Raw genomic sequence first — 70,231 nt, forward strand, 5'->3', positions numbered from 1 at the left:
TACCACGCCTAGCTAATTTTTGATTTATTGTAGAGATGAGGTCTCGTCAAGTTGCCCAGGTGGGTCTCGAACCCGCGGGCGCAAGCAATCCACTCACCTCAGCCTCCCAAAGGTGCGGGATTACAGGCTGAGCCACCGAGCCCGGTTATTCTAGTGTATTTTGATATTTATTACCATGAAACATACAAATCTATCATACAAATGTAAGCTAAAAATGTATCCATTTACAGATTATACATAGCACCTTTAGCAGTTGGAGAAAGTATAAATAAATGTGACAATGATGTATTAACTCATAAGGGCATACAATTAGATAACATAGTGTATCAATCAATAATTTTGTGGACATGTCATACTGCTCTGTGGTGAATACAAGCATTATGAGATTCTGTTCTACACACCATGTGATGCTGATGTTTCCATTAAGTACTTGGTCTCTCCAGAGCAAATCAAAGAAATTATAAAGAATGATTGCATGTATGGCAAAAAGGCAAGGAGGTAAGATTATCAAGATATAAATCTTGAAGACATTACAGAGCCCAGAGGTCACACCAGAGGAATTAGCAGCACGTGACTTGGAGGGACAAGTGCTTCCAACTCAGTGCCAGGTGACTGGAAAAGAAACAAGAGGCTGAGCATGGTGGCTCATGCCTATAATTCCAGCAGTTTGGGGGTCAGAGAAGAGAGGACTGCCTGGGTCTAGGGCTTCCAGGTCAGGTGGGCAACTTGGTGAGACATGGTCTTAACAATGAATCCAATAATTTGTTGGGCGAGGTGGCATAGGTTTGTGGCATCAGCTACTCAGGAGGCTAGAGGGGCAAGATGGCCTGATCCCATGACCTCCAGGCTGAGTAGCCACGAGCACATCATTGCATTCCAACCTAGGGAAGAGAGTGAGACTCCAAACTCAAAAAAATAAAAAAAGCATCAATGCCAGGAAACACATTGGCATTACACAAGCTGGCAGAAGGGTTCAGAGATTAGAGATTGCTTTTGGCTTCATTTGTAACAGGGCCCCATTACAATAGGGTACTCAAACTAAAGCCAATGGTGGATGCAGAATTGGTATCATGTACCAATTTTTATCACGTTTTTAGAAAAATGAAAATGTAAAACCACCAGACAGAAATTAAGATATGTTTCTGTCTAGCTACACAAGGTGTCCCAACTCTCTTGTCTTTTCTCTATCTCCTCCACCTTTTCCACATATCCCACCTAAGACAGTGAGACCAGACCCTCCTGTTCATGCTCACCTCCACCTCATCCTCAAATTCTTTTGGTGAAGATGGCAAGGGAGAAGTACTTTATGAAAACCTGCTTTCATTTAATGAACAGTAAAGAAACTTTTTCTCCTTTAGGATTTTCTCTCTTTTTCTTCTCAATACAGGGTGTACCTCTGCAGGCTTATTACATGGATATATTGTGTGATTGTCAAGTTTAAGCATCTGTTGAAACCATCACCAAAACACTGCAGACAGTGCACAACAGGCAGTCTTTCAACACTTGGCTACTTCCCATATCACCAGTTTCAGGGGTCTACCAGTCTCTTCTTTATGTCTGTGCGTACCCAGCGTTTAGTTCTCATTACATGTGAGAACATGCAGTATTCACTTTTCTTTTTCTATTTCAGTTACATTATTATAAGAATACTGCATATAATATGCATAATATACAAAATATGTTAGTGAATTGTTTATGTCGAATCCACAACAACGCAGTTTCTTCATTCTGAAAATGTTGTCTCTTACATAAAGACAAAAACTCACTCTAAGAGGAACATTTATTTCATTTTTTAGAGCACTTATTACATATCAAGCACTATTTTGTGTTTGTTTACTTTGTGGAATGTCAAAAAATACAAAAATAAAACACAAATTAAAACAATCCCTACATTTATTTATTCATTTTGAGTTGGAGTCTCACTCTGTCACCCAGACTGGAGTGCAGTGCCATGCTCCCAGCCACTGCAGCCTTGACCTCCTGGGCTCCAGAGATTCTTCTGCCTCAGCCTTCCAAGTAGCTGGAACTACAGGTGTGTGCTATCACACCCAACTAATTTTTGATTTAATGTAGAGACAGGCTGGTCTTAAACCCACAGGCTCAGGCAATTCACTCACCTCAGCCTCCCAAAGCTCTGGGATTACAGGCTAAACCACGGAGCCTGGCCAATCCCTACATTTATAAACACTCCTAAGTTTTCACTGAACAAATTATCCCTGTAAAGTCAATCAAAATCAATTGTTGAGAGGATTGCCTGAGCCCAGCAGTTTGGGGCCCAGCCTGGGCAACTTGATGAGACCTCATCTCTACAATAAATAAAAACAGCCGGCCATGGTGGTGCATGCCTGTGGTTCTAGCTACTTGGAAGGGTAAGGCAGAAGAATCACTTGAGCCTAGCCATTCGAGGCTGTGGGGACTGTGAGCGTGCCACCATACTCCAGTCTGGGGCACAGCTTGAAACTCCAGCTCAAAAAGAAAAAAAAAAAGATTTTTCTCACAGAGGTTATCGCCTACAGTGTTTTTCAGTGCCAAGTTGCTAATGATTTTAAAATCTCCTTCCAGGCACTAGGATTACTAATACAACATAGGATAAATAACAAAATCACTTTCCGTTTAAAGTAATGCTAATTATTTTTGTTAAACTTTAACATAATATTTCCCTGTCTGAAGGCCAAAACCGCCCCACACGCCTCATCAAAAGCAGATAAAAAAAATTGTTAATAATACAAAGTAAACCTTTGGGAGGCTGAGGTGAATGGATTGCCTGAGCCCGCAGTTTTGAGACCCACCTGGGCAGGCGAGACCTCATCTCTACAATAAATCAAAAAAACAAAATTAGCCGGACGTGGAAGTGCATGCCTGTAGTCCCAGCTATGTGGAAGGCTGAGGCGGAAGGATCGCCGAGGCCCAGCAGGTGGAGGCTGAGGTGGCCGGGAGCAGCCACTGCACTCCAGTCTGGGTGACTGAGTGCGACTCCAACTCAAAAAAAAAAAAAAAAAAAATATATATATATAAAATACAAAGTAAGAAGAACAACACCAACATTATTCAATGGTATTCTTTAGTTGTGGAGAAATATAAAATATAGTTTTAAAAGTAACTAAATACTCTATGAATTATATTTTCACAGTGCTTTCAAACACCATTCAATTACATTTTAAAAAATTCTTGACCAGCCTCAGTGGCTCATTCCCAGCACTTTGGGAGGTTGAGGTTAGTGGATTGCCTGAGCCCATGGGTTCGAGACCAGCCTGGGCAATCTGGTGAGCCCTTGTCTCTACAATAAAATTAAACAAAAATAGCTGGGTGTGGTAGTGTGCATTTGTAGTTCCAGCTATTTGGGAGGCTGAGGTGGAAGGATTGCTGGAGCCCAGCAGGTTGATGCTAGGGAGACTGAGCTTGTGTGCCACTGCAGTTCAGCCTGGGCAAATGAGTGAGACACCAACTCAAAAAAAAAATTATTGAAGTTTCTATGTAAGCTAAAAAATGGTCACCTTATGAACACAGCCTTGCAAGTCAAGTCAAAAAGAGGATGTCCATGGGAAGATTGTGAACTAGTAGCCATTAGATATTAGTGGAATAAATTGAATGTGAAGCAGATAAAACTGATTTATCTCAGATCTTAAATTATTTATTTTGTTCCAACAGTGTCTTTTCCAAACTAGCCATATATTCAAACACAAGAACTCAACTTCCTCTTATTTAGCACTTGTATTCCTAGCCTTAGAGTGATAATTTTTTTATATTTCATTCAGTGTAAATAATACACACAAGTCTTCTTGTGCATGGTAACCTCAGTGATGTACAATTTGTACATAATGATATATAAGTTCTTACAATAATCAGGATTCAGAAAGATATGTCATATAATTATATTTCTGTATAATCTGTAATACAATAATGAAAATGATACATAACTAAAAATATATATATTATATATATAAAACCTACAAAAAAGGGACCATGAGAGACATCATTCCATAAGTTAGTCAATAGTGTATGCTCATCACTTACCTGTAATCGTGAGTAAGAGAGAATAGATTAAAACCAATGGCAGCATAAAAAACTTACTGTGTGGACAACAGTTGTTAATGGTTTATAAAGAATCGAGACCCACCTGGGCAGCGAGACCTCATCTGTACAATAAATAAAAAAATCAGCTGGGCGTGGTAGCGTGTGCCTGTAATTCCGGCTACTCGGAAGGCTGAGGCGGAAGGATCACTGGAGGCCAGCAGGTCGAGGCTGCAGTGGCCGGGAGTGGCCACTGCACTCCAGTCTGGGCAACAGAGTGAGACTCCAACTCAAAACAAAAAAAAAAGAATCCTGTTCATTAAATGAAATTATGTTTACATGGCCTAATAAACATTCCAAAGTCACCGTATACTGGCTAGCAAAAAGGGATTACAAACATTCAAGTGTTTCTGTTCTTCTGATAGTGTGATCCATGTGTGAACAGCTTTGATCAGTTTTCAAAACTGAATCTGCGTTTTTACTAAACATAAATTTATAACATATACATTTTAAGAGAACAATTATCTTTGCTCTGATGTCTATGAAAATGTCTCTTATTCATACCATATCAAATTACACTTAAGGCTTGTAAGTATTGATACTATAAAGATGCTTCAAGATATTGATGGTCAGGCCTCATTTTCTCCTTAACAAGTAACTAATAAAGCAACTGATTTTTAAAACTCTCAATGTTTCTTTGTCATTTATTCCAGTTTCAAAATCTGTTATCCTGAGGACTCACATCATGCAGAACTTACAGTAACACTCAAAGTGAGCCACAAAAAAACCTCTCCACTTAGGTCTTTTCATAGAGATTACATATCAGTGTTCCTCACCCTCCATGAAAAACATGAGATGACTGCTGGTCATTTATTATATAAGGGTCTGTCAGTTCTAACATAGCAACAACTGACACTATGCTTTTACATAAACACTAGAAATGAAGGCATAGCATCAAGTGAGTTGAGTTACAGCAATACCGTTTGCTTTTCCAAATATCCTCAATTCTGTCAATGCAAAAACAAAACTATACAAGGAATATACTTATGCTTTCTTTAAAAAAAAAAAATCTTCTAATGGCATTCAATATCTGATGTTTATTTCAAGAAGACTTTTCATTTTTAAAGTTTTCATATAAATTGTATCTGTAAAGTTTTCAGTCTGAATACCCTAGTATTTCCTATGGCAAATATGTTGAACAAAATTCAGTCCACATTCTTTTAGTTTGTAGATTATCTTCAAAGCTCAGTCTAATGCCAAATAAAGTTTTCACTGATTAAATGCTTTAGACATTTTTTACATTTGTGCATTCAAAACATTAGTGTATTAAGTAAAGATATGATATTCTTTACATCTGTAAATTTCTCAACATATCTGTATACTTCATATCTTGATACATGATTTTACAGTCATTACAGATACTGAAAATTTAGAGTATAAGTTATCTGATCTGAGAAAACATGGAATAACAGTGAAAAGTTTTACCCCATCCTTCCCATCTACACAGTTTACATAAATATAGATACTCATAAGTCAATTATTGAATGAGAACTAAAGGCTATATCACATTCTTCTCATCTATATAGTTTCTCCTCAATGTGGATTTTTCACATGTCCAGTAAATTGTATATGAGAGTAACAGGCTTTATCATATTTTTCACATTTGTAGAGTTTCTCTCCAGTATGGATGATTATGTGTCCAGCAAATCCATTGTAAGAGCGAAAGGCTTTGCCACATTCTTGACATTTGTAGGGTTTCTCTCCATTATGGCTATTTTCATGTCGAATAAGACCTGAGTGTCAATGAAAGAATTTGCCACATTCTTTACATTTGTATGGTCTTATGTTCAGCAAATACTTTATGAGATCCAAAGGCTTTGCCATGTTCTTGACGTTTGTAGGGTTTCTTTCCATTATGGGTATTCTCATGTCGAATAAGACCTGAGTGCCAACGAAAGAGTTTGCCACATTCTTTACATTTGTATGGTTTCTCTCCACTATGGATTCTCTGATGGTCAACAAGACTTGAGTACCGAGTAAAAGCTTTGCCACATTCTTGACATTTGTAGGGTTTCTCTCCAGTATGGATGGTCTTATGTTCAGCAAATACTTTATGAGAGTAAAAGGCTTTGCCACATTCTTCACATTTGTAGGATTTCTCTCCAGTATGGATCCACATATGCATAACAAATCCATTGTGAGAGTGAAAGGCTTTGCCACATTGTTGACATTTGTAGGGTTTCTCTCCAGTATGGGTATTTTCATGTCGAATAAGACCTGAGTGCCAGCGAAAGGCTTTGCCACATTCTTTACATTTGTATGGTTTCTCTCCACTATGAATTCTCTGATGTTCAATAAGACTTGAGTACCGAGTAAAAGCTTTGCTACATTCTTCACATTTGTAGGGTTTCTCTCCAGTATGGATTCTCTGATGGTCAATTAACTTTGAGTACCAATAAAAGGCTTTGCCACATTCTTCGCATTTGTAGGGTTTCTCTCCAGTATGGATACTCTGATGTTGAAGAAGACTTGAGTACCAGCGAAAGGCATTGCCACATTCTTCACATTTGTAGGGTTTTTCTCCAGTATGGATATTCTGATGTCGAATAAGACCTGAGTGCCAAGGAAAGACTTTGCCACATTCTTTACATCGGTATGGTTTCTCTCCAGTATGGATGGTCTTATGTTTAACAAATCTTTTGTAAGAGCAAAAGACTTTGCCACATTCTTTGCATTTGTAGGGTTTCTCTCCAGTATGGATTCTCTGATGCCGAATAAGACATGAGTACCAACGAAAGGCATTGCCACATTTTTCACATTTGTAGGGTTTCTGTCCAGTATGGATCATTTTATGCCGAGCAAGGTCTGCATGAGATCGAAAGGTTTTGTCACATTCTTCACATTTGTAAATGACTTTCTTTCCAGTATGGATTATAGTATGTTGAGCAAGGTCTGAATGTGTGTGAAAGGCTTTGCCACATTTTTCAAATTTGTAGGTTTTCTCTCCAATATGGTATCTTTGATGTTGAATAAGATTTGAGTACTGATGAAATGATTTGTCACATATTTGACATTTGTAGGGTTTATGTGCAGTATGTATTCTCTGATGGTGAATAAGATATGAATACAAAGTAAAGGCTTTATCACATTCTTCACATTTATAGAGATTCTCTCCAGTATGAATTTTCTGATGTTTGGAATGGCATGAGTAATAGCTAAGGGTTTTACCACATTCTTCACTTTTGAAGTCTCTCTCTCCCCTATGGATTCTTTCATGTCTATTTAGATAAGATGTTTTTCTAAACACTTTCCCACATATATTATGTACATTTCCTCCAGTATTTTTTGGATGTTGTCTACATTTTGAGGAATGGTTAAACATTTTGCCATATTCATGTTTGGAAGCCATTTCAGAAATATGGATACTCTGGTGGATAGCAAATATGGAGTGTTGATGAAAGACTTTCCCGCACTTGTTACATTTGTAGTGGTTATCTACAATAGAACATCCTTTCTGTCCTTCACACTCATGCAGGCTTTCCCAAGATTTTTTTAAGTGTAAATCCTTAAGGTCAAACCTTCCATATCTTCCCATTGGCACCTTTGAAAGTGACTCTTCTATGCTCTCCTCTGGCAAAAGGCCCTCAGTGTAATGAGAAGTCACAGCTGAAAATCATGAAAATAAAAATTTATTTCACATACTAGATAATCAAACATAATATTATACCATGATAAGGACATAAGCATGATGGCAAGAAATAAAGTCACAAGTTTCTACTCCTTCATACATATATGTACTTAAGAATTAATACTCTCCACAATGCCTTTGTGAGAACTCAAAAAACAGGTAAGACATTTCAGAATTCCCAGTGAGCACAAAGTTAAAAAGATTTACATGGAGGAGGAAGTTTAGTAATTTTGCCAGCATAATATCTATTCCTTCACAATACAGCATGATGCAAACAGATGAAAACTTCTAACTCTTGGTTTCTTCTTCAGGGAATAATCAGGAGAATTGAGCATGAGTCCACACTTCTACCCTTTGGGCATTTTCCCAAAGGCTGGTTTTCTCTCAATTTATACGGTGCTGAAAAAGATGGTGGTATACTTTGGATAACAGGTTGCACCTGTTGAGACTAAAGGAAAATTATTCTTATAACACTAGAGAGACCAAAGAGCCCTTCAGAAGAAATTTAGTCAAACTATTTAACTGGAAGAGTACATGCATAATGCCAGAGAAGACACATTCTGAGACAGGTATGAGAGACTTCCAGAATCTATAACTTAGTGTCAGTGCCACACTTATCTAGACAAAGCAACTTCATAAACATTATGACAAGTATCTCTTATTCAAAACCCAGACTCCAACAAAGTATCCCAGAGCATACAAAGAATCAGCATAAAGGAATCAATTAGGGGTACAATAACAAGAAAAATCCAGAATTCAACCCCAATGAATTGGAGAAATACATAGGTCCTGACAAAGAATTCAAAAAAACCAACTTAATTAGACTTAATAAGCTAAAAAGAAAACAGATAACCACAAAAAAGGAAAAAAGTCGATATAAATTTTAAAATATTAAAAATTAGAATTTGTGGAGTTGAAAATTTTAAAAGACTGAGAAATTTTCAAAAGCAGTGAAGAAAAATAGGAAAATTAACAAGTTTATTGAACTCAAAGTAGGATATACACATAGTCAGACAAACTATTATCAATATTTTAGGCTAACTGTGGTGGCTCACACCTGTAATTCCAGCACTTTGAAAGGCCAAGATGAAAGAACTTCCTGAGTAAGGAGTTGGAGACCATCCTGGCAAACATGCTGAGACCTTGCATTTAAAGTAAATCAAAAAAATAGCTGGCAATGGTGCCAGACACCTCTATTTCCAGCTACTTGGAAAGTTGAGGTATAGGGATCCCATGAGCTCAGCAGGCAAAGTTTACAGTAGCTCTGAGTGTGCCACTGCACTCTAGCCTGGATGACAGATTGAGACACTTGACTAAAAAATAGTAAGATTTAAAAGGCACAGACAAAAACAGATGCTTATAACAAAGAGAAAAAAATTCATGCATTATATACAATGATGCTCCAATGACATTATCACTGGACTTTTCAGTAGAAATGTTTCAGGCCAGAAGGAATTTGGGTTACACAGCAAACATGCTAAAGAAGCAAAGCTACAAACTGAGAATACCATGTTGAGCAAAACTGTCTTTCAAAATTAAAAAAAAAAAAGCTTTTCAAAATGAGCAAAAACTGAAAAATTTAATCACTAGACATCCCCCACAAAAAAATGTTAATGGAAGTTCTTATTGAAAATTAAACATTCTAGAAAGCATCACAGAATTAATTATAACTTTTTACAAATAGTAGATACAGGTAACACAAAAATATCCCATAATTATCTTTCTGGAGAGCCAGCCCCTTCTTGTACAAACTTTGAACACCATGTATATGTTCTAAAAGCCCATCAGCATCTGTGTTTCAGCTGGTGTTGTGAGAGGCTGCACTGCAGAAGAAATATCCTGAGTTGTGGCAAACACATGACTGGGAAGGTATGCATACTAACCAAAGTGATCAACATATTCAACATAATTTTTGACAAATTCCCCAAGTTAATTTTTCCAGAGATACAAAACAAGTAACCCTAAAACTGACATCAAACCTATAAGGTCCATGAAAATGCTGCAGTTGTTGAAACAGTTTAGTGCTGTCATAAGGCAGATAGTTACACTGAAAAATAGAGAAATAAATCCTTGCATTTAGATTCAAATGGAAGAGCTATTTTCACACCGATATCCACTGCAAAATTATTCACAACTGAAAACAAGTGAAACACCTTTCATCACAGAAGACAATTTTGAATACACAGACAATGGAATATTATCCACCCTTTAAACAGCAGGATATCTTACAGTATCTACATGTAGGATAAATCTGGAGGGGATTATTCTAATTGAAATAAGCAAGTAGCAAGCGGCACATACCACTAAAACATAAGCAATAAACAAAAATAAATAAATATTTAACAAAATGGAAGGCTTACTCATTATCTAACTCACCTCTTCCACGATACATAAATTCAAGTATATATTTTAGACCTTTTTAAACCTAATATTATATGTAAATTAATCTACTGCAAATTAAAAACTAAAAAATAGATAACTTAGATCTAGTAGTCATATAATAAAAGAGCAAAAATAATTATAAAATGATAGTTTAAAGGACAAAAGGTAACAAGAAATTTTTTTTTTGAGTTGGAGTCTCACTGTTGCCCAGACTGGAGTGCAGTGGCACGCTTTCAGCCACTGCAGCCTTGACCTGCTAGGCTCCAGCAATCCTTCTGTCTCAGCCTTCCAAGTAGCTGAAACTACAGGTGTGCTCTACCATGCCCAGCTAGTTTTTAATTTATTGTAGAGGTGAAGTCTCGCCAAGTTGTGCAGGTGTGTCTGGAACCTGTGGGCTCAGGCAATCCACTCACCTCAGCCTCCCAAAGTGCTGGGATTACAGGCTGAGCCACCAAGCCCGGCCTTCAACACAATTTTTATTACATGCTTGGCAATGTTTTAGTTTTACCTACAGCAAAAATTTCTTTTCTCTCTTTTCTTTTTTGAGTTGGAGTCTCACTTCTTTGCCCAGGCTGGAATGCAGTAGCATGCATGCTCATGGCCATCCCAGCGTTAACCTTCCGGGCTCCAGTGATCCTTCTGCTTTAGCCTTCTGAGTAGCCAGAACTACAGGCGCGCATGGCCACACCTGGCTACTTTTTATTTTATTGTAGAGATGAGGTCTCGCCAAGCTGCTTGGGCTGGTCTTGAACCCGTGGGCCTAGACTATCCACTCACCTTGGCCTCCCAAAGTGCTGGGATTACAGGCTGAGTTACTGAGCTCTTCATGGGCATTTGGACCTCTCATCTGTGTACTGGCAGAAGTACCCATTTATATGTGATTATGCTCTTCTCTCCCTTTATATTCCGGGACTTGTCTCTAAAATTAATAATTAGCCAGGTGTGGTAGCACATGCTTGGAGTTCTGGCTACTTGGAAGGCTGAGGCTGAAAGATCACCAGTGCCTAGCAAGTTGACAGTTTGCTGGCCATTAGTGTGCCACTGTATCCCAGCCTAGGTGATGGAGTGAGACTAAAACTAAAAAAAGAAAAAGACTGAAATTACACAATATATTTATTTATCACCATAAGAAAATAAAACAAAATTGAAATTTTAAGAAAAATAACAAAATCAAAAAATATGCGCACGGTAAGCACACACTCTCAAGAGGCAGAAGATTTAGGTTGGGTGTGGTAGCTCATGCATGTAACCTCAGTACCTTGGGAGGCTGAGATAGGCAGGTTGCTTGAGCCCTGGAATTTGAGATTAACTTAGGCAACAAAGCAAGACTTCGATCCATAAAGTATAAAAAGTAAAGTAGCCAGACTTGGTGGCACATGACTGTCATCCGAGCCACTGAGTAGACTGAAGAGGAAGGGTTGTCTGAGCCCAGGAGGTTGAGGGTGTTTTGAGTCAGGACCACTTCACTGTACTCTAACATGAAAGACATGGTGAGACCCCAACTCAACAGAAGTCAGAAGATTATTTTTATTTATTATCATTAATATGTCAACTTTACCCACATTGAAATACAAATTTAATGTAGTTTCCATGAATAATTTAGTGATACTTTTCTTTGAAAAAAATATTTCTTTACAGGGCTTGGTGTAATCCCAGCACTTTGGGAGGCCAAGCCACATGGATTGCCTGAGCCTGTAGATTCGAAATCAGTCCAGGCAACTTGGCAAAACCTCATTTCTACAATATATCAAAATTAGCTGGGTGTGGTAGCCCATGCCGGTTGTTCTGGCTACTTGGAAGGCTGAGGTGGAAGGATCACAAGAGCCCAGCAGGTCAACGCCGTGGTGGGTGATGGAGTGAGACGCTAACTCAAAAAAAAAAAAAAAAAAGAAAAGAAAAAATATTTTTTAATCTTAAATTTACATAGAATCTCAAGGAACTATAAATACCTAAGAAAACATTAGCAATAAAGGAGAAGGTACAGGTATCACATTTTCTGATTTTAAAACATGTGCCTAAGTTCCAAGAATAAAAACATGTGATACTGGCATGCAGAAAGATAGATAATGGAACAAAATGGAAAACCTCAATAGGAATCCTTATGAATACAATCAAATAATTTTTAAAAAGTTGGCATGGCCACACAATGGGGAAGCAAAGCTTCTTCAAAAAACGGTGTTGAAAAACTGACTATCCAATAAAGAAAAAGGCCAGGTTCAGTGGCTCAGCCTGTAATCCCAAAACTTCGGGAGACTGAGGTGAGTGGATTGCCTGAGCCTGTAGGTTGGAGACCTACCTGGGCAACTTGTCGAGACCTCATCTCCACAATAAATTAAAAATTAGCCAGGCGTGGTAGCGCACGCCTGTAGTACCAGCTACTTGGAAGACTAGGTGGAAAGATTGCTGGAGCTCAGCAGGTCAAGGCTGCAGTGGTTGGGAGCATGCCACTGCACTCCAGTCTGGGCAACAGTGAGACTCCAACTTAAAATAAATAAATAAAGATGGGTTCTTGAATCATGTACAAAAAGCTATCCAAAATAATTAAATGTTTGAAAGCAAAAACTATAAATTTATTAGAACCACATATAAGATGGATGTTAAGACATTGGTCATGGCAAAGCTTCATTAGAAGACACTAAAATAATAAGCAACAATGAAAAGCACAAAAATAATGACTCAAAGTTTTAAAAAATCTTCATGATAGGAAACAATCAGTGAAGTAAAAACTTCTCCTAAAAAGTGACCAAATATATTATTATCCTGTGACCAGAAATCCTCGTGTGGGTATCTATCCAAAAATACAAAATGGAACATGAAAAAATGTGTACATCCATGTTTATGGCAGTATTACTGATGAAAGACAAAAGGTGAAAGCAACCTAAATGTCCTCTAAGAAAATGAATGGACCAAGCAAATGTGGCACCTTTAAAGAAAGAAATCTTGTCATGTGTTATGGTAAGGACAAATCTTGTGGATTTATGTTAATGTAAATAAGACAGTATCAGCTGGATGCAGTTGCTCATGTCTGTAATCCCAGCACCTGAGCCCAGCAGTTCAAGACCTGCCTAGGATATACAGTGTGCCAAGACTTTGTGCCTGAAAAATAAAAACAAAAAATAGCCAGGCATGGAGGCACCAATGTGTAATCTCAGTACTCAGGAGGTTGAGGTGGAGTGATCACCTGAGCCAAGGAGCTCAAGGCTGTAGTGAGCCTTACTTAAGCCACCACACTCCTATCTGGGTAACAGAGACCATGACTCACAAAATAAATAAAACCTTAACAAGGATTTTGAAAACATACCTGATAATAATATTGGTCTTGGTAATCATTTTTTTTTATGACTAGAGGAACAAAAGCAATATGAACAAGTTAGAAACATCAAAATAAAAAGCTTCTGCATGGCAAAGGGAACAGAAAGAAGGCTTACAGGACAAGAGAAAATATCTGCAACCATATACCTGATGAGATGTTAAAATACAAAATACAGGCCAGGCTCGGTGACTCAGCCTGTAATCCCAGCACTTTGGGAGGCCAAGGTGAGTGGATTGCCTGAGCCCGCAGGTCTGAGACCCATCTGAGCAACTTGAGAAGACCTCATCTCTACAATAAATCAAAAATTAGCTGGGCATGGTAGCACATGCCTGTAGTTCCAGCTACTTGGAAGGCTGAGGTGGAAGGATTGCCAGAGCCCAGCAGGTAGAGATTGTGGTGCCCGGGAGCGTGCCACTAAACTCTAATCTGGGTGACAGAGTGAGACACCAACTCAAAAAAAATTACACAAATCAAAGAAAAAAATAAGAAAATGATTATCACCTGACTAAAAAATTGTGCCAAAATGAATAGTTATTTATTCAATGAGAATATACAAATTGCCAACAGGTATAAGAAACAGCACTGAACATCACCAACAGAGGCAATTTCAAATAAACACAATGATGATATATTATCTCACACTTGTTAGGATGACTAATATCAACTAGAAGAGAGAGAACTTTTGTAAAGGATGTGAAGAAAATAAAATCCTGTATACTTTTGGTGAGTTTAAAATTGGTAGAATCATATAAAAATCATTATCAGCATTCTCTTAAACATAAAAGTAAACTACCATGGAACACAGAAATCCCTTTTTTGGGTATATAACCAAAGGAAATAAAAACAGTATCAAAAAGAAGTATCCAAACCCTATGTACATTGCAGCATTTGTCAAAATGACCAAGAATGAAAACAACCTAAATATTTGTGATTTCTGAGTTGATTAAGAAAATAACCTGGCCAGGATCAGTGGGTCAGCCTGTAATCCCAGCACTTTGGGAGGCTGAGGTGAGTGGAGGCTGAGTCTGTGGGTTTGAGACTTGCCCAGGCAACTTAGCAAGACCTCGTCTCTGCAATAAATCAAAAATTAGCTGGGCGTGGTAGCATACACCTGTAGTTCTGGCTACTTGGAAGGCTGAGGCAGAAGAATTGATGGAGCCCAGTAGATCAAGGCTGCAGTAGCCAAGAGCATGGCACTACACTGCAGTCTGGGCTACAGAGTGAGACTCCAACTCAAAAAAAAAAAAAAGAAAGAAAAGAACCTGCATATACACAGCATATGATTCAGCCAAAAAATTTTAAAGAATCCGGCAATTTCAACCTTAAGGATAAAATTGTAAGACATATGATAACTGAAGCAAGCCAGATACACACATACAAATACTGCGTGAGGATTGGTACAATGGCTCAAGTCTGTAATCCCAACATATTGGGAGGCTGAGGTGAGAGGATTGCCTGAGCTCAGGGGTTCGAGACCAGTCTGAGTGCCTGGGTGAGACCTCATATCTATGATAAATGAAAAAAATAAGCTCGGCATGACAGTACACACCTGTAGTTCCAGCTACTTTGAAGGCTAATATGGAAGGATCGCCTAAGTCCAGCAATGAGGCCGTGGTGGTCATTACCACGCCACTGCACTCCAGCCCAGGTGACAGAGTGAGACTCCAAATCGGGGAAAAATAAATCCTGCATGATCTCACTCATGTAGAACCAAAATACATTGCACTCATAGAGGAAGAAAGTGCAATGTGATCACCAGAGCTTGCAGGTGGGAAAAATGGAGATTTTTTCAATGGTTACAAAATTTTAATTATAACTGAATTTTAGGAATCTAATGTATAACATAGTGACTTATAGTTAATAATGATGTCTCGTATGCTTAGAAAATTTGCTAAAACAGAAGACATTATGTATTCGCCTTACAAAACATAAAAATGACAACTACATAAGATGATTGATATGTTCATTAACATAATGGTAATCATTTCACAGTGTATACACATATCAAATTATTATATTATTCACAACATATGGTTATATTTTTTTGGGGGGGGTTGGAGTCTCACTCTGTCACCCAGACTGGAGTGCAGTGGCCGCTCCCGGCCACTGCAGCCTCGACCTGCTGGACTCCAGAGATCCTTCCACCTCAGCCTTCCAAGTAGCTGGAAATACAGGTGCACGCTACCATGCCCAGCTAATTTTTTGATTCATTGTAGAGATTAGGTCTTGCCAAGTTGCCCAGGTGGGTCTCGAACCCACGGGCTCAGGCAATTCACTCACCTCAGCCTCCCAAAGGCACGGGATTACAGGCTGAGCCACTGAGCCCGGCTACATTTTTTATTTATGTCTAAAAAATCAGATGTTTATCACACATACACAAACATGCATACATGTGTATTCGTATATATGCATATATATAAGCTAGTCCTAAGCTTCATACTACAGAAAGCAAAATTGTAAAAAAAAGAGTTATTAAGACAAAAGGTAACATGTGGGAGTTTAATATATGTTTACCAATCCTCTACGTGATATACTATCCTTAAACATCTGGATATACAGAAAAATTACCAGTCTCAGATCATACTATAAAAGTAAAGTTAAAGTAAAATAACAGAATTTCTTTTTTTAAGAGAGATAGTTTGTGTTTTGGTAGAACTATGGAGTATGAATTTAAACAAAATCATTGGAAATCTCCCTCAGATAGAAAATCATAAAGTAGAATACAAATTACATGTGTCTGGAGAGTTCTTAAAATTCCTCTCACATACTTCCCACCATGACACAAAAAGAAAACATAAAAAAAAAATAGTTGACACAGATTTCCAAATAAATACGCAGATATTTGCTTATTTATTTCTAAAACCATCAGAAATATAGCCAGATCTTGCAGTCCCTAACAAACCACTAAGTGAACTTTGAAGCTGGGCTCAGTGGCTCAGCCTGTAATCCCATGGTTTGGGAGGCTGAGGTGAGTGCATTGCCTGAGTCCACGGGTTTGAGATTCACCTGGGCAAATTGGCGAGACCTCATCTCTACAATAAATCAAAAAATTAGCCAGGTGTGGTAGCACATGCCTGTAGTTCCAGTTACTAGGAAGGCTGAGGCAGAAGGATCACCAGAGCCCAGCAGGTCGAGGCTGTGGTGGCCGGGAATGGCCACTGCACTCCAGTCTGGGCGACAGAGTGAGACTCCAATTCAAAAAAAAAAAAAGTGGACTTTGATTTCCTCTGCAAACTTGAAAGATCATTGAAGAAGCAGAGTTTTGGAGAATTTCAGAACATGAAAAAATAGATGTTCCTTTGTGACAGCAAGAGAAAGAATCCCAGGCTTCTGTGAAACCATTTCCATTGGAGCAGACCACCTTCCCAAACCACATTTCAAGCTTTGATTCCTCGAGTTTTGTCATCTGCTTTAGTCCCACCTACCTGGAGATTTGGCTAATTTACTGTGACTCTTCACATTCCAGGGCTCTCTCCTTTGCTCCAGACACATGATCAGATCTGGCTTAGAGACAGCAAGTCCTGTTTAATTAGAAAAAAGTAACATGACTCTTGCTGGGGTTCTTCAATTACAAACCTGGTATTGTGATCAGTAGAGAACACATTATACAAGATTCTAGAAAATTAATCCCCAAATACTGTTTCCCTATAAAATCTTTAGAATGTTTAGATAGAATTTTAAATTTGTGGGTTTATTTTGTTGTTGTTGTTGAGTTTGTGTCTTATTCCATTTCCCAGACTGGAGTGCAGTGGCAAGCTCACGGCCACCCCAGCATTCACCTGTTGGGCTCAGGCAATTCTTCTCCCTCAGCCTTCCAAGTAGCCGGAACTACAGGTGTGTGCTACCACACTCAGCTAGTTTTTTAATTTATTGTACAGATGGCGTCTTGCCAAGTTGCCCAGGCTGTTCTTGAACCCATAGGCTCAGGCAATCCTCTCACCTCAGCCTCCCAAAGTTCAGGCATTACAGGGTTGAGCCACCATCCCTGGTCTTAAATTTGTGAGTTCTTAGTTCAGTAATATTGAGTCAATAACTTTCACAGCAATTGGAATGAGATGTGGGCAATGATATCTATGCCACTAAATTTCTGAACTTACCAATAATTAGCTAGAAGGATACTGGTCAATTCAAAATAGAGAATGCTTCATGTCAAAATAAAACATCTTTAATTTTTTCTTTTCTATGTCAACAAATCACCAACTTTTCTTTGATAGCAGGAATCTGAAACTCATTCACACAAAGCAGAAATTCCCAGAAAACATTCTATAAAGGAAGGACATTAAATCCTTAGTATGAGCCGGGCTCGGTGGCTCAGCCTGTAATCCCACACCTTTGGGAGGCTGAGGTGAGTGGATTGCTTGAGCCTGCGGGTTCGAGACCCACCTGGGCAACTTGGCGAGACCTCATCTCTACAATAAATCAAAAAAATTTAGCTGGGTGTGGTAGCATGCTCCTGTAGTTCCAGCTACTCGGAAGGCTGAGGCGGAAGTATTGCCAGAGCCCAGCAGGTCGAGGCTGCAGTGACCAGGAGCGGCCACTGCACTCAATCTGCATGACAGAGTGAGACTCCAACTCAAAAAAAAAAAATCCTTAGTATGAAATATAGATTGTGTGTTAAGAGTTTCCTCACCTAGAAAAACCAGGTTTCTGTGGTTCTCTAACATCACAGTTCTGTACAACATTCGCTGTGGGGGATCCAGATATTCCCACTCTTCTGGAGAAAATTCTATAGCCACATCCTTGAATGTCAACAGCCCCTGAAAACAACAACAATACATATTTACCAAGTCACCATGACCTCTAGGTAAAGCAAGAGTGAAGAGAACAGGGTCCAGATGATATGACAACTGGAATTATGCAATAAGATAATTTGTAACACAGAAATAACCTCTAATGCATTAAGTGTGAGAAAAAGGATGAAATAAAATACCCACAGTCAGTGTTGACATTCTATTTTTTTGAACGATACAGCATAAAGAGGGACAGCATCACAGGCATGTTCATTTTTCATTGCTATGTTTACATCACACAGAATACATTGCATATGCTGCTCAGATGGAAAGCTCCTAGTGAGTTGGAAAGTCCTTGTCAAGTTTTAATGTGTACAGCAATGAATTGAATACTTTGTTAAAACTCAAATTCTGATTCAGAAGACATGGATTTAGCCTGAGGTTCTGCACTTTTTTTTTAGTTGGTGGGTCTCATTCTTACCCATGCTAGGGTGTGGTGGCATAATCACAGCTTATTGCAGCCTCAATCTCCTGGGCTGAAAGAATGCATCCTCCAGAACATCCCAAGTATCTGGGACAAATTGGTATCAGATGCCAAGGTGCATGGATGCAACACAACATCCATGGTGAGATATTCTGCCCAAAAGTTATAGTAATTTATTATTATTTTTTGAGTCGGTATCTGACTCTTGTCACCCAGGCTGGAGGGCAGTTGGACCTCATAGCCACTGCAGTCTTGATCTGCTGGGCTTAGGCAATCCTTCCACCTCAGGTTTCCAAGTAGCTAGAACTAAAGGCACATGAAACCATGCCTGGCTAGTTTTTGTAATTTACTATAGAGACAAGGTCTCACCAAGTTGCCCAAGCTGTTCTCAAAACCCAGGCTCAGGCAAGTCTGTCGCCTCAGCCTCCCAAAGTACTGGGATTACAGGTTGAACCAGCACACCACCCAATGTAGTAATTTATAATCTCAATTTAGTAACAAAGAAACATGTGTTAGGCAGAAATCAGCTTACATGTATCTCCCATGGCATGTAATCTCTAACAGTGTATTTATATTATTTGCTTTTAGCAACCTAGAGAGCAAATCTCTTCTAATTATTCTTTATTAGACTTTCCTGTGTTATTCTGTGTGGTACCTGCCATCCTGTTTAAGTGTACATTTTATTAACTATTTTCTGCATGGTGTGGATGGAGCATCTAGACAGAACCTTAACAGTACATGTTCTGGCTAGGCACAGAGGCTTATGTCTATAATCATATCACTTTGGGAGGCCGAGGTGAGAGGATTTCTTGAACCCATGGGTGTGAGACCAGCCTGTGCAACTTGGCAAGACCTCGTCTCTACAATAAATCAAAAAATTTACTGGGCTGTGGTAGCCATGAGTGTGCCACTGCACTTGATCCTGAGTGAGAGGGAGACTCCAACTAAAAAAAAAAAAAAAAAATACATATTTCCATCCTTCCCTAGGATCTGAGTATCTAACCAATCTCCAATGGGATTCTTGGATAACTTGCCTTCCAATGATTCCCAGCCACAAGGGAACACTTTTAACACTGTAGGTCATACATTCATGGTGAGAATTTTTCATGGTCACTAAACAGTGTGATTGAAGAGAACAGAAGAGTCTATGTAGGGAGTAGTGTCTGGCAGACCCACTGAATATCACAAGAAGAACAAAAATAGTTGAAGCCAACTCGTTAGGCAGGACTATCACAAGGACAGCAGGATGGTCTGCAATTTTTTTTTTTTTTTTTAGTTGGACTCTCACTCTGTCACCCAGACTGGAGTGCAGTGGCCGCTCCCAGCCACTGCAACCTCGACCTGCTGGGCTCCGGCGATCCTTCCGCCTCCGCCTTCTAAGTAGCTGGAACTACAGGCGTGCGCTACCACACCCGGCTAATTTTTGATTTATTGTAGAGATGAGGTCTCGCCAAGTTGCCCAGGCGGGTCTCAAACCCGCAGGCTCACGCAATCCACTCACCTCAGCCTCCCAAGGCATGGGATTACAGGCTGAGCCACTGAGCCTGGCTGGTTTGCAAATTTTACACACGACATTCCTTCTGACCTGGGACATATTTACCTGAGAAGCAGTCATTTCTTCCTTTTCTTCTACTTCTCTGGGATTTCTTCTCAGGTGAGATTATCTAATCAAGTCACACCTACATGTTGCAAATATGCATTTATTTACTTCAAAATTAAATTGAATGTATTTATTTTTGTCAGAGCCTTACCACCCTCTCAGGAGCCCCTTGCTTGCCCTCCTGTTTGCCTGAGGTTCTCTTTGATTTGTGGACTCTTCCACCGTCTCCCTGAAGTGGGTTTACCTTTTCCTTTGGGATAGTTTTCTTTCTTTACAAACACAAGATAATCCAGAGGACAGACATCATTTCTGCCTTTTCCTCTCAAGAACAGTGATGCGTCTAAAAGTACACAGAAATACAGAAACCAGCCGCTGAACTAAAATAGATTTCTTGAAAGTTACTACTTGAGCCAGGCTCGGTGACTCAGTCTGTTATCCCAGCCCTTTGGGAGGCTGAGGTGAGTGGATTGCCTGAGCCCGCAGGTTTGAGACCCGCCTGGGCAACTTGGCAAGACCTCATCTCTTCCATAAATAAAAAAATGAGCCAGGCGGAAGGATCACCGGAGCCCAGCAGGTCGAGGCTGCGGTGGCCGGGAGCGGCCACTGCACTCCAGTCTCGGCAACAGAGTGAGACTCCAACTCAGGAAAAAAACAAACAAACAAACAAACAAAAGAAAGTTACTAATTTAAAAATATAAAACTTAATTAACCCCAAATGGGATAGTCAACTATCAAAAGTTTGACATAACCCCATTTTAGACAGGGGTGGAGAGGGAGTCTGGCCTCTTTGTGTGTTTGCATGTAGCTAAAATAATTTTGAAATGCTGACAAGGTTGGCACCAGTATGCAGCAGTCCAGACTAACTCTGGGAAAGTGGGAGTATGTGCACTAACTCTGTTTTGTTAAATAAAAGGAACAAGGAGACTGTAAACTAAGGACCGAGAATTCACTACTTTCCAGGACTCCTCTAATGGCCCAGATTTCTGCAAGTCTAAGCCACCTCTTGATCTTGGCCCTCCTCTGTCCCCCAGCATGAATAAAAGTTTTAAAAACGCTCACAGGACACTGGAGGGGTCTTTAGAATGCCGATCCCTCATCTCCTCCGTTTTAATGTCCCGACTAAATAAAGTCACAGCCCCTCCTCCCAATCTTTATCTGGACAGAACTGGGTTTGGACCTGGTGACACAAACAGCCAACGACCCTGATGACAGACCCTGGAGATTTCCACCCAGATAATTCAGATAAGGCGAATGCGGGGCCGTCACCCACCAGCACCTGCACCTGGCCGGCTTCCCCTCGCCCCTTCTCCAAGTCTTTCCCCCCAGGCCCTCCGGGATCCCCACACCACGAGTCCCGGCTGGGGTTTCTGGACTCACGACCCGCTTTGGGCCCAAGGGGACTCCTTAACGCTCTGCCGGAGCCGCCGTTTAACCTTGGGGAGGAGAGCGAGACCGGACCAGGACCACTGCTTCCCCTCCCCCCACTGACCCCCCCCACAGATCGGACCCTCCCCACGACCCTCCCGGTTGCCGCCCACTTGGAGGTGGGGAACTGCAAGGCGGGCGCTCAGCAGGCCACGTCGCTGCGGGGTCAAGACCCCGGGGTCGCGCCCAGGCCCACCTACACCGAATGGTCCAGACCGAGCCGCCGGCGGGGATGGGTTCAGGCATGGAGCTGACGGGGAGACCGGTCCCGCCATAGCCGGGTCATTCAGGCCCATCCCCCCACCCCCCCTCAGGACTGCCGCCCGCACACTCACCATCTCCCGCCTCCGAGTGTCTGAGCGTCCTACGAATCACAGGGCGACACAGCCTGAAGCAAAGATATGCAGGCCTGGGGAGGGAGACAGAGCAGCGATGACGTTTTTTGCCTATGGATTCCCTCTCGTTTTGCAGCTCCTGTCAATTAAGACCGGAAGGGCGGGGCTTGGAAATCTTGTCCAATCAACGGAAGCTGAGGGCTAAACTGGCCTATCAGGCGACAGCCGGAAGTAAGTGGGCGGCTTGTGAGCTCAGACAGGGCCTTTGTCTCCCACGCCTGCGTCCTTTCTGCTTCGTCCTGACGGCGGGACTCACGCGTGTCGCGTGACTTCGCTTTAGCCTCTGTTGCCTTGTAACCTGAAGCTCGTGGGAGTTCTTGGAGAGGACGCCGGGACATCTGGAAGCTAGGAGAAGGTGCGTATGCCGGGAGTGCCCCGAGAGGGGAAGAAGATGGACTCGGATGACATGGGCTGTGGCGGGACCGGCCCCTCTCAGGTCCGAGGGAGAAGCCATCCCCGCCAGCATCTGGGCACAGTCCCCTCGGTGTAGGTGAGGCTAGTCTGGGACCCTGGGGCCTTCACTCTCCGTGACCTCGCCCGCTAAGCCCTCTCCACACGACCCCTCTGTCCACGTGTTCGGGACCTGCAAATTCATGGGGAGATTTCGACCCACGTGCAGGGCCCGCGGAGGGAGGGCCTGGGGTACTGGTGCCGGTCCCTCCTCTCTCCTCCCCAGGTTAACACGGAGGCTCCATCACAACGTTGAGGGATAATTTCTCATTATGGCTGTGGAAATCAATACATTGCCACCAGAAAGTGTGATAGATTAATTGTTGAATTTCAGAGGTGTATGAAAACATACATCACTTTGGTTTTGTTTTGTTGAGTCAGAGTCTCACTACATCGCCCAGGCTGGAGAGCAGTGGCACACTCACGGCCGTCCCAGCATCAACCTGCTGACCTCCGGTGATACTTCCACTTCAGTCTTTCAAGTTGCTGGAACTACAGGCACCCACTACCACACCCAGCTATTTTTTTTTATTTATTGTATACAGGAGGGCGCGCCAAGGTGCCGGGGCTTGTCTTGACCCCACAGATTCATGTGATCCTCTCGCCGTGGCCTCCCAAATCCAGCCGATAATTCTTTCTTTCTTTTTTTTTTTTGAGTTGGAGTCTCACTCTCTTGCCCAGGCTACAGTGCAGTGGCACACTCCCGGCCACCGCAGCCGCAACCTGCTGGACACAGGCGATCCTTCCACCTCAGCCTTCCAAGTAGCAGGAACTACAGGTGCACATTAGCACACCAGGCTAATTTTTTTTTAATTTTATTTATTGTAGAGACAGGTCTCACAATGTTGCCCAGGCTGGTCTCAAACCCCTGGGCTCAGGCAATCCTCTTGACTCGGCTGCACAAAGTGCTGGGATTATAGGCTTGAGCCACCGCACCCAGCTTCATACTTTGAATAAATTATTTTTTAATGCTGAGTTAAGTAATAAGAATATAACTCTCCATAGACCAAGAATGAATATACCCAGATGGGATTGTCTCCAGTTTCCTGTTACTTGGGTAAACAATAAAGAGCAGATCTGGAGAAACACACTGGTAGATAACAGAGTTACCTCCATATTATGAAGTTACTAGAAAAAACAGATCAAGTGGTCAATGTCCCTACACTCCAGAAACTGCCATATGTTGTAAATGGTTAACAGTTGAATGAGCACCATGTGGTCAGTACAAAAAAAGGAGGTGTCCAGGGCTTGGCTTTTTGTTGTTGTTTTGAGTTCTGATGTTACTGCTTAAGAGAGCATTTACAGACAGAATTGTTGTTGTTTCATTGTTGGTATTTTTGTTGGTTTTTCTTTGTTAAAAATAATGATTTTGGTTTTCTTTGTTTTGTCTATCATGCCCAGGCTGGAGTGCAGTGGGACACTCACAGCCACTGCATCCTCGACCAACTGGCCATCCACAATACTTCCACCTCAGCCTCCAGGCATGTGCCACCATACCCAGTTTTTGATTTATTGCTGAAATGTGGTCTTGCCAAGTTGCCCAGGATGGTCTCGAACCCCTGGGCTCAGGCAGTCCTCTCATATCAGCCTCCCAAAGTACTGGAATTGCAGGCATAAGCCACTGTGCCCAGCTATCACCCACGTGATTCTAACATGGAGACATTGTCAAACTGAGGGTTGCCAGATATGTTCGTGAAAGTTGAGTTCAGAAGGGAGGTCACCTGTCCTGCTCTGCTTGGGTTTGGTCAGTCAGGTAAGATAGTGGGGCAATAAATTTATTGCTGGAGCAGAAATTGCCAGTGTTTGTGACAAGGGAGGGCACTTGGGGGAAGGAAAGAATAAAGTCACACTTTGCACTTCTTGCATGAGCTCATTGTTTTTTAATCTGTCTCCTGTGACAAAAGACAAAGAAAGGTAGACTCTTTCTTCCTTTCTCGACTCCCGCCCCATGGGTGTGGTGGTAGCAAGGAAAGAATTGTGCTTATGTTAAATGCATATTCTGGCTCCAGGTCATACCTTATACCAGTAATCCTATCACTTAGGGAGTCTGAGGTAAGAGGAATGCTTGAGCCCAGGAATTTGAGACCAACTGTTATAACATAGCCTACTCGTGTCACTGTTAAAAATTTTTAGAAAATTAGCCAGGAGTATTAGCAAAGGCCTGTGGTTCTAGCTAATTTGGAGGCTGAGATGAAAGAAGTGCCTGAGTTCAGGAGTTCAAGACTGGTGAGTAATGATGGTGCCACTTCGCTTCTGCCTGGGTGGCAGAGTGAGACTCTAACAACAAATAAATACGTTCAATTTAATTTTAAAATAAATAAAGGCATATTTTCAACATGTAGATGTGACTTGTTCAGATCTTCTCACCTGAAAAGAAAGCCCAGAGGGCCGGGTTCGGTAGCTCAAACTGTAGTCTGAGTACTTTGGTAGGCCAAATTGTGTGAACTGCCTGAGCTCCTGGGTTTGAGACTAGACTAGGCTACTTGGCAAACCCTCATCTCTACAGTATTTCAAAAATTGGCTGAGTATGGTTCTGCCTGTAGTTACTGCTCGTTGGAAGACTGAGGCAGAAGGATTGCATGAGCCCAGCACGTCAATGCTGGGGTGGCTGTGAGCATGCGATGGAGTAAGATTCTGACTCAAAAAAGAAAGAAATCCCAGAGAAGTGAAGAAAAAGAAAAAAAATGACTGTTTATCAGGTAAATGTGTCCCAGGTGAGAAGGACTGTCACTTTTAAAACTTGTAAACCTCTACTGCTACTTGTAATGGTCCTGCCTAATGAATTTGTTTCAACTATTTTTGTTCTTCCTGATATTCAAGATCTCTGAAGGACACATCTCCCTACATACCAGAACCTCCTCTGTTCTCAGTCCTACATATATTTTCTTAATCAACACAGAATCCACAAATATTTAGGTTGTTTTCATTGCTTAGCTATTTTGAGAAATGCTGAGATGAATATAAGGGTACAGATAGTTTTTTGAGATGTTGATTTTACTTCCTTTACTTATATACACAGAAAAGGGATCTGTATGTTGTATGATAGTTTATTTTTAAAAGAATGTTCATAATGGTTTTCACTGTGACTACCAATTTTAAACTCACCAACAGTATACAGGATTTCTTTTTCTTCACATCTCTGTCAACACTTCTCTCTCTTCTGGTTGGTATTAGTCATCCAAACAGGTGTGAGATAATATCTCCTCAGTGTGTGATTTGAAATTGCCTCTCTTGGTAGCATTAAGGGCCGTTTCTTATAACTGTTGTTGATTTGTATGTTCTCACTAGAAAAGTAACTATTCATCCTTGGACTATTTTTCAGTCAAGTGATTATCATTTTCTTGTTTTTGCATTTGATTTGTATAATTTTCTTATAAAGTTTGAAGCTCTCATCAGATAATATGGTTTGGAAATATTTTTTTCTTTTCTTGTAAGCCTTCCTGTTTTCTTTACTGTGCAGAACCTTTTTTTTTTTTGAGTTGGAGTCTCACTCTGTCGCCCAGACTAGAGTGCAGTGGCTGCTCCCCACCACTGCAGCCTTGACCTGCTGGGCTCCGGCAATCCTTCTGCCTCAGCCTTCTGAGTATCTGGAATTACAGGCACACGCTACCATGCCTGGCTGATTTTTTTTATTTTTATTGTGGAGATGAGGTCTCGCCAAGTTACCCAGGTGGGTCTCGAACCTGCGGGCTAAGGCAATCCACTCACCTCAGCCTCCCAAAGCATGGGATTACAGGCTGAGCCACCAAGCCTGGCTTGTGCAGAACTTTTTTATTTTGATGCAGACCAACTTGTTTATATTTGCTTTTATTCCTCTAGTCATATAAAATGAAAAAGAACAATTACTAAGACCAATATCAATATCAAGGAGGTTTTCCAAATCCTTTTGTGTGTGTGTGTGTTTTTGTTTTGTTTTGTTTTGTTTGAGTCGTTGTCTCTTTCTGTCACCCAGGCTGGAGTGTGGTGGCAAAATTAAGGCTCATTACAACCTTGAGTTCCTTGACTCAGGTGATCATTCCAGCTGAGTACTGGGATTACAGGCTCATGCCACCATGTCTGGCTTATATATATAGATATATAGATATATATTTAGGCACAGAGTTTTGGCATAGTGTATTGCCTAAGCAGGTCTTGAAATGCTGAACTCAGGTGCTGAGATTACAGACATGAGCAACCGCTTTCACCTGATACTGATTAATGCAGTGTTAGGCAGAGGATATCTCTGGTGCAGAGTTGTAGTCCTTGAATTAAGCTTGAGGAATTTAGACAGGCAGCCATTGTGGCTGTAGAAAGCCTGGAGATGATAGGGAGATTCAGGGAAGGGCCAGAGGGTGGCACATGGAACACTGTGTCATCGTTATTGTTATTATCATTATTATTATTGTTTTACTTGGAGTCTCAATCCCAGAAGCTGGACTGCAGTCATGCTCCCAGCCACTGCAGCCTCCACCTTCTGGGCTCAGGTGATCCTTATGCCTGAGTCTTCCAAGTAGTAGGAACTACAGGCATGCACCACCATCCCCCATTACTTTTTTTTGATTTATTGCAGAGACAAGGTCTCACCAAGTTGCCCAGCTTGGGCTCAGGCAATCCTCTGGCCTCATCCTCCCAAAGTGCTAGGATGAAGGCATGAGCCACTGCAACTGACTGGGACTGTGTATTTTTATTTCAAGCAGTGAAGTTACAGCCTCAGTGACTTCTGGGAACTTTCCATGGGCACCAGAGAACTCTGAGGACCACCAGGCCCACAGGCCCTACCCCAACTCCTAGGAAGGGACTGCATGGCACTGCTCATGTCCTAAATTTCATAGTGAGTGCTGGTAAGAGAGTGGAGGAAAGGGCAGAGCACAAGGAGGGAGCAGAGAGTAGAAGGGGGTAGAACTGAGGGCTTTTGGAGAGGGAAGAGAGAGCGGCAGGTGTTGGTGGAAGAGAATGAGACAGTGACAGGTCTCAATGGAACCTCCAAAAATTATTAGGGTCACACTCTGCAGTGGGCCTCCAGAATGTTAGGTCAAGTCCACTGGGGTTGTGAGTGTCTGGGGTGCAATCTGGAGTCACAAGAAAGGTACAAAAATGGCCAGGCTTGGTGGCTCAGCCTGTAATCCCAGCACTTTGGGAGGCCGAGGTGAGTGGATTGCCTGAGCCTGTGGGTTTGAGATCTGCCTGGGCAACTTGATGAGACCTCATCTCTACAACAAATCAAAAATTAGCTGGGCATGGTAGTTCCAGCTACATGGAAGGATTGCTAGAGCCCAGCAGGTCGAGGCTGTAGTGGCTGGAACCACTGCACTCCAGTCTGGGTGACAGAGTGAGACTCCAACTCAAAAAGAAAAAAAGAAAGGTACAAAAATTGCACAGAAGTTAGATCAGAAAATCTAGTTTATCTAAAAGTAAATTAGAGACAAAGAGAAGATTCACCTACCCAAGACCGAAGCCAAGAAACATGATGACAGCCATAACTCAAAGAGCACATGGACACACCAGACTCTAGAAAGGCAAAGACCCATATATTGAACTCTTTGCACTCAATGTGAATGTACATGGAGATGGGTCCATTTAAGAGGTAACTCGGTCAAGAGTGATGTCTCATGCATGTAGTTCTAGCTACTCAGGAGTGTGAGGCCAAGAGGGTTGCTTGTGTCCAGGAGTTTGAAACCAGGCATGGCAACATAGTGTGACCTTACACTACAAAAAAAAAGAAAAGGAAAAATAGCCGAGTGTTTTAGTATTCCCAGCAGCAAGGAAAGCTACAGCAGAAGGATCACCTAAGCCCAGGAGGTCAAGGCAGCAATGGTCCAAGATTGTATCACTGCACTGCTGCCTGGTCAACAGGATGGAACCCTGACTCACAACAAAAATGGTTAAATGGGTTAGAAGGGTGAATGTCATAAGAAGAAACAGAAAGACACCAAGGTGGGCCACTCAGAAAAAAGACTACATGAAGACGAAGGAAGGCAAACATATGCAAGCCAAGGACAGAGTCTTCAGGAGAAACCAACTGTCCTGGGACTTTGATGTTGGAATTTCAGCCTCTAGAACTGTGAGAAACATTTTTTATTGTCACCCACTCTGGTATTACCTTATAACCTTCATACCGGTCGCATATATCTTATTATATTTTATGTCTTCAGGGTCTGAAGTGATATTGCTTGTTTTATTGTTTTATTCCCAGAGGGTAGTTGTGTCTTGTCTTTCTCTATTCATTTTTTACTTAGTCAGTCTTGATTGAGGTGTGTACGTTTTATTCATTTTTTAAAGGAATTTCTGTTGCGATTAGTATTATTGTTTTTAATTTTTCATTTTATTTCTATTTCTTCTTAGGTTTCCCTTGGGTTTAGTTTGCTGTTCTCTTAGCTTTTATGTGGGAAATTAGATTACTTGGAGATATATTTTAGTCTAAAATATTGGTTTAGGGCTATAAATTGCTCATGTGCATGGCTTTTCCTGTGTCTCCCAAATTTTGATATATTATCTTTTCATTGTCTTATAATTCCATGTATTTTTCGAGTCCCTAGAGATTTCCTCACTTAGTTTCTAAGTGATGGAGATGTTCACATTGTTTTTGTGTTATTGGATTGTAATCTGATTGCATTATAGTCAGAGAACACACTCTGCATAATCAGATTTTTTAAATGTAAGAACAATATGAAGACGCATCAGTCTAAACCTCTGAATGTTTCTTTTTGATTTATTCCAGAGCCCAAAAATGTTACCCTGAGCACCCACCTCCTGCAGGACTTACAATTCTGTGAAATGTGACCAAAAGGAGGCTCTCCAGTTAGACTTTTTTTTTTCTTTGAGTTGGAGTCTCACTCTGCCGCCCAGACTGGAGTGCAGTGGACACTCCTGGCCGCCTCAGCCTTCCGAGTAGCTGGAACTACAGGCATGCTCTACCACACCTGGCTAGGTTTTTGATTTATTATAGAGATGAGGTCTCACCAAGTTATCCAGGCGGGTCTCGAACCCGCGGGCTCAGGCAATCCACTCACCTCAGCCTCCCAAAGGGGCGGGATTACAGGCTGAGCCACTGAGCCCGGCTTCCAGTTAGACCTTTTCATGCAACTTATATTTCAGTGTCTCTCATCATCTCTGAAATAGTTGTGATGAATGATCCTCACCTAATATAAAGAGCCTGTCATAGCTAACATGTAGCAAGGACTGACCACAAACTTCCCCTTAAACACTAAAAATGAAGGCACAGTCTCAAGTTTTCATTTTATTTTTGTATTGGTTTTATTCAAACCAAGTGAACAAATGGAAACCATTGCTTTATAAAATACAGTAAATATTACTCTTAGAGTGAGTTTTGTAAGAGACATAAAAGTGAATATCGCATGTTTCACATATACGTGAGAGCTAAACACTGGGGACACAGACATAAAGACGAAAATGGTAGACCTTAGAAATGGGTGAAGTAGGAGGGAGCCAAGGGTGGTAAAACTGCCTGTTGGGCAGTGTCTGCAGTGTTTGGGTGATGGTTTCAGCAGATGCTAAAACTTGACCATCACACAATAGATCCGTGTAATAAGCCTGCACAGGTACCCACTGAATTCAAAAGAAAAAATCATAAAGAAGAAAAAGTATCTTTACTATTTATTAAATAAAGCCAGGCTCGGTGGCTCAGCCTGTAATCCTGCACCTTTGGGAGACTGAGGTGAGTGGATTGTCTTGAGCGCGCGGGTTTCAGACCCGCCTGGGCAACTTGGTGAGACCTCATCTCTACAATAAATCAAAAATTAGGCAGGGTAGCATGTGCCTGTAGTTCCAGCTACTTGGAAGGCTGAGGCGGAATGATCACTGGAGCCCAGCAGGTCGAGGCTGCGGTGGCTGGGAGCGGCCACTGCACTCCAGTCTGGGCAACAGAGAGAGACTCCAACTAAAAAAAAAAAACAAAACTATTTATTAAATAAAAGCCGGTCATCATAAAATTCTTCATCCTTGCCATCTTCCACATAAGAATTTGAGGATGAGGTGTAAGAAGAAGGTCTGGTCTTGCTGTCTTAGGTGGCAGAGGTGGAAGAGGTGGAGGAGATGGAGAAAAGGCAAGGGAGTTGGGACACTTGGTGAAGCTTGACAGAAATATATCTTAATTTCTGTCTGATGGTTTTATATTTTCATTTCTCTAAAAATACAGCTATATGACACCAATTCTGCATCCAACATTGGCTTTAGTTTGAGTACCCTATTGTAATTGGGCCCTGTTACAAAGGAAGTCAAAACCAATATCTAATCTCAGAGCCTTTCTGTCAGTTTTCATGTAATGCCAATGTGTTCGCTGGCATTGCCGCAGCTTTTTTTTTTTTGAGTTTGGAGTCTCACTCTGTTCCCTAGGTTGCAATGCAGTGGTGTGCTCATGGCCAGTCAATCTCAAGGTCATGGGATCATGCCATCTTGCCCCTTTAGCCTCCTGAAGGCTGATGCCACAAATGTATGTCACCATGCCCAGTCAATCACTAGATTCATTGTTAAGACAAGGTCTCCCCAAGTTGCTCAGGCTGACCTGGAAGCCCTAGACTCAGGCAACCTCTCTACTCTGCCTCCCAAACTGCTGGAATTGCAGGCATGAGCAACCATGCCCAGCCCCTTCTGTTTCCTTTCAAATCACCTGGCACTGAGTTGGAGGCACTTGCTCCATCAAGTCATTGACTTCTATTTCCTTTGGTGTGGCCTCTGGGCTCTGCAATGTCTTCAAGATTTACATCTTGATACCCTTACCTCCCCACCTTTTTGCCATATATGCAATCATTCTTTATGATTTCCTGATTTGCTCTGGAGAAACCAAGTGCTCATATGGAAATATTAGCATCACTTGGTGTGTGGAACAGAATCTCACAATGCTTGTATTCAACACAGAGCAGCAAGACATGTCCACACAATTATTGATTGATATACTGCTATCTGATTTTATGCCCTTATGAGTTAATTCTTCATCTTTACATTCATTTACACTTTTCTTTCTTTCTTTTTTTTTTTGAGTTGTAGTCTCACTCTGTCGCCCAGACTGGAGTGCAGTGGCCACTCCCGACCACTGCAGCTTCGACCTGCTGGGCTCCAGCAATACTTTCACCTCAGCCTTCCAAGTAGCTAGAACTACAGGTGCGTGCTACCATGCCAAGCTAGCTTTTGGCTTATTGTAGAGCCGAGGTCTCGCCAAGTTGTCCAGGTGGGTCTCGAACCCGTGGGTTCAGGCAATCCACTCACCTCAGCCTCCCAAAGCATGGGATTACAGGCTGAGCCGCCGAGCCTGGCTCATTTACACTTTTTTTTAACTGCTAATGGTGTTAATGGTGCTATGTATAACCTATAAATGCATATATTTTAAGTTTGCAATTGTATTTTAGATTTGTATTTTTCTTGGTAGTAAATTTCAAAATACACAAGAATATACTTTTATCAAATGTGTCAATGGCACATGAATTTAATAAAATACATTTCTAAACTATGTGGTTTGTCTGTGAATTGGTTTTAAATGGTCACAAATTGTCAACCAAAACAAAAACAATAAAAATCATCCAGTGTATTTGTTAAAAAAATACAGACTTCTGCAGGTCATACCCATGTTCTTCATGGACTAACTGTACAATAAGAAAAATAAGTGTGGAAATATCAAGACACTATAAAGTTGACTAGCCATATTTGGAAGATAATAAAATTAAACATAATTAGAAATACAATAAATCAGCAACATCAAATTACATTTGATTTAGCTGATAATAGGACTAGTGAGAAACAATTGGTTTTTTTTAACTGGAGTCTCACTTCATCACCCAGTCTGGAATGCAGTGGCATGCTTTCAGCCACCACAGCCTCTACCTACTAAACTCAGGTGATCCTTCACCTCAACCTTCCAAGTAGCTGGAACTAAACAACACTCCACCATGCCTGGTTAATTTTATGACTTATTGTAGAGGTGAGGCAAGGTCTCACTGAGTTGTCCACACTGGTCTCTGACTTGTGGGCTCAGGCAATCTTCTCACCTTGGCCTCCCAATGTCCTGGGATTATAGGCATGAGCCACCACACCTAGCCCAAGCTGAAAAATTGAGCACAGTGTATATACTCACAAAGTTTAGAAAAGTCTGAGTGATAAGATATACAATTACAGTTCAACATAAATGGAGGCTTGAATGCAAATATGTGAAACACTTCTCAAATGCTTATGTAGTGGTTTGACTGAAATATATGAAAACAATATATTTGATGATTTATGAGTTTCTAAAATAATTTTAAAAAGACATAAATTTCTAAATTTAGAAGTGTCAAAAATAGAAAAATAAAACAGTATTACATACAGTATGCATACATACAAACTGCATAATAACACAAAGGAGGAAAACACCTAAAAGCAGGGAGGGGTGAGGCATGGTGACTCAGGACTGTAATCCCAATACTTTGGGTGGCCAAGGTGGCAGGATGTCTTGAAGTCAGGAGTTTGAGAACAGTCTGGACAATGTACCAAGACCTCATATCTACAAAAGACGAGTAAAAATTTGTTGTAGTTGTGCATGTTGTCAGTGTTCTCAAACTACACTAAAAGCACTTAAGAGTATTTCCTAATGAAGTTTTATTTTCCCAGAAAACAGAAATGAGTGTTAACAATGCTGATAAAAAATATTAAAGCTAAAATTGAGTATCTTTAAAGAATAGGAAAAAAATATATATTTTCCAAACAAAAAAATACTTGAGAGATTTGATTACCAATAGCAGCTTCTATGGTGCATACTTTAAGAAGAAAAAATCATTATGTATAAAGATATAATGGAAGGGAAAGAGTTTGGGACATGATGAGGGAGTATCGAATTATGGTGGATACTGAACTCCAGAAACCATGTCAACGGCAACATAAAATTTTAAAATATTTAGAAATAATAAAAGTGTAGTTCTACCCATTTTATTTAAAAATAACAATTCTGTGTTTCCTAAAAGATTAATAGCAGAATCATCTAGTTTTTAGAACATTATCCATCACTCACTTAATATGTGATGGGCCTTCTGTTGCATATAATGTTGGTTACTCTTTTATCAGAGCTCATTTGTGATGAGGACTAACCGTGCATGGACATTGACTGCTAGACTCTGGACACTAAGAATGCCTGGGTCATCTCTCCCTGAAATGGGTGAGAAGGAAGACCTGTAGGAAACAAACACACTGGAAGACAAATTCTCTGCACATGTGTGAACTTCAGTTTCCAGTAAGACACAAACAGATCACAGCTTTTCTTCCACTACTATGGCTTTTACTTACTTACTTACTTACTTATTTATTTGAGTTGGAGTCTCACTCTCTCACCCAGGCTGGCATTCATTGGCATGCTGACACCCACCCCCAGCTGCTGGGTTCAGACAATCCTTTCATCCCAGTCTTCCAAGTACCTGGAACAAGAGGCCTGTGCCACCACACCTGCTAATTGCTTAACTTATTGTAGAGATGAGGTCTCGCCAAGTTTCTCAGCGAGAACTTGTTCAACTGGTGTTGAACACGTGTACTCAGGCAATCCTCTCGCCTCGGCCTCCCAAAATGCTGGGATTATATGTAGGAGCCACTGCACCCAGCCATGCATCTTACATGTCAGTGTCCCATCATCCCTGAAAAAGTTGAGATGAATAATGCTCACCTAGTATTAAAGGACCTCTCTTAGGTATAACATAGCAACGACTGACCACATGCTTCTACCTAAACACTAGGGGCAAAGGTCTATCATCATGGGAGTTGAGTCACAACAACATGCTAGAGTACAGTGAAGTCATGACTCAAAACACCCTCAAACTCCTGGGCTCAGCAACCCATGCTCTTCAGTCTACTGGGTAGCTGGAAGTATAAAAACTAGTAGATTGCTAGATCTTTATTTTTGTTAATCCACCATTCATTTTTAGTGAATAGGGCATTTAATAAATTTACATTTAAAGTAATTCTTGAAAGGGAAAGGCTTGCTATTGCCATTTTCAATTGTTTTCTCTGTTTTCCTGTAACTTTGTTGCCCTTCCTCTTTCTCACTGCTTTCCTTTGTTGTTGTTGTTGTTGTTTTGAGTTGTTTTTTGGAGTCTCATTCTGTTGCACAGACTGGAGCGCAGTGACCACTCCTGGCCACTGCAGCCTCGACCTGCTGGGCTCCGGTGATCCTTCCACCTCAGCTTTCCAAGTAACGGGAACTACAGGCGTGTGCTGCCATGCCTGGCTTATTTTTTGATTTATTGTAGAGATGAGGTCTTGCCAAGTTGCCCAGGTGGGTCTTGAACCTGTGGGCTCAGGCAATTTGTTCACCTCAGCCTCCCAAAGCACTGGGATTACAGACTGAGCCACCGAGCCTGGCCTTTTTTTTTTTTTTTTTTAACTGTTATTTTGGTGGTGACATGCCTGATTAGTTTTTTATTACCTTTTGAGTACCTTCTATAGGTATTTTCTCCGATTCCCATGACAAGTGGTGAGTGCATAACACGTAGTAAAGTTACACCGATACATCTTAATATCATAATAAGTTAGCCGGGTGCACAGGCTCATGCCTGTAATCCCGTCAACTTTAGGAGGCACTGGTGAGAATATTGCCTGATCTCAGGGGTTCAAGACCAATCTAGGCAACATGGAAGACAGAGTCTGTACAATAAATCAAAAAGTTAGCCGAGCACATTAGTATATGCCTGTACTTCCAGCTACTTGGAAGGCTGAGATGGAAGGATCACCTGAGACCAGGAGGTCAAGGCTGCGGTGGCCATTAGTAAACCACTGCACTCCGGCCTGAGTGAAAGCAGGAGATTCCAAGTCAAAAAAACCCATAAAAAGTTAACTTTAATTGCATACAAACTATTTTCTTTTTCTTTTTCTTTTTTTTGATATGGATTCTCACTCTAAGGTTCAAGTGTGACAAACTCACAGCCACCACAGACTCAACCTGCTGGGCTCAGGCAATCCTTTTGCCTCAGTCCTCTAAATAGCTGGAACTACAGGCATGCACAATGATGCTCAGCTAATATTATGATTTATTGTAGCAATAAAGTCTTGCCAAATTGTCTAGGCTGGTCTCAAATTTGTGGTCTAACACAATCCTCTCAATTTAGTTTCCCAAAGTGCTAGAATTATAAGCATGAGCCAACATGCCCAGACAACATTCTATGTCTTTACACCTCCTGTCACATTATTAATGTCACAAAACTATACATTTTATATTGTGTGTCTTTTAAGAAAGATGTGTTCAAATGTTATGTTTTAAACATTTCTATAGTAAATTATGAGCATTTTCGACACCATCATTGTGATAGCAAAGAATATTCTATTTGAATATACAGTATCTTTAACAGAGGGATACATTTTTATAGGATTAATTATGATGTTCATCATTGTTTTATTTTTCAAGAAAAAAATACTCAAGCATTTCTTGAAGGACTGTTTTAGTGGAGACAAATACACTAAGTTTTCCTTACTTTGGTAAGTCTATATTTTATTTTTGCTTTTTTTTTTTTTGAGTCAGAGTCTCACTCTGTCACCCATGCTGGAGTGCAGTGGCACACTCGTGGCCACCCTAGTAACCTGCTGGGCTCTGTCAATCCCGCCTCAGCCTTCTAATTAGCTACAACTACAGGTGTGTGCTACATCTGGCTAATTTTTTTATTTTATTGTAGAGACAAGATCACCCCAAGTTGCCAGGGCTAGTCTTGAACCCGTGGGCTCAGGCAATCCACTCACCTCAGCCTCCCAAGGTGCTGGGATTACAGACTGAGCCCCTGAGTCCAGCCAGACTATATTTGTCCTTATGTTTCACCTACAGTTTTTTCAAATCTTGTACTATTGGGTCCATATCTGTAGATTCTGCCTCTCTGAATTCAACCAATGAGGGATCAAAAATATTTTGAAAAAATAGATTGTTGCATTCTTTCCTCAGGATATTGGTCTGCTCAATGCTGTCCAATAAGCCCCATAGTCTATGTATATTTTATATTTATTCATTTTTTACTCCTCTATCAATATTTATAAATGACACGTTATTAATTTTCTGATTTTCTTTTATGCTTGATTATAACTACTATGCCCCTCTAATTTTTAAAATTTAATTATTGTATTTTGAGGTTTCACTGTTTTGTTAATTTTTTTTTTTTTTTTTTTGAGTGAGAGTCTCACTCTGTCGCCCAGACTGGAGTGCAGTGGCCACTCCCGGCCACCGCAGCCTCAACCTGCTGAGCTCCGGCGATCCTTCCATCTCAGCCTTCTGAGTAGCTGGAATTACAGGCACGTGCTACCACGCTCAGCTGATTTTTTGATTTATTGTAGAGATGAGGTCTTGCTGCCCAGGAGGGTCTCGAACCTGTGGGCTCAGGCAATCCACTCACCTCAGCCTCCCAAAGGCACAGGATTACAGGCTGAACCACCAAGCCCGGCTATTAATTTGTTTCAATACATTTACTCTATATTGATATTCTAAATTACATCATATTTAATTTTTTTTTTTTGGCCTCCTTGTGTTCTGTTTTACTTATTTTGCATGCTTAAGGATTATTTTGATTTTTTTTTTCAAAATAATAGATTTCTTTTGGGTAGACATGTAAATTTATTTTGTTTCTTCAACTGGAATATGTATCATATATATATTTGAAAATTAAAAACTCAGCTGTTCATTCCAGTAATTAGCAATCAAGTTCTTTATAAGGAAAGCTGATATTGATCAGCTGGGCTATAGACTGTGGGTGTTTCTCAAATATCGTGTCAGGATGTGTTGACTTTATTTTCTGAGTCCCAAAGATTGTCCTCTTTTATTTTTAGATCCCATAATCTTTGCTTCCCTAGTATACTGTTTGTGGTATTAAAGCATTTCTGGTGCTGTAAAAAACATTAACTTCTTACTCAATAGACACAAACCTGACATCCATAATACGCCCTCATTTTTTCAGTACTGCATGTCAGGGTGACAAAAATTAGTCAGTAGACATCTCCACAAAAACCAAAACTTTGAAAACATGATTCATTCTTCTAGGTCTCTCCAGAAAGAAATAAGGAACATTGAGAGTTTTCTTCTGAACCCACTGTGGTATTCTGGGGAGGAGGAGACATGTAGTAGACTGTCTCCCAGTCATATCTGTTCACCTGTCTGGAAAAAAGCAAAGAGCCCTGGAATATAAAGGGGGACAAGATGATAGCCATACACTCATGTAGATGGAAATACTTGTGACAGTGACAGATGAGAGGTCCAAATGTCCAAGGAGTCAGACTTTAAAATGTGGATTGGGATGCTTTGCTCCAATGAGAATAATTTTGAGAAACCTAGGTTTCTATTGCTGACACAGAGGACATCTGTTTACCTGTATGCTGTTTTTTTTCTTTTGAATTGAAGTCTCACTCTGTTGCCCAGACTGGAGTGCAGTGGCCGCTCCCAGCCACCGCAGCCTCGACCTACTGGCTCTGGTGATCCTTCTGCCTCAGCCTTCCAAGAAGCTGAAACTACAGGCATGCTACCATGCCTGGCTAGTTTTTGATTTATTGTAGAGATGAGGTCTTGCTAAGTTGCCCAGGCGGGTCTCGAGCCCGTGGAGTCGGGCAATCCACTCAGCCTCAGCCTCCCAAAGTGCTGGGATTACAGGCTCAGCCACTGAGCCCGGCTACCTGTATGCTCTTTAATCTGACATATTTGCTTTCCTTTTCAGTGCACTTGCAGCACATTCAGTGTGAGAGCCAAAGTGTTCATGTCTTGTGAGTGACTGCATGATCTGACTGCTCGTCCATTGTTTTGGGGGTTTGGGGAAGATCTGGGCATATTTCTAGGGATTCCTCTTTAAGTCATTTAAAAAGTTCTATCTATGTCTCATGCCAGAAGTGTATACAGGGAGTAGTGGCGTTGTTGGGATTTGGTTCAGAAACCTCAAGAACATGAGACACAGATATGTCATGTTTTCTGCATTACAATACCCAGTTTTATGGAGGCTTCCAAACATTACACTAAAGAAGTTTGGACTGAGTCATTTTATCAGGGCAAAAGCTTGATATTAAATTTTTAACAACAATGTATTTTTATGTTAAAACTTTTATTTTCCTAGTATAAACTAAACTTAGAAGTTTAACCTTTATTTGCCTAAATGTGTCTTCTATAAAATAGAATGATGTATCTATTCACCTCATAGCATTCCTAAAGAAACTAATGCTGTAAGTCAGTCAAAAGAATTGCCAAGCATATAGTAAAAATTTCTTGTAACCTTTTGTCCTTTCAACTATCATTTTATAATTTTTGCTCTATTATTATATAGAAAATGAGAATTAAGTTAAGTACTTTTAATTTCTATTTGAAGTATATTAGTTTACATAAAATTTTAGTTTTAAAAGTTCTAACATAACATACTTGAATTTATATATCACTTAAAAGATGAATTAGATAATTATTGGGCCTTCCACTTTTGTTTAAATATTTATTTTTTAAGTTTATTGCACATGAAAAATTATAATTAATCTTTCCTTTCACTTCGCTCAACTTGCATGTGAAAATATGTATTCCCAATGGTTCATGTTATACTCATTGTGTCATACCATATGTTATAATATTCATATTGCCTCCAGTATGAATAAATGTAAGGCTTTTCTTCATTCCTAAAGGCTACATTACCACTTTTCCTTTTGTGTAAAAATAACAGTCTATTTATAACATAGTAAAGAAGATTCAGTAGTATCATTTAAAAGCTTAGTCCTAGCCAGACACAGTGGCTCACACCTATAATCCCAACATTTTGGGAGGCTGAGGTTAGAGGATCGCCTGAACCCATGTGTTTGAGGCTGGCCTGGGAAAGTTAGCGAGACCTCATCTCCACAATAAGTCAAACAATAGGCCAGGCATCATGGTGTGTGCCTGTAGTTCCAGCTACTTGGAAGGTTGAGGTGGAAGAATCACCTGAGCCCAGCTGGTCAAGGCGATGGTGGTCATGAACATGACACTGCACTCCAGCCTGGGAGACAGAGTGAGACTCCAACTCAAAAAATAAAAATAAGCCAGGCTCGGTGTCTCAGCCTGTAATCCCGTGCCTTTGGGAGGCTGAGGTGAGTGGATTGCCTGAGCCCGCAGGTTCGAGACCCACCTGGGCAGCGAGACCTCATCTCTACAATAAATCAAAAAATCAGCCGGGCGTGGTAGTGCATGCCTGTAATTCTGGCTACTTGGAAGGCTGAGGCGGAAGGATCGCCGGAGCCCAGCAGGTCGAGGCTGCGGTGGCCGGGAGCGGCCACTGCACTCCAGTCTGGGCGACTGAGTAAGACTCCGACTCAAAAAGAAAAAAACCAAAACTATACTTATAAGTGAGTTAGGGCCAGATTCAGTTGCTCAGCCTGTAATTCCAACACTTTGGGAGACCAAGGTGAGTGGATTGCCTGAGCCCACGTGTCTGAGACTAGCCCTTGCAAATTGGCGAGATCTCATCTCTATAATAAATAAAAAATTAGCCGGGTTTGGTAGCTCAGCCTGTAATCCCAGTGATTTGGGAGGCTGAGGTGAGTGACTTGCCTGAGCTCGCAGGTTCAAGACCCGCCTGGGCAACTTGGCAAGCCCTCATCTACAAAAATCAGCCAGGTGTGGTAGCGCACACCTGTAGTTCCAGCTACTTGGAAGGTTGAGGCAGAAGGATCGCCTGAGTCCAGCAGGTCGAGGCTGCAGTGGCCAGGAGCGGCACTCTGTCTGGGTGACAGAGTGAGACTCCAACTCAAAATAAATAAATAAATAAATAAATAAATACAATAAATAAATAAAATAAAAAATTAGCCAGGTGTGGTAGCACATGCCTGTGGTTCTGGCTACTTGGAAGGCTGAGGCCAAAAGATGACCCTCCAGCCTGGGAAAAAGAGTGAGACTCCAACTAAAAAGAAAATAAATAAATAAAAATAAGTGAGTTATAGTGATCTCATATATATCATAGTGACTATAACTAATAATAATGTCTTATATGATTAAAAAATGTGCTAAAAGCCGGGCTCGGTGGCTCAGCCTGTAATCCCGCACCTTTGGGAGGCTGAGGTGAGTGGATTGCCTGAGTCCACGGGTTTAAGACCCACCTGGGCAGCGAGACCTCATCTCTACAATAAATCAAAAATCAGCCGGGTATGGTAGCGTGTTCCTATAATTCTGGCCACTCGGAAGGCTGAGGCAGAAGGATCGCCGGAGCCCAGCAGGTCACGGCTGTGCTGGCCAGGAGCGGCCACTGAACTCCAGTCTGGGCAACAGAGTGAGACTCCAACTCAAAAAAAAAAAAAAGTGCTAAAATTGAAGACATTAACTGTTATTATTATAAAAAAATAAAAATGGCAACTACTTAAGGTGATTGATATGCTCATTAACTTGGTTGTCATTGTCTCACCATGTATTGACATTAAATCATTATATTTTATACAAGAAATATGTGATTATATAATTTTTATTTCTGTAAAATAGCTCACATGTTAAATATACATAAAAAATACATGTATTTGTATCTGCTTTTTTTCTATCTAGAGTGATAATTTGTGTTCTGGTAAAATAATGGAGTATGAATTTATTTATTTATTTAGAGTTGGAGTTTCTCTGTCACCCAGGCTAGAGTGCAGAGGCACACTCACCACCACCACAACCTCAGTCTGCTGAGCTCAGATGACCCTTCCACTTCAGCCTTCTAAAGCACTAGAACTGCAGGCATGCGCCAGAACACTTGGGTAATTTTTATTAATTTATTGTAAAGTCAAAGTCTGGCCAACTTGCCCAGGCTGTTTTCGAACTCCTGGGCTCAGGCAGGGCTCTTCCATCTCCTTCCCAAAGTGCTGGGATTGCTGCATGAATCAGCAGCCTGGCTTAAAGTATGGATTTCTCTAGAATCACATTTGAAAATTCCCTAATTCAGGAAATCACAAAGCAGAAAATATAAAATATCTGTTCACAGTGTTCTCGGAATTTCAGACTCAAATAACAGTCACCACTACTCACATATTTCCAACATGATGCAAAAGGAAAAACCTCAAAAATAGTTTAACCTGAAGTTTGTAAATAAATAAGGAGATATTTTCATGTGCCCCAAAGCAACAGAAGAGCAGTCTAACCCTAACCCTAACCCTAACCCTTATAAACTGTGATTTTCACTGTAACCTTGAAGAAAATTCACCAAAAGAAAACAAGAGTTTCTGGAGGATTTTTGCACATGGAAGAATAGATGTCCCTTTGTGAGATCAAGAGAAAAAATCCCAGGCCCATCGGAACAATTCCTATAGGAGCAGACCACCTTCTCAAACCTCATTTGAAGCTCTGCTTCCACTTTGATCTGTGTCATCTGCTTCATGCATGCCCAACTACCTGGGAGTCTGGCTAATTTGCTGTATCTCTTCAAATTCCAGGGCTCCTTAATTTGCCCCGGACAGGTGATCAGGTTCAGTGCGGGGATAGGAAGAGCTGTTTTATTAGAAAAAGGCATTGTGACTCATGCTGGGATTCTCCTATTTCAATCCTAATACTGTTCTCGTGAAAGAGTACTATATAAGAGTACACTATACAAGGTTCTAGAAAATTAATTCCCAAATATTGCTTTTCAACAGAAACATTAGAAAATATCAGAAAAATTTTAAATTTGTCCTTAAGCTCAGTTGTAGTGAATCAAAAATAGATGGCAGCTATTGGATTTTAAGTTGTGGGCAACAATATTTAATGCCCCCAAATTTCTGAACTTACCACTAAAATAATGTGAAGGACACAGATCCTTTCCAAATGGGAAAGGTGCATGTCAAAATGAAACATCGTCAGTTCTTTCTTTTCTAAGCCAACAAATCACAAAGCTTTCATTGAAAGCAGGAATCTGAAACTCATTTGTGCAAAGCAGAAAATTAAAGAAATCCTTCTACAAGAGAACATGAAATCCTTGGTATGGAAGATAAATTGTTTCTTGTGATTACTGTCACCCAGAAACACCAGATTCCTATGTTTCTCTAACATCACCTTCTTGTACAAAATCTGTTGAGCAAGGTCTAGGTTTTCCCAATCTTCTGGAGAGAATTCTATGGCCACATCCCTGAATGTCAACAGGCCCTAAAGATGACAAGAACACATATTTATCAAGAGGCCATGGGATCTAGGTGAAATGAGAGAATGAAGAGAACAGATTTTGGCTGACTTGACAACTGAAATTTTCCAATAAGACAATTTTAATACATACATAATCTCTAATGTATTAAGTCTGAGTCATAAGTATGGAATAAAATCCATGCAGCCAGTGTGGATACTTTATTTTTGTGAGTAAAACAGTACAAAATTTGGGTACCAACACAGGCATGTGCATTTTTGAGTGCCATATTTACATCACACAGAATAATTGTAATATTGGTGGGAAAGAAAATTCATAGTGAGTTAGAAGACCCTCATCAAGTTTAAATGTGTACAACAATGAATTAAATATCTTGTTGAAATGCAGCTTCTGATTCAGGAGATCTGGGGTAAAACTAAGTTTCTGCATTTTTCTTTCACTTGGGGGGTCTTACTTTGCACCTATTCTGGAGTGCAGTGTCATAATCACAGCTCATTGTAGCCTCCACCTGCTGGACAGAAAGGATCCACTCTTCTCAGCCTCACAAATGGTTGGGATAAATTGGCATCAGGTGTCAAGACACACAACACATCAGGGCTAAAATATTATTAACCAAAAAAATTGTAAACTCTAATTTGAATCTAATAAGAAACAAATGTTTTATGCAGAATTCCAGCTACAGGTATCTTCCATTTTTTGTGACTCCCAAAAGTGCATTGATATCTTTTTTTTAGCATCCCAGAGTGCAAGTCTTTTCTAATTATTTATTCCTACCTTCCTAAGTTATTTGGGACAGTAACTGCCACCCTGCTTAAATGCACATTTTATTATTCTTGTTCTACATGGAGCAGATGGAGGATCCAGATGGAACCTTAATAGTTTATGTTTCCATCCTTCACTAGGATCTGAGGATCTACCCATCTCCAATAGGAATCTTGGGTATCTGCACCTTTCTATGTTTCATAGCCAAAAGAGAACATGTTTAATAATGCAGCTCATAAATTCATGGTGAGAACTGCAGAGTTCCAGCCTCTGGTTTTGTTTTTGTTTTTTTTTTTTGAGTTGGAGTCTCACTCTGTCGTCCAGACTGGAGTGCAGTGGCCACTCCCGGCCACTGCAGCCTCGGCCTGCTGGGCTCCAGCGATCCTTCCGCCTCAGCCTTCCGAGTAGCCGGAATTACAGGCATGCGCCACCACACCCAGCTGATTTTTTGATTTATTGTAGAGATGAGGTCTCACTGCCCAGGCGGGTCTCGAACCCGCTGGCTCAGGCAATTCACTCACCTCAGCCTCCCAAAGGCGCGGGATTACAGGCTGAGCCACCGAGCCCGGCTAGTTCCAGCCTCTGGTAAGCAGGGCCTGAGTTGGGGGGAGGGAATGAGAAAGATAACAAGAGACAAAGGGATTGGGAGGTCTCCCTCCTAGGTAGGTGAGAGCAATTTTATTTTCACAACATATACCTTATATATGGCCAAACCATACTCAAAACAGGAAATGTCTTAATGCTCTAAATATTTCTAGAATAACATCCGTGTTTTACTGATTCTGAATAATGCTATTATTAAAAAGAGGCAACGTCTGGACTGGGCAGGTATGAGATCACACTGTTCTGTTTTTATCAAGCCAACACCCTAAGGGTAAGCAGAGAAGAATGGAGTACTGGCCAGGCTTCCTTGAACAAGGACCTTGTCAGCTTATGCCCTCGTCTCCGTCATCTCCTTTTTTATTTCTTTTAAGCGCAGTTTATGAATCTCTACTTGAAGCTCTCTGATGACTCATCCTCCTGCCTGGATGCAGACTGGAAAACAACAGCAAAATTAAAATCAACACTCCTAAAGCTCTTAATGAATGCTATGGGATGGTATCAATTGCTTAAGCTTATCTAAGATATTTGTAGCTAAAATGCTAGCAGGTAATAAGGATGATCCGGAAGTGGAAATTCCTATTATTCCTAAATTCCTGCTATAGTTGTGCAATATCCAGGGAAATGTTATTAGCAGACCAAATTCGGAGCCAATGATTCCTAACCAGATCCCAATTTCATTCAGGGTCATAAGGTTTGGAAGTCATACATATCCACTGAAACTGCATGACACCTTAACATGACTCGAGTCTTTAATACAGTGATCTCATCCCCGATAACTAAGACAGCTTCTTCCAACGCGTTGAGTCATGCTTCTATTTTGACATCAATGGCTTTTTGGTGGGATAGAGCAGTGGAGATATTTTTTGCCAAATGGTCCACATGAATTTCTTGGGTCAGTGCCACTGCAAAAGCAGTAGCTGTCGCAGTTAACATGACCAATGCAGTAATACCAGTGACTAAAAGTTCAATGAATCTTCGGGGGAGATCAAGCAGGGTCCTGATGCCAGTGAGAACATGCCAGTGAGAGTCCTGATACCATGGTCCAGAAATATTTACTGGCATCATAGCAAAAGAGGGTTAATGCAAAACCACAACTTGCTGCCCTCCATTTTGGGGAGAGACACAATTATTTAGGATGCAATTAGGATATTTTAGGAAAAAATAAGATTCCATGATGAGTTCCCAAGGTCCTGCCAACAAAACATATGGGGGAGGCACACAGGCAAGCACTTCATGGGAACCATTATAGGTGGGGATATTTAGCTTGGATTGATAGGAAATAAGGATAGGTCCTAGGGCGGCCATAAGTTTCCAAATTCCAAGCTGAGGTCTTCCTGCAGAAAACAGTTTCTACCCGCCCTCTAGAGATTTCCATGCACTGCAATTCTGTCTTAGCCAATGGGTCTGGAGGAGCCCAATCCATGATCCCTTCTCTAGTATGGGGAGTTCAATCCAGGTGGCTACAGAATAATGGCATCAATGAACTAAGGCCTTTGCCTTTCTCTACACCAATAATAAACAAACAGAAACCCAAATAAAGACCACAATTCCATTCACAATAGCCACCAAAAAAAAAATGAAATACCTTGGCATCTTCCTAACCAGAGATGTGAAAGACCTTTACAATGAAAATTACAAAACACTGCTTAAAGAAATCAAAGATGACACAAACAAGTGGAAAAATATCCCATGCTCATGGATTGGAAGAATCAACATTGTGAAGATGTCCATCTTACCTAAGGCAATCTACAAATTCAATGCAATACCCATCAAATTACCAGCAACATTCTTCTCAGACCTGGAACAAACAACACAGGAATTCATATGGAAACACAAACATCCAAGAATAGCTAGAACAATTCTCAGCAAAAAAAACAAGGCAGGTGGTATCACATTACCAGACTTCAAACTTTACTATAAAGCTACAATCATCAAAACAGCTTGGTATTGGTACAGGAACAGGCACATAGATCAACGGAATAGAATTGAGATTCCAGAAGCAAAACCTCAATTTCTCAACCAAATCATCTTCGACAGTGCCCCCACCACCTACCACTGGGGAGAGGAGAACCTATTCAGTAAATGGTGCTGGGAAAACTGGCTGACCACATGCAGAAGATCGAAACAGAACCTCTATCTATCCCCATGCACAAAGGTTAACTCCAAATGGATCAGAGACCTAAATGTAAAATCTCAAACCATAAGAACCTGAGAAAAGGAAGGACATACCCTCATGGAAATCGGAACTGGCATCCAATTCCTGAACAAAACCCGAAACCCACAGGTCATAAGAGAGAAGATAGACAAGTGGGACCTTATTAAACTGACAAGCTTCTGCAAAGCCAAAGAAACCATCAAGAGAGCAGGGAGACAGCCTACAGACTGGGAAAAACTGTTTACCAACTCCAGGTCTGACAAAGGCTTAACATCCTGGATCTACAAGGAACTCAAACGTACTGAAAAGAAAAAAAAAAACAACCCCATTATAAAATGGGCAAAAGATATGAACAGACACTTCACAAAAGAAGACATCCGAGCAGCCAACAAACACATGAAGAAATGCTCAACCTCACTAATCATCAGGGAGATGCAAATCAAAACCACACTGAGATACCACCTAACTCCAGTCAGAATGGCAATTATCAACAACTCAAAAAATAACAGCTGCTGGAGAGGGTGTGGTTAAAAGAGAACACTTCTACACTGTTGGTGGGAGTGTAAACTAGTGCAACCTCTGTGGAAAGCAGTGTGGTGATTCCTAAAAGCTCTAAAAAATTGACCTTCCATATGACCCCGCAATCTCCCTACTGGGAATATACCCTAAAGACCTCAAATCACTCTATAAAAAAGATACCTGCACATGTATGTTTATTGCAGCATTGTTCACAATAGCAAGAACCTGGAAACAACCATGCTGCCCATCAAAAGAAGACTGGATAAAAAAATGTGGTACATATACACGATGGAATACTACGCAGCCATAAAAAGGAACAAAATCATGAATTTCGCAGCAACCTGAATGGAACTAGAGTCTATAATACTGAGTGACCTCTCACAGAAACAAAGATCCGAGTATCACATGTTCTCACTCATATAATGGACCTTGAACATCCAATGCAATACTATAAGAAAATGACTGACGGTACTGGGAAACTATGGGGGGGAGGGGGATGGGATTAACAGTCACAAATATCTGTCTGGGGATGGGGAAACACCTCTTATCAACAGGGTGCATGAATGAAATGTAATTCTACACCCAACCCTTAACTGTACCCCACAAAATCATAATAAAAAATATTGATTGAAAAAAAAAACAAACAGGCTCATGGCCAAAAACCTACCTGGCTCGCCACTGGCCCTTGGTAATGAGGAAGGCGACAGATTCATAATATGGGGTCACAGTGCATCATTGTGAGGATGGTAAGTAGCCATTTCACCGGTCCCTGTGGCCAAAATACACCCGTTGGCAAGTAGGGTGTGGGCAATATGAGAAACGACCAAGGATCAGTGAAAGAAATGCAAAAAAGTCTGTTGTTGAGCAATAGCCTCCTGGACCAATTGCAACAAGACCCGAGCTTCTGGGGTGTTATGTCGTGGGGATCGAGGGTCAGACTCTCCTTTCAGTATATCAAAAAGTGACATCAGTTGAGCAGTAGAAATACCCAAGGAGGGACGTAACCAGTTGATGTCTCCTAGCAAATTTTGATAATCATTAAAGGTTAATAAAAAATTCAACTGGAGCTGGGCTCTGTGGCTCAGCCTGTAATCCCGTGCTTCGTGAGGCTGAGGTGAGTGGATTGCCTGAGCCCGCGGGTTCAAGACCCGCCTGGGCAACTTGGTGAGAACTCATCTCTATAATAAATTTTTAAAAAAATCAGCCGAGCATGGTAGCGCACTCCTGTAATTCCAGCTCCTTGGAAGCTGAAAAAAAAAAAAAAAGAATCCAACTGGATTTGCAGCTTCTGCATGTGCATGTTACGTCCCTCTATTAGTCTACCAAGATACTCATATGGGGCTACATTTTGGACTTTCTCGGGGCAATAATAAGTCCAGATTGCTGAAGGGCAGATTATAAATTTAAAAACACAACCTGAAGTTGCTCTGGATCAGGATGAGCAACAAGAATGTCATCCATATAATGAATGATATAAGCTTCAGGAAAACATGATTGGACAGGCTAGAAGGCCTTGAATACAAAAGTCTGGCATAATGTGGGACTCATGACCATGCCCTGGGGTAGAACCTTCCATTGAAATATCTGAGCTGCGCCGGGCTCGTTGGCTCAGCCTGTAATCCCGCGCCTTTGGGAGGCTGAGGTGAGTGGATTGCCTGAGCCCGCAGGTTCGAGACCCGCCTGGGCAGCAAGACCTCATCTCTACAATAATAATAAAAAAAAAAAATCAGCCAGGCATGGTAGCACGTGCCTGTAATTCCGGCTACTCAGAAGGCTGAGGCGGAAGGATCGCCGGAGCCCAGCAGGTCGAGGCTGCAGTGGCCAGGAGCGGCCACTGCACTCCAGTCTGGGTGACAGAGTGAGATTCCAACTTAAAAAAAAAAAAAAGAAATATCTGAGCTGGTTGGTGAAAATTAATAGCAGGCAAAGAAAAAGCAAAACATTTAAGATCTCAGGGGGGAAAATGGGATAGTGAAAAAACAGTCATTTAAATCTACAATAAAAAGATGATAGTTTGCAGGGATAGCCACTAGAGAAGATAAGTCAGGCTGCAGGGGCCCCATCATTTCCATGGAGCAATTTACTGCCCTCAAATCTTGTAGTATATGCCACTTCCTGATTTTTTCTTAATCACAAAATAGGAGTATTCCAAGGACTGTTGGAATGTTCGATGTGACTGGCCTGAAGCTACTCCTGAACAAGCGCTGTTGCTGCTGCAAGCTTTTCTTCAGAGAGTGACCACTGCTCCTCCCATAGAGGATCATCAGATAACCAAGTAATAGGATCAGCAGTCTCCTGATAGGGCTCAGGAGAAGCAGTGGCCATTAATGGAAAGTCTCAGGGTGACCTAAACCAAACCTCCCTTTTTTTTATGGATAGGGTTAAGGGATACTGCATTCCTTGACTAAGCCCTCCCAATCCTTGGTTTGGTAAAAATCCCTGATTGAACATCTAGGAAGTGACCAAAGGACTGGGGCTGTAAAGTAATACCCCCATAGCTCAAAGGGCATCTCGTCCCCAGAGACTGAGTGGTCAAAGGGAAGTACATAAGGCTGAAAAACTCCCTCATGACCTTCATCATCTTTCCATTTAAGTAATTTGCTATTCTGTAGGGGAGATTTGGACTGTCTGATGCCTTGCAAAGATGTCATAGCCTCCTGAAGGAGCCAAGAAGTTGTCCAGTGGGCCTGACTAATGACAGAGACAACAGCTCCAGTATCCAATAAACCTCAGAAGGTCTTTCCTTCTATTAGCAGGGAATATTCAGGCCTGTGGTATTGACTGAATAGGCATGAAAACCTTCCAAATAATCCCCTTGCATCAAGGCAGACTGTACAGGCTTTTGTAGGGGAGAAAGGTGAACCAGACATTTCCTCGCATCTGGAGTTCTAGCATGAACTGGCCTCAAAAATGGAGAACACCCTGAACCTGAGTCCACAAGTAGAGCTCTGGTCGGTGCCGACTAAGGAACCTCCGTAACCCAGGGAGGGTCCTTTTTGGTGTTCAAAGGAACCCCTCTTTTGAATTTAAAGTGCAACACAAAGGCACTTCCTCTTTTGACACTGAACATTTTTTAGCTAAATCAACAAGCAAATCCATAAGTTGAACAAAAGTATCAGGATAAAGGAGGGGCTGAAGGCTCAACCTCCTATGAGGGCGGGCTAGGGAGCACAGGAGGCTCAGTCACAGAGACCTGAGTGGCCACAAAAATATTATCATGACAGTAAGCAGCAGCCTCATCCAATTCCTGCTGAAACTCTCCAGAGCAAAGATCCTTCCTGTCCCTGCTGGACCCTAAGGCAGGGGCCAAGGGAGAGCATTGCAGGGAAGGGAGAATCTATGCCACCTTATGATATTCATGAAAGAGGTCTAAACAATCCCGCACCAGGTTCCAAAGGGAAAAAGCATCCACTGGCACGGCCTCAGGGCCGTGCACCTGATAATGATCCTTCAAGCGATTACCCGTCTTTTCCCGTGTAGACAGGCTAACTGTCCCTGCTACAGGAAACCGAGGACACATTTACTCTATAAATGGCAAAAATCTCTCCAACTGCTTATCTGTCACCTTAGGGCCTCTAGCCTTCAGCATAGATCTCAACATTTGCACAGAGTGTGTTCCTTAGAATGTAAATGTCCCATTTTTTTTTTTTGAGTTGGAGTCTCACTCTGTTGCCCAGACTGGAGGGCAGTGGCCACTCCCGGCCACCGCAGCCTCGACCTGCTGGGCTCAGGCGATCCTGCCGCCTCAGCCTTCCAAGTAGCTGGAACTACAGGCGCACACTACCACGCCCAGCTGGTTTTTTTTGATTTATTGTAGAGATGAGGTCTCGCTGCCCAGGCGGGTCTCGAACCCGCGGGCTCAGGCAATCCACTCGCCTCAGCCTCCCAAAAGCGCAGGATTTCAGGCTGAGCCACCGAGCCCGGCAAATGTCCCATTTTTACTCCCAATGACGACTATTTTGCCCTCAATGAAGGTGCAACGCGGGTCACAGGTCGGTGCAGTCGTGAGGGTTCCTCTCCAGCCAATGCTGTCCCCAGTACTCAGGTCCTGTTCGGGTACCGCTTGCGGAGTTCCAGCCTCTGGTGAACAGGGCCTGAGGTGGGGGGAGGGCTTGAGAAAGAAGACAAGAGACAGCAGGATTGGGAGGTCTCCTTAATAGGTGACAGCAATTTCATTTTCACAGCATGCTCCTTATATAGAGCCAAACTACACTCTTAACAAGAAATGTCTTAATGTTCTAAGTATTTTTAGCATAACATCTGTGTTTACTGACACTGAATAATGTAATTGTTAAAATAAGCAACATCAAGACAGGGCAGACATGAGGTCACGTGGTACTGCTTTTATCAAATCAACTCCCTAAGGATAAGCAGAGAGAAAGGAGTACTGGCCAGGCTTCTTTGAACACAGGCCAGGGACAAAAGGACCTTGTTCACTTATGCCCTCATCTCCCTCATGGAGTGAGACTCAGACTCATAAAATACATTTAATTTAATTTTTTAAAATTGGAGTCTCACTCTATTCACCCAGACTGGAGTGCAGTGGCCGGGCGGCCACCGCAGCCTCAACCTGTTGGACTCAGGCGATCCTTCCACCTCAGTCTTCCAAATAGCTGCAACTACAGGCATGTGCTACCACGCCTGGCTGATTTTTGATTTATTGTAGAGATGAGGGCTCGCCAAGTTGCCCAGGCAGGTCTCGAACCCGCAGGCTCAGGCAATCCACTCACCTCAGCCTCCCAAAGGCACGGGATTACAGGCTGAGCCACCGAGTCTGGCTCATTTAATTTAATTTTTAAAAAATAAAGTCATATTTCAACATGTAGATGTGACTTGTCCAGATAATCTCACCTGAAAAGAAATGCCAGTGAAGGAGGAGAAAGAGGTAAAAATAGCCAATGGATTGCCTGAGACCGCAGGTTTGAGACCCTCCCAGGCAACTTGGCAAGACCTTGTCTCTACAATAAATCACAAATTAGCCAGGTGCAGTAGCGTGTGCCTGTAGTTCTGGTACTTGGAAGGCTGAGGTGGAAGGATCGCTGGAGCCCAGTAGGTTGAGGCTGAAGAGGCCAGAAGCATGTGACAGAGTGAGATTCCAACTCAAAAAAAAAAAAAAGACTGATTCCCAGAAAAGTGCAATGGTCCTGCCCAATGAGGCTGTTTAACTAGACTTTGTACTTCTTGTAATATTCAAGGGTTCTAAAAAGTTCTTTTTCCTTATGTGCCAGTGCCTTCTCTTTGTTTCTTCATTCAGGCTTCTTAGGTGCCATGCCCGTTTCTCACCATGAATTTATAAACTGGGGTATTAAAAATGTTCTCTTGTGACTTTGAAACAAGGAAAGGCATGGATACTCATGATTCCTGTTGGAGATGGGTAGATCCTCAGATCCTAGTGAAGGATGGAAACATGTACTATTAAGGTTCAATCTGGATACTCCATCCACTCCATGTAGAACAAGAATAATAAAATGCACATTTAAGCAGGGTGGCAGTTACTACCCAGAATAACTTTGGAAGGTCATAATAAATGATTAGAAAAGACTTGCTCTCTGGGAGGCTAAAAAAAGATGATATCCATGCACTTTTCAGAGTCCAAAACATGGAAGATACCTGTAGCTGGAATTCTGCATAACATGCTTGTTTCTCATTAGATTCAGATTACATTTTCCAAATTTTCTGGTTAATAACATTTCAGCCGTGATGTTGTGTTATGAGTCTTGCCACCTGACACCAATTTGCCCCAACCATTTGGGGGGCTGAGTAGATCCTTTTAGTCCAGGAGGTCGAGGCTACAATGAGCTGTGATTATGCCACTGTACTCCAGAATGGGCACAAAGTAAGATCGCCCCAAGTGAAAGAGAATGCAGAAACTTAGGTTTACCCCAGATCTCCTGAGTCAGAAGCTGCATTTTAACAAGATATTTAATTCATTGTTGTACACATTTAAATTTGATGAGGATCTTCTAACTCGCTATGAATTTTCTGTCCTACCAATATTACAATTATTCTGTGTGATGTAAATATGGCACTCAAAAATGCACATGCCTAGTCGGGCTCCGTGGCTCGGCCTGTAATCCCACGCCTTTGGGAGGCTGAGGTGAGTGGATTGCCTTGAGCCTGTGGGTTCGAGACCCGCCTGGACAACTTGGCGAGACCTCATCTCTACAATAAATCAAAAAAATTAGCCAGGCGTGGTAGCGCGCACCTGTAGTTTCAGCTACTCGGAAGGCTGAGGCGGAAGGATCGCTGGAGCCCAGCAGGTCGAGGCTGCGGTGGCCGGGAGCGGCCACTGCACTCCAGTCTGGGTGACAGAGTGAGACTCCAACTCAAAAAAAAAAAAAAAAAAAAGAAATGATCTGTGTCCTTCACATTATATTAATGGCAAGTCCAGAAATTTGGGGACATAAAATATTCTTGCCCACAATTTAAAATCCAATAGCTGTCATCTATTTTTGGTTCGCTACAATTCAGCTAAGGATCTATGAATTTAAAATCCTTCAGATGTGTTCTAAAGGTTCTGTTGAAAAAACATATTTGGGGATTAATTTTCTAGAATCCTGTACATTGTACTCTTTCATAGGCACAGTACTAGGATTGTAATAGGAGAATCCCAGCAAGAGTCATGTTGCTTTTTCTAATAAACAGGACTTGCTGTCTCTACACTGGACCTGATCACCTGTCTGGAGCAAATTAAGAAGCTGTGAAATGTGAAGAGACACAGTGAATTATTAGCCAGACTCCCAGGTAGGTGGGAGTGCATGAAGCAGATGACACAGCGCAAAGTGGAAGCAGAGCTTCAAATGAAATTTGTGAAGGTGGTCTACTCCTTTGAAAATTGTTATGAGGAGCCTGGGAATTTTTTTCTTGATTTCACAAAAGGACATGTATTGTTCCAGAAACTTTTTTCCTTTGGTAACATTTTTCCAAGGTTACAGTGAAAATCACCATTCTTGGCCAGACTCGGTGGCTCAGCCTGTAATCCCATGTCTTTGGGAAGCTGAGGTGAGTGGATTGCCTGAGTCGATGGGTTCGAGACCCACCTGGGCAGTGAGACCTCATCTCTACAATAAATCAGCCAGGCGTGGTAGCACATGCCTGTAATTCCGGCTACTCGGAAGGCTGAGGCGGAAGGATCGCCGGAGCCCAGCAGGTCGAGGCTGCAGTGACCGTGAGCGGCCACTGCACTCCAGTCTGGGCGACAGAGTGAGACTCCAACTCAAAAAAAAAAAGGAAAATCACCATTCTCTTAATGGTTTATAAGGGACTGCATGGTCAGACTGCTCTTCTGTTGCTTTGGGACATATGAAAATATCTCGTCCATACAAACTTTATGTTAAATTATTTTTTAGGTTTCCTTTTTGCATCATGTTGGAAATAGTGGGGACTCTGTTATTTGACTCTGAAACCCAAAGAATATTGTGAACAGACGTTTTATATTTTCTGTTTTGTGATTTCCTAACCTAGGGAGTTTTCAAATGTGATTCTACAGAAATTCATACTTCAAGCCAGGCTGGTGGCTCATGCAGCAATCCCAGCACTTTGGGAGGGAGAGGGAAGATCCCTGCCTGAGCCCAGGAGTTCAAAATGAATCTGGGCAAGTTGGCCAGAACTTATCTTTACAGTAATTAAGAAAAATTAGCCAAGTTTGGTGGCACATGCCTGTAGTTCTAGTTATTTTTTGGGTTTTGGGGTTTTTTTTTTTTGAGTTGGAGTCTTACTCTTTTTTTTTTTTTTTTTTTGAGTTGGAGTCTCACTCTGTCACCCAGACTAGAGTGCAGTGGCCGCTCCCGGCCACCGCAGCCTCGACCTGCTGGGCTCCGGCGATCCTTCTGCCTCAGCCTTCCAAGTAGCGGGAATTACAGTCATATACTACCATGCCCAGCTGATTTTTTTGATTTATTGTAGAGATGAGGTCTCGCTGCCCAGGCGGGTCTCGAACCCGCGGACTCAGGCAATCCACTCACCTCAGCCTCCCAAAGGTGCGGGATTACAGGCTGAGCCACCGAGCCCGGCTAAGTCTTACTCTTTTGCCCAGACTGGAGTGCAGTGGCATGCTCCTGGCCACTGCACCCATGACCTGCTGGGCTCCAGCGATCCTTCTGCCTCAGCCTTCCAAGAAGCCAGAAATACAGGTGTGTGCTACCACGCCCGTCTAGCTTTTGATTTATTGAAGAGACAAGGTCTCACCAAGTTTCTCAGGCAGGTCTCAAACCTGTGGGCTCAGGCAATCCACTAGCCTTGCCCTCCCAAAGTGCTGGAATTATAGGCTGAGCCACCAAGCCTGGCCAGTTCTAGCTATTTAGAAAGCTGAGACAGAAGGGACAACTGAGCTTAGCAGATTGAGGTTGTGGTGGTTGTGAGTGTGCCTCTGCACTCCAACCTGGGCAGCAGAGAGATTCCGCCTCTAAATAAATGAATAAATTTATACTCCATAATTTTACCAGAACACAAAAGATTACTCTAGATAGAAGAAATTCAGATACCTTCAGATACATGTATTTATGTATGTGTGTTTAACATATGGGTTATTTAACAGAAATAAAATTTGTATAACCACTTATTTCTTATATAAAAGTAATAATTTGATATGTCAATACATGGTGAAACGATGACTATAATCAAGTTAATGAACGTATCAATCACCCTAAGTAGTTGCCATTTTTATTTTTTGTAATAATAATACTTAATGTCTTCAATTTTAGCACATTTTTTAAAGCATAAGACATTATTTTTTAACTATAGTCACTATGGTATACACTTATAAGTGAAGTTTTGTAACCAATGAACAAAATCTCCCAGTTTTCCCATCTCCAGTCCTGGTGACCACCATTATACTTTCTCCTTCTATGAGTCTAATGTTTTTTGATTTCCTGCATACAGTATTTTTGTGTGTGTGCCTGGCTCATATCGCTTAGCACAATAATTATCTGATGTGAAAAAAGAACGCTAAATGAACAAAAAATATGAAATTGCAGATAAATTAAAAGAAAAATAATAAGAAACCATAACCCATAAAACCATGGATAAACATAGTTGCACTGCTTCAACAGAATTTGTTCACATAACTACAATTTTCCACTTTGGTTGGGCTTCCATGAAAAACAGACATATGAATCATTAGCATGTAATTAGACTAGTGACATTTAAGAAAACAATGAATTTCATTACTTATAAAAAGATTTGATGAGAAAAATTTAAGTAAGCATTTATTTATATACATTATGTATTTATTTATTTATTGAGTTGGAGTCCCGCTCTGTCTCCCAGGTGGAGTGCAGTGGCATGCTAAGAGCCTCCACAGCATTGACCTCCTGGTCACAGGAGATCCTTTCACCTCAACCTTCCAAATAGCCTGAACTACTGACACATACTAACATGCTGGTAAGTTTTTGATTTATTGTGGAGACTAGGTCTTGTGATGTTACCCCGGTTGGTCTCAAACCCCTGAGGTCAGGCAATCCTCTCACCACTGCCTCCTAAAGTTGATGGAATTACAGGCATGAGCCACTGCACCTGGCAACCTTTTTATGATAATAAGAGGTATTGATAGCCGGGCTACGTGGCTCAGCCTGTAATCCCACGCCTTTGGGAGGCTTGCCTGAGACCACGGGTTCGAGACCCACCTGGGCAACTTGGCAAGACCTCATCTCTACAATAAATCAAAATGATCCAGGTGTGGTAGTGTGTGCCTGCAGTTCCAGCTACTCGGAAGGCTGAGGCGGAAGGATCGCCGGGCTCGGTGGCTCGGCCTGTAATCCCAGCACTTTGGGTTCAAGACCCACCTGGGCAACTTGGCAAGACCTCATCTCTACAATAAATCAAAAAATTAGCTGGGCATGGCAGCGCGCACCTGTAATTCCAGCCACTTGGAAGGCTGAGGCGGAAGGATCACCAGAGCCCAGCAGGTCGAGGCTGCGGTGTCCGGGAGTGGCCACTGCACTCCAGTCTGGATGACAGAGTGAGACTCCAACTCAAAAAACAAAAAATGTATTGGTGTAACTTTACTATGTATTATGCACTCTCCACTTGTCACAGGAATCAGAGAATACCCAGAGAAAGGACTCAAAAGGTAATAAAAAACTAATCAGGCATGCCACTGTGGCAGGAGGCAGCATATGCTCAAATATATTTCTTGTGTGATTGAATAAACACAGAAACACATGTGACTGATTTGGGATCTGCAGTTGGCCTCACCTGGGCTGCCACTAGCCCAGCGGCAAGAAGGAAAGGTTGATAGCAGTTAAAGGTATTTCCTTTTGAAAGGCAAGTTGCAACTTTAAAGGCCTGCCCAGGTGCCAGGCAGGCTTTGTTTGGGAAAGGCCAAATAGCCCAAAGACTAGCCATTTAAGGGATATGCATAAAGAGTGGCTAATTCACAGGCTTATCTGAAGTTGACAGTTTACAAGCCTACAGTTCCTGGAAACCATTTGTTCTTTGAGAAATCTGATTTTGCTAAGTACAACCTTGTAAGATTTCAAAGGAAATATGCAATCACTCAACACGACCCCCCTCCCTTACCCAAACGAGGGTATAAAACTCCACATCTCCTGCTTTGGGGTGCTCGTGTGGCAGGAGGCAGCATATGCTCAAACATATTTCTTGTGTGATTGAGTGAATAAACACAGAAACACATGTGGCTGATTCGGGATCAGCAGTTGGCCTCACCTGGGCTGCCACTAGCCCAGCGGCAAGAAGGAAAGGTTGATAGCAGTTAAAGGTATTTCCTTTTGAAAGGCAAGTTGCAACTTTAAAGGCCTGCCCAGGTGCCAGGCAGGCTTTGTTTGGGAAAGGCCAAATAGCCCAAAGACTAGCCATTTAAGGGATATGCATAAAGAGTGGCTAATTCACAGGCTTATCTGAAGTTGACAGTTTACAAGCCTACAGTTCCTGGAAACCATTTGTTCTTTGAAAAATCTGATTTTGCTGAGTACAACCTTGTAAGATTTCAAAGGAAGTATGTAATCACTCAACACGACCCCCCTCCCTTACCTAAATGAGGGTATAAGACCCCATGTCTCCTGTTCTGGGGTGCTCGAGCTTGATTTGGATGCATGAAATTCTCGGCCCGCTGTGCTAGTGCTAGCCAGCGTAATAAAGGGCCACTTCCTATAATAGTCTCGGTGTCATGATCTCTCTATTTTTCCTGCTACACTCAAGCTTGGCTTGGATGCATGACATTCTCGGGTCTGCTGTGCTGTGCTAGCCAGGGTAATAAAGGGCCACTTCCTATAATAGTCTCGGTGTCACGATCTCTCTATTTTTCCTACTACACCACTACCAAAATAAAAGAAAACACAAAGAAAAGCAGTGAGAAAAAGGAAGGGCAACATACAGGAAAACACAGAAAACAACAAAAAATGGCAATAGTAAGAATTAGGGTACAGATAGGGTGAGGGTGGATGGGGGTAGAGGGATACAGCATTGCCAGAGTCAATGAGCCAGAGGTGCTCACTGGCAACCAGAGATCCGAATAATGCAAAAAATTGCAGCACACAAAGAGGTGAAAGAAGAAAAGATTTAATTAAGAGAGATTCACTTCCCACAGAGAGGAAGTAGGCCTACACTCTAGATGAGTGTAACCTCATAGCCCCTTGAGCTCCGGCTTAAATCCTTTCACTTGGAGGTGTTGGGGTCAGGTAGATCTGTCTGCAGTGACTTCCCTATTGACCCCCTGCAAATGTATTGGAGACCCTGTGACACAGAGACCCACTAATGTCTGCCCACATTGTCACAGCCCCTAGAAAAGGGAGTGATAAGAATCCCAGTGCTCCTCTATATTCCTGAACAACAATCCCTAGAGGTAATGGAGGATGCACTTCCCCTATCTTCTATGCATTTCCAGTGCATAGCTTTGGGGGATTCTTGACTTTCCTGTAGACAGTGCCCAATCAATTGGAAGATCAAATACTCACCTGCTCCCCTTCTGTCTTGTCACAAGTCTTGCAATCTGCATAACTTTTGTAATCACAAGTTTTATGACTTGTACAATTCTTGCCTTAGGCCTTGTAAATTCCCTTTAGGGAAGCTTGATTGCTGCTTCTGCCAGGCCTTACTGATAAAAGCTATTAGATATCTCTGATGCCTGGCACTAGGAAACCTGGACAGAAAAGCCTCAGGGGCGTCCTGGTCACCATGCACTGAGTATACAATGGATTGATACTGGTCATGCTTGAGAAGTCTCAGTTTCTAAAAAGACAAATCACCATAGGCCAGAACTGGTCATGCTTAAGGAGTCTGTGTTTCTGAGAAGACAAAGCCAGCAAAGTTAATCTTTACCTAGAGTATGTATTTCTCCAGGACACAGCCTTTACCTTCTCATCATTGTGTTAAGGTTTAGGAACAGGATTTAAAAAGTGATGCATCTCTCCAGGACATAGCCTCCACTTACCCATCATTGTGTTAGTTTAAGAACAAGGTAAAAAGTGACTTCCTGCTTGGTCTGTCCTTTCAGTAACTCTTTCCCTTTCAGCAATTACTTTAAATGCAAATTCATTAAATGCCCTAATTACCACTTAGTTTTGACTTATTGTAGAGACATGGTCTCACCAAGTTGCCAGGGCTGGTCTTGAACCTGCGGGCTCTGGCAATCCACTTGCCTGGGCCTCCCAAAGTGCAGGATTATAGGTTGAGCCCCTGAGACTGATCTTTTTCAGCATTTCAAAATTATTTTAGCTATATGCAAGCATGTAAAGAGGCCAGAGATCCCCCCTCCACCTAAAATGGAGTTGTGTCAGATTTTGACAGTTGCCTACTCCATTTGTGGTAAAGTCTAAGTTTTATTTTTATCCTAATTAGTAACTTTCAAGAAGCCAACTTTAGTTTGGCAACTGGTTTCTGTGTACATTTAGACACATCACTGTTCTTGAGGGAAAAAGGGAGAAATGACTTCAGTCCTCTTGATGATCATGCACTTGTGAAGGAAAAAAAAAACTATCCCAAAGGACAAGGTAAACCCACTTCAGGGAAATGGTGGAAGAATCCACCAATCAAAGAGAGTCTCAGGCACACAGAAGATTTCCTGCTTGCGCTCCCCCTGACTCTGATAAAACTGTGGGTTTTGCCTTTATAAACCCCCTGCCTACTCTGTTTGGGGTCAAGAGTTCTTTCTGGCATTTGCCTCCTATTGAATGCCGGCTAATAAAGGACTCAAAATTCAACCTCTGTGTGGTGGTGACTCCTTTCTCGTGACTCAGCTACAACAAGAGGAGTCCTGAAAATTCATAAAGCCTCTTCATCTTTGGTTCATGGGCTCCTTGTTTGTTTTTCTTTTGTTTTTTTTCTTTTCTTTTTCTTTCTTTCTTTCTTTCTTTCTTTCTTTCTTTCCTTCATTCTCCCTCCCTCCCTCCCTTTCTTTCTTTTGTAGGGGTCTCACTCTGTTCTCCAGACTGGAGAGCAGTGACACACGTGTGGTCACTGCAGCTTCGATCTGCTGGATTCAGGCAAGGCTTCCACATTAGCTTTCTAAGAAGAGGTCTGGCCAAGTTGCCCAGGCTGATCTCAAACTCCTGGGCTCAGGAAGTCCTCTTGCCTCCACTTCCCAAAGTGCTGGGATGACTGGTTGAACCACTGTGCCAATTTTCTTTTTTTGAGTTGGAGTTTCAGTCAGTCACCCAGGCTGGAGTGCATTGGCACACTCATGGCCACCCCAGTGTCCACCTGCTGGGCTCAGATGATCCTTTCACCTCAGCCTTTCAAGTAGCTGGAACTACAGCCAAGCGCTTCCATGCTCAGTTAATTTTTTATTTATTGTAGAGACGACATCTCACAAAGTTGCCTGGACTGGTCTCAAACCCACAGACTCAGTCAATCCAATAGCCTTGGCCTCCCAAAGTGCTGAAATTACAGGCTGAATCACCGAGCCTGACCTTTTTTAAAAATTGAACAAAACTGAGTTACTGAATGTACTCCTCCTTTCCCAGAGTTTATCTGGACAGCTGCATTGTTGGTCCTACTTTTCAATGCTTCAAAATTATTTTGAGTTGGAGTCTCACTCTGTCACCCAGACTGGAGGGCAATGGCCGCTCCCAGCCACCACAGCCTCGACCTGCTGGGCTCCGGCGATCCTTCCGCCTCAGTCTTCCAAGTAGCCAGAACTACAGGCACACGCTACCATGCCCGGCTGATTTTTGATTTATTGTAGAAATGAGGTCTCGCCAAGTTGCCCAGGCGGGTCTCGAACCTGCGGGCTCAGGCAATCCACTCACCTCAGCCTCCCAAAGGTGCGGGATTACAGGCTGAACTACCGAGCCCGGCTTTACCCTGAAATAATTTCTAAAGAATGAAGAGAAAAGAAAGGGTGTGTAAAAGTTTTATACAAGAAAGTTCTGGCACGAGCAAATATCTCTCTCTCCAAAAAGAAAGGCTGGGCTTTTTGCTCTCAGCTAGGAGACTAATTGTACTTTCCCAACAATTGATAATGCCGAAGAGAGTGGGGCAGAGCTCACTGTCACTCTAGAAATTGACGCCTCTCAGGGCGTCCTGACCACATTGTCTTTTTCACCTGCAAGACTTTTCCTATCACAAGTTCTTGAGCTAAAAATGTGGTCGTGTTATTATTTATATGCCTTTGATTAGTTAAGGGGTGGTAGTCCCCCTTGCTTTTGATAGGGCACCTGAAAGATTCTTAGTGATCATTAACCTTAAATTGAAAGGTTGGGCTATCTTCTTTTGATTTGTCAGAAGGTGGGAAAGCCTGCCAGCTTCACCCTCTATAAGGTGCAATCTAAGCCGGGCTCGGTGGCTCAGCCTGTAATCCCGTGCCTTTGGGAGGCTGAGGTGAGTGGATTTCCTGAGCCCGTGGGTTCGAGACCCGCCTGGGCAGCGAGACCTCATCTCTACAATACATCAAAAAATTAGCCGGGCGTGGTAGCACACGCCTGTAATTCCGGCTACTTGGAAGGCTAAGGCGGAAGGATCGCCGAGCAGGTCGAGGCTGCGGTGACTGGGAGTGGCCACTGCACTCCAGTCTGGGTGACAGAGTGAGACTCCAACTCAAAAGAAAAAAGTGTAATCTAAAAAATGTCTGAATGTTTCCTAAAACCTTCCTATGGGAAGTTTATCTATCGATGTCTTACCTGGGCTAGGTACCCTGTCTTAATTTTGACATTTCACTGTTACATTCGCTATTGGTTTAGCCTAAGTTTTGTCTTCCTCCAAGACAGTGATTTATAGAAAATATATTTAATTTGATTAGGTGAGTGGTTTCTGTGCATTCTCAATGTGTGCTGACAATGCAATGAATTGCAACACACAAAGAGGTGAAAGAAGAAAGGATTTATTTAAGAAACATTCACTTCCCACAGACAGAAAGCAGGCTTACACTCTAGATGACTGTGGCCCTATAGTCCCCCAAGCCCCAGCTTAAATCCTTTCCCTTGGAGATGATGCAATCAGGTATACGTGACTGCTGTGACTTCCTTATTGACCACCTGCAAATGTCTTGGAGACCCTGTGACACAGAAATCTATTCATGTCTGTCCATATTATCATAGCCCCTAGAGAAGGGTGTGACAAGGATTCCGGTGCTCCTGTACCTTCCTGAACAACATTCCTCAGAGCTAATGGAGGGTGCACTTCCCCTTATTGCCTATGCATTCTTAGTGGGTAGTTTCAGGGTATCCTTGTCTTCCCTGTAGATAGTGCCCAAATGACTGGGACATCAAATCCCCAGCTGCTCCCCCTTTGAGGGTCACAAGTCCTGTGATCTGCATAACTTTTGTAATTACACATTTTGTGACTTCTACAATCCTTGACCAATGCATGATGTCTTAGGCCTTGTAAATTTTCTTTACTCTAGGCAAGATTGATGGCCACTTCTGCCAGGCCTCACTGACAAAAGCTATGAGACACCTCTGATACCTGGCACGAGGAAGTCTGTGTTTCTGAAAAGACAAAGTCGGCAAGGTTAATTTTTACCTAAAGTATGCATTTCTCCAAAACATAGCTTCTACTTTCTTGTCACTGTATTAGGGTTTAGGAACAAGATTAAAAAACGCATTTTCCGCTCTTGGTCTATCCTTTCAATTCCTGTCCTCTATGAAAGGATAAACTGAGGCAAGCTGGACTGGTGCTCGTGCCATAGGAATAATGCAGGATGGCAGCAAGCAAGAAAGTAGGAAGTGAAGATTATTATTTACCATTCACAGATTGTGATGAGGGCTGACAAAGACAAGTGTGGTGTCAGAGGGCCAAGAACTGAGTATATTTAAGGGCTTTGGGGGTAAGCGAGTTTAGGCCTGGAGGAATGTCCAGGGCTGCTGGTCTTTGATGTTGATTGTAGGCACCGGAGTCTAAGATTTTTTTCTTTGGAGTTGGAGTCTCACTCCTTCACCCAGGCTGGAGTGCAGTGGCACGCATGCTCATGGCCATCCCAGCATTGAACTTTGTGCTCCAGCGATACTTCTGCCTCAGCCTTCCAAGTAGCTGAAAGTACAGGTGCTTGCTACCATGCCGGGCTATTGTTACCAACCCAGCTATCAGTCTGAGACTTTGAAGGTTGCCAGACATTGGCATCTCTTGCCCTCAGGTGGTGGGCTAGTTGGGAGGAGTCGAGCGGAAGGATTTTTCCTGTAAGAGACTTGTCAGATGTTTGCAATCCACAAACTCCTTCACCAAAAAGTAGTCTTATTATAATTTCTATGGGTTCAGCCAGCCAAAGGGTGATCTTTGACCCCCCTTGACAAGTAACCTGAAAGTTTCCTAGAGATTATTATGCTAAACCATGAATGGAAAGGTTGGTCTTTTGGGTTGTCCTGGTTTTGCCTCTGATGGAGATTTGATGAGGGGAATGGGGTAGACTGCCTCTTAGCCAGCAGTAAAATTTAATCTTAAAATGTCTGAATGCCTCCTAAAACATGTCTGTTGGAAATTTATCTGTCTATCCTGTGCTCGATTCAAAGCATGTCAGTCCAAGGAACAATAAATATGCTGAGGCAAAATGTGAACTAAGTTTATTCTTAGTTTTGGGGGGGTCTCTACTTTCATTCTGGATTAAGTTCCACTTGTGAAAGGAGGAAAACCATCCCAATGGACTAGGTAAACCCACCCCAGTGAGATGGTATAAGAACCCACAAGAAGCATCTCTGGCACACTGGACAAGTTTAGTGTCTCCTGATGTTGTGGCCGAACTGACTTCCCCAGTCAAGAGATGACTGGCATTCTCAGAATGTGAGGGAACACAAGTTCATTTATGCCAGCAGGCCCAGGAGACTCATGCCTAAGTCCCGAGGCCCTGTCTGCTTGTGAGCTTTGCCTTATGTCAGGCTTACATTTCCACATACATGCAGTTTACACTTTTGTACGTGCAGTATCACTTGGGTGGTAGTGGGTGTTAGGGTCCGAATAGGGTGAGGTTAGATGGAGTGAGGGGTGCAGCACCGCCGGTGCCCGCAAGCCGGAGATCTGAGTAATTGCAAAGAATTGCAATACACAAAGAGTTAAAAAAAGAAAAGCTATTTAAAAGTAAGTTAGATAAAGAAAAGGGAGAAAGAAGATTTACCTCCCAAAGGTGAGGGAGGGGACAAAAGCCAGAAATCATGGGGACAGTCATAACTCAAAGAGCACATGGCCACATCAGTCTAACAAGGCAATAACTGCTGGTTGCTCATGGTTGAGTCCTTTTAATCATTCCCCTTGATGGGGGAAGATCACTAAGGTGATTGGGTGGTGCTTTGCTTCTGCATCATCACAAATGGGCAGGCAAGTTCCAGATGACGGACAGCAGGCAGATGGGTGGGTTAGTCACATGATTGCTGCCATGGTGGGGTTTATTCATATCATTTAGGTCACAAAGGACTGATTAGGTTAACCCTTGGGGGGGGGGTTCCTGCAAGAGACTTGTTAGACATTTGCAATTCACAAACTTCTTGACCAAAGGTGGTTTATTATTACTTTTATGACTTTGACCAGTCAAAGGGTGATCTTTGGCCTTGACAAGGAACCTAAAAGTTTACTAGAGATTACTATGCTAAACCATGAATTGAAAGGTTGGTCTGTCCTGATCTTGAATCTGATGGAGATTTGCAAGGGGGAAAGGGATAGGCTGCTTATTTTATAGAATGTCTGAACGCTTTCTAATGGTTATGCTGAGGCAAAAAGACTAAGAACAAGCTAAGTTTCCTCCAGGTTTCTGTAGGTAGCTTTCAGTGGGGGCTTAAACAAGCTGTTTATAGAAACAGATATTGCAAGAAGAGAGACAAAAGTAATTGGGCAGGAACCCCCTTACACCCAACCACTGTTATGGCCATTTTGGCTTCCTCCAGATGGCCTGCCAGTTCACTGAGAGGGGGCACCGGGAATTACAGTTAGCTGGGCTGGGCTTGAGAACATTCCAAGTCACAGAATGGCCTGAGTTGACACTTGATTCCGGCTTGTCTGTGCATCAGTCAATGCCCCTCCTACCTGGGTGTACACTGAGAGACTCAAAAGACTCAAAAGAACTATACTTGCTATGAAAGAAAACAAAAAAACATTTACTGTATGAATTCCTACCTCACGTTCACTGTATTTTATAAATCCCTACCTCAAACCCCGTAAAGACTAGGCGTATATAGGGTGCCTGGTAGTTACTGTGACTGTAAAGTAACCAAATGTTTGCAGTGATTATACTTAGAACTTTGTTAAGCTTTTGTTTGACCCATAATAACCATGTGAAATGAAATAACCGGCTTCTTTTGCTTCTGCAACCGCTGCTGGCAGTGTGTGAATGTTAAGCAATAAGCCCCTCCTCAACATTCCTTTGCTTGAGGTATGGTGGGCTCTGAGGCGCCAGCCACTCTTCTGGTGGCTCTGTGTTGTTTCAAGCCTGCTTGTATGCCGAAGCTGACTGTAAACTGTAGCTTATCTGACATTCCAGGAGGTTTAACTACCTCCCCTCTGCCCGTTTGGCCATTAGTAGTCAATCACCGGCAGCCGAGCCCGTGCCTGCACAAATCAAAAGCGAACCAACCAATCTCGAGCACTCCTGTCCCCTGACATCACCACGGACCTAATTGAGAACTAATTATGCAAGGTCCGTGGACTTCATTTTCCACCTCATGCTCTCATTCTCGAGCCACTGTGTTGGTTTCAGTTTGTGAGCCCAGACTGGAGCCTGAATAAAGACCCTCGTGTGCTTGCATCGGAGCTGGCTCTTTGGTGGTCTCTCAGGTTTAGGACTTTGGGGTCCAACATATACCCTTAAACAAAATGCATCCACTTATTTCAACTCCAGTTTTTCAGTAACCATACTAAATATAAGAATTTTAAAACCAGTTATTCAGAAACACGGTAACATGTGGAGTTTAATATATGCTTTTCAATGTTCTAAGTGATATAGTATATTTTAAAAATTTGGGCATATACAGCTTAAATTACCAATCTCAGCTTATACTTAAAAAATATTGAAGTAAAATAACATCAGGTTTTTCTCTATCTAGAGAGAGAGACTGTGTTCTGGTCAAATTATGGACTATGAATTTATTTATTTTGAGTCAGAGTCTCTCTGTCAACCAGGCTGGAGTACAAAGGCACACACACAGTCAACACTGCCTCAACCTGTTAAGCTCAGGTGATCCATCCACCTCAGTCTTCTAAGTAGCTAAAACTACAAGGATGCATCACCATGCTTGGCTAATTTATAGTACAGAGGAGTTCTGGCCAATTGCCTAGGCTGTTTCAAAATTCTGGGCTCAGCAATGCTCATGTCTCTGCCTCCAAAAGTGCTGGGATTACTGCATAAGCCTGGAGCCTGGCTTGGAGTATAAATTTCTATGGAATCACATTTTAAACCTCCTAGGTTAGCACAAGAGAAAAAATCCCAGGCTCCTCAGGAACTATTTCCAGAGGAGCAGACCACATTGCAAAACTCATTTCAAGCTCTGATTCCACCTTGACCTGTGTCATCTGTTTAATTAACTCCTACCTACCTGGGGGTCTGGCTAATGTGCTGTGTCTCCAGGGCTCCTTACTTTGCTCCAGACAGATGATCAAGTCTGGCTTAGAGACAGAAAGATCTGTTTTAATAGAAAATAACATGACACTTGCTGGGATTCTCCTATTACAATCTTAGTACTGTGTTCAGGTTAGAATACACTACACAAGATACTAGAAAATTAATTCCAAATATTGTTTTTTCAACAGAAACTTTAGAACATTTCAGGAGAATTTTACTATTGTAGGTCCTTAGCTCAGTACTAGTAATTAAAAAATAGATGGCAGGTATTGGCATTTAAGGTGTGGGCAACGATATTTTTTTGTTTTTTGTATGTTTTTTAGAGAGCAGAATTTATTAATTTATTTATTTTTGAGTTGGAGTCTCACTCCTCGACCTGCTGGGCTCTGGCGGTCCTTCCGCCTCAGCCTTCTAAGTAGCTCGGTGGCTCAGCCTGCAATCCCGCGCCTTTGGGAGGCTGAGGTGAGTGGATTGCCCGAGCCCGTGGGTTCGAGACCCGCCTGGGCAGCGAGACCTCATCTCTACAATAAATCAAAAAAATCAGCCGCACGTGGTAGCGCATGCCTGTAATTCCTGCTACTCGGAAGGCTGAGGCAGAAGGATCGCCGGAGCCCAGCAGGTTGAGCCTGTGGTGGCCGGGAGCGGCCACTGCACTCTAGTCTGAGCAACAGAGTGAGACACCAACTCAAAAAAAAAAAACAGAGGGTACACAAAGGGGATGCCAGGCAATAATATTCTATGCCCCCAAATTTCTGGACTTACCACTAATATAGTGTGAATGGCACAGATCAGTTCAACATAGAGAGGTTCATGTCAAAATGTAACATTGTTAATTCTTTCCTTTCTATGCCAACAAATCACAAAGTTTTCTTTTATTTTTTTGAGTTACAGTCTCACTCTGTTGCCCAGACTGGGGTGTGGTGGCATGCTCCTGACCACTGCAGCCACAATCAGCTGTGCTTCAGTGATCCTTCCACTTCAGCTCTCCAAGTAGCCAGAACTGCAGGCATGCAATACGACATCCAGCTAATTTTTTGATTTATTGTAGAGATGCGGTCTCACCAAGTTGTCCAGGTGGGTTTCAAACCCACCTGCTCAGGCAATCCACTTGCCTTGGTCTCCCAAAGTACTGGGATTGTAGGCTGAGTCACCAAGCCTGGCCAAAAAAGTTTTCATTGAAAGCAGGAATCTGAAACTCATTTGTGCAAAGCAGAAACTCACAGAAAACATGCTACAAAAGGATATAAAATCTTGGTATGGAAGACAAATTGTTTCTTAAGATTGTCCTCACCCAGTAACAACCAAATCCTGTGGTTCTCTAACATCACCTTCTTGTACAAAATTCACTGAGCAAGGTCTAAGCATTCCCACTCTTCTGGAGAGAATTCTATGGCCACATCTCTGAATGTCAATAGCCCCTGAAAATCACACATATTTATCAAGTGGCCATGGGCTCTAGGTTAAAGTAGAGAGTAATGAGAACAGGTTTCAGCTGATATGACAACTGGAATTATCCAATAAGTCAATAGTTAATCAGAAATATTCTCTGAGTGTATTGTTCGAGTCATAAGTATGGAATAAAACCCACTCATCCAGGTGGAGACTTTACTTTTGTGAGTAATACAGTACAGAATGTGAGTACTTACAGAGGCAGGTACATTTTTTAGTGCTATATTTACATCATACAGAATAATTGTAGCATTGGTCAGATGGAAAACTCATAGGGAGTGAGAAGAACCTCAACAAGTTTAAAGGTGTACAACAATGAATTGAGTATCTTGTTAAAATGCAGCTTCTGATTCAGGAGATCTGGGTAAACCTGTTTCTGCATTTTTATTTCACATAAGGAGGCCTCACATTGTTGCCCATGCTGGGTTGCAGTGGCATAATCCTAGTTCATTGCAACCATGACTTCCAGGGATGAAATGATCTGCTCTTCTCAGCCTTCCAAGTGGCTGGGACAAATTGGTGTCACGTGCAAGGTAAAAAGACAACACAACATCAGTGCTGTGATATTATTAACCAAAAGTTTGTAAAGTATAATCATTACCTAATAATGAAGAAACAAACATTTTGTGCAGAATACCAGCCACAGGTATCTTCCATGACTTGTAACACCCAACAGCGCATTGATATCGTCTTTTTTAAGCATCCTAGAGACCAAGTCTCTTCTAATTATTCTTTATTCCAACCTTCCTAAGTTATTCTGAGCAGTAACTACCACCCTGCTTAAATGTGTATTTTATTATTCCTGTTCTGCATAGAGCAGATGGAGCATGCAGATTGAACTTTTGTAGTACATGTTTCCATCCTTCACTAGAATCTGAGAATCTATTACATCTCCAATAAAAATCTTTGCTATCCATGCCTTTCCATATTCCACAGACACAAGGGAACATGCTTAATACTGCAGGTCATATGTTCATAGTGAGAACTGTGCATGGCATCTGTGAAGCCTGAAAGAAGAAACCAAGAGAAGGCACTGGCATGTAAGGAAAAAGAAGCTTCCAAAGCCCTTGAATAGCACAAGAACAAAAATGAGTTAAACTCATTAGGCAGGACAACCATAAGTAGTAGCCAAGGTTTGCAGGATTTAACATTATGACAATACAGTAGGAAAAGAGACACAGTCCCTGACCTAGGTCACATTTACCTGAGAACCAGTCATTTTTACCTTTTACTCCTCATCTTTCTTTTGCATTTTTTTTCAGGTGAGATTATCTGGAGAAGTCACATCTACATGTTGAAAATATGACTTTTGCTGGGCTCGGTGGCTCAGCCTGTAATCTAGCACCTTGGGAGGCTGAGGTGAGTGGATTGCCTGAGCCCGTGGGTTCGAGACCCCCCGGGGGAACTTGGTGAGACCTCATCTCTACAATAAATAAAAATAAAATAAAATTAACCGGGTGTGGTAGCGTGCACCTGTAGTTCCAGCTACTTGGAAGGCTGAGGCAGAAGGATCACTGGAACTCAGCAGGACGAGGCTGCGGTGACCAGGAACGGCCACTGAACTTCAGTCTCAGTGACAGTGAGACTCCAACTCAAAAAAAAAAAAAATGACTTTTAAAAATTAAATTAAGCCAGGCTCGGTGGCTCAGCCTGTAATCCCAGCACTTTTGGGAGGCTGAGGTGAGTGGATTGCCTGAGCCTGCAGGTTTGAGACCCACCTGGGCAACTTGGCAAGACCTCATCTCTACAATAAAAAAATCAAAAATCAGCCGGGCGTGGTAGCTCACGCCGGTAGCCTGTAATTCCGGCTACTTGGAAGGCTGAGGTGGAAGGATCGCCGGAGCCCAGCAGGTCGAGGCTGTGGTGGCCGGGAGCGGCCACTGCACTCAAGTCTGGGTGACAGAGTGAGACTCCAACTCAAATAAAACAAAACAAAACAAAATAAAAATTAAATGAAATAGATTTTATGAGTCTGAGTCTCATTCCATAACACAGGCAGGAGTGAAGTGGCTCCACACAGCTTATCACAACTGTGACCTCCTGAGCTCAACAGATTCTTCCACCTCAGGCTCCCAAGCAGCTGGAACTACAGGCATGTGTGATCACTCTTGGCTAAATTGTTTCAGTTTTTATAGCTACATGGATGTGCTATGTTGCCCAGGATGGCCTTAAACTCCTGGACTCAAGTAATCTCCTCCCTTCTATGTCCCCTCACACCTGGATAAAAACCAGGGATAAAAACCAAAGAAAGCCTGGGCTTGGTGGCTCAGCCTGTAATCCTGCACATTTGGGAGGCTGAGGTGAGTGGATTGCCTGAGCCCGCGGGTTCAAGACCCGCCTG

At 42.1% G+C, this 70,231-nt stretch overlaps 1 protein-coding gene across 1 annotated transcript; it reads right to left on the reverse strand.

Moving 5' to 3' along the window:
* Positions 1-5,604: 5,604 nt before the first annotated feature.
* On the reverse strand, positions 5,605-20,235 carry LOC103273403 (zinc finger protein 595-like). The gene is made up of 5 exons (XM_021718941.1): positions 20,209-20,235; positions 18,025-18,151; positions 16,820-16,915; positions 5,893-7,677; positions 5,605-5,804 (listed from the first exon to the last, which is right to left on the reverse strand). Exons 1-5 carry the CDS (start codon positions 20,221-20,223, stop codon positions 5,605-5,607), a joined length of 2,223 nt encoding a protein of 740 aa, XP_021574616.1. The 5' UTR covers positions 20,224-20,235.
* Positions 20,236-70,231: the final 49,996 nt, after the last annotated feature.

This window comes from Carlito syrichta, unplaced genomic scaffold (genome assembly GCF_000164805.1).
Source record: "Carlito syrichta isolate Samal-C Ts95f unplaced genomic scaffold, Tarsius_syrichta-2.0.1 Scaffold314025, whole genome shotgun sequence".
NCBI lineage: Eukaryota > Metazoa > Chordata > Mammalia > Primates > Tarsiidae > Carlito > Carlito syrichta.

Excerpts from the sequence above, each read along its gene's own strand:
- LOC103273403 (XM_021718941.1), bottom strand. Across the intron at positions 7,678-16,819 it reads TAAATTAGCCAAATCTCCAG|CTGTGACTTCTCATTACACT; the intron begins GTAGGTGGGACT and ends CATGATTTTCAG. Across the intron at positions 5,805-5,892 it reads CTACAAACGTCAAGAACATG|GTCTTATTCGACATGAAAAT; the intron begins GCAAAGCCTTTG and ends ATTGACACTCAG.